This window comes from Engystomops pustulosus, chromosome 1, assembly GCF_040894005.1.
Source record: "Engystomops pustulosus chromosome 1, aEngPut4.maternal, whole genome shotgun sequence".
Taxonomy (NCBI): domain Eukaryota; kingdom Metazoa; phylum Chordata; class Amphibia; order Anura; family Leptodactylidae; genus Engystomops; species Engystomops pustulosus.
The window spans coordinates 24,784,196-24,856,284 of record NC_092411.1 but is presented as its reverse complement, the minus strand read 5'-3'; the positions used below and the strand labels follow the sequence as shown (position 1 = coordinate 24,856,284).

Sequence of the window (72,089 nt, the reverse complement as noted above, 5' to 3'; positions counted from 1 at the left end):
GGACTTATTAAGTGCAGGAATGGGACAATTTCAGAACCTAAAAGTCTCACAAGTTGCACAAAGATCTGAGCTACAAAGATAAATATGGCCACTGCATTACATCCTTGAGGCGGATAACTTTGGTACGCTGCTTGATTCTGCACCTAAAAAGTCGCAGGGTGCAAAAAGTCTCACAAAAAGTTGCACAAAAAAAAGAAAACAAGTGATACATGTCCATCATGGTCTCTTTAAGGGTCACCAAGCACAGTGCCAAACACTGTATAGTGACTGTGCCAGGTATTGCAGCACAGCCACATTGATTTTAACTGATTTTAGCTACAACTAAACCATGTGACTGAACACCGCCATGTGATGAAGCAGAAGTGGTGCTACTAACAATAGATGATTGTAGGGGTGCAAGGTGTGGGACCCCCTGATCTGATATTGAGGATCTAACCTAAGGATGGGCGAACTTACTTTGCTTGGCATTCCAGTATTATGGTGGTCCGGCAGAGAGCATGGGACTGACCGTGGCCAAGTAGTGGACTCAGTGGCCTTCTGGTATACCTTGTTCGCCGTCACTGTGGCTCGCTGAGGTCAATGACACTTCTAGCATAGTCAGGGGCATTAAGGACTGTTGCAACAATAGAACTAGGAGTCAAAGCAAGAAAAGTACACTTTTTTCTTTGTCCTTTCTTTAATGGAAAACCCTATAAATTGCACAGGTAAAATGAAATTGCTTTACAGGTTTCATCTGCGGAGTAAAAAAAATTAAAAAAAGCAAATGAAAGTCAAATGAAAAGCTACTAACATAAGGGGCCCTGGTCATAATGAGAATAGATGAGCCGTCCCTCCTGCTCTCCCATAAGGTAGTAATTCACACATGATGCATCAATAATGAAACTGACAGTGAATCACATCCGGGAGGGTTCAGTCATATTCCCTGTGTGTGGGAGTACACTGAAAGGCAATGTCCAATATCTCATCGTCATAATATCTTATCTAGCAGAGTGTTTCCTTGCCTGCAGGCGCCCCATACACAAGATGTTATGATGAATAAACCATTATGACTACAGGAACAATGAATATGTTAGTAGTATTATCCCTGAACAACCTCAAATTACAATAGAAGGATATAGCGGGATTTCCAAGTGCAAAAATATTTAAAGGGGTTGTCCAGGATTACAAAAACACATTAGTCAACATTAGTTTCATTGAGTTTTTGATCTTTGTGATAAAGTAATCTAATTAATTGTCATGCAAGAGCCTCGGCCAACAGAGGAAACACTTCTCCTACTGTGAGACAATCCGACCCTGGAAATGTTATCATTCTCCTTGATCTCACACAGTACAGATTGGACAGTATAAGGGTATGTACAGACACACCTCCAGCTGGTAACACCCAGCTGTCAAGTTATACATAGATTAGAGGGCATGCAACAGAACACCTTATGTAAACCATCTGTAAGGGCACTTTAATAAATTACCCGTAACACAAATATCAGTAAACGTTAACTATATGAATTAACTTCCAAAATATGACACATCTTGACACAAGACACATCTTGTTGGGTGAAAAATGAGGTCCCGTTTTTTTGGGGTTTTTTTTATATATATATTAAGCCGTAATATCCAAAAATCAGGCACTTGGGATAAAATCACACATTTTTGAGCTTTATATGCCCAGCTGGACTCCCAGCTGGCAAGTCGGCCAACCGAGCAATCATCATCTCAAATCTTCCACCATTCCACCTGATGTGACTATAAAAAATACAAAAAAGCATTACAAAAAAATAACATCTCAATAACATAGGGAGGGACAGCTTGAGTGTCCCTCAAAGAGGGAGATAACATTGAGTTATCAGCCATATAAACCCCGATGGGCTTTATTAGGGGAGGACATCATGAGGTAAGCAATAGGGGAGGGATGAGAACACATCTTAAAGGTACAGTCCACCAACCCTAGTGCAACCCAAGTGCAATAGTACCTAAATTTTAACGCTTTTACATCTAATAACATCAGCCCCCAGTCTAGGGGTACCTTCCTTAAACAATCAAGTGTACCCCACAAAAATAGAGGTAAGTTACACAAATAGATGCCCCAATGTGATATTATAAGAATCCTATACCAGAGGGGGGACAGCTCCTCTCTACAGATGGTGACAATAAATTACAAGGGTTAGCAGTTACACAGGTTACTCCATCTTTGTCATTATTGTAATAGTATTTTCTTAGTTTATTGGAATGTACTTTACACTTATTCCCCTACAAATAGTAATAACGATTTTGTGAAATCCTAAAATATAACTTTTTTTAGGGTTTTGGGATACAAGCAGACCAGCATTGGATGAGTGTCTTATCCTTTCCAAAGTTAAGCTGTTCTGATGGGTTGTTTAGCAGTAACGTGTCCTCCCTCCTGCGCTGTTTTCCCGTCATGTTGTCTACATTCTTCCTGATGGAATGCAAACAAGACTCTGTCCAGGAACCAAGCGCAACTTATTTATCTACTTACGGATTTGTGACATTGGAAGATGGATGTGTCTTATTTAAGGAAGCACTGGTGGTATAGTCTTCCCTTTCTCATCTTCGAAAACTTATTTGCATATTCCTTACCCAGAATCCATGGTGGATGGCCTTTAAAACTCTATGTGCCTGAAAAAGCTGGTCTACAATACCAATCTCCATAGCGAAAATGTATCCATTCTTGACCTACATCCATGGCCTCTCATCTAACCAAACCAATTTCCTATACTCTACTGATAAGATGCAATTATCTTTCTTATTTACTGGTTTGATATTGTCTTGTCTCGGTGTTTGCACTTTGTAGGGAATGTCAACCAGCTGTCTACCCATCACTTAGGGAGGGCCAGGCGAGTAGGCAGGGACAGCTGGGAAGGGGGTTCAGTCTTAGGGCCCACTGTCTCTGTGTCTCCAGTTCATTCCCTGATCCTGTATAACATTATAAGATTTACACTGTCTCATTTGAAGGTTTATAAAATCTGCACCAATGTTGTTGCGATAAAAAGTCGGATCCAAAAAATCTATTTATACGTACTATACAAATATAGATAAAATTTGGACATTGAGGCACTGGGTTTGAACCACTTCCAAATCCTCATTTGTCCAGGGTTTGCACAAACCCCACCTCTATTGTGCTTGGAGTTGTCTGGGATAATCTTGACAAATTTAGGACCGTTAGTGTCGGAGGGCAACTTTTTTTTTAGTACAAATTGAAGCATTTAGGGTCCAAACCTGGGATACCTTGGGTACACTCTCTCTCATCTAGTAACAGAAATGGTGCAGTGTGATTGGGCAACAGTGGGGCTCATTTACTAAGGGTCCAAACGCTGCACTTTCGTCGGGTTTCCTGAATATTTCCGATTTGCCGCAAATTGCCCCGGGATTTTGGGGCATACGATCGGATTGTGGCGCACCAGCTTAGGGTTTTACACAACAGAAATCGGGGAGCGTGGCCGCCGGACAACCCAAAAAAAATTCGAAAAAAACCCACAGAATTTAAAAAGTGATTTATGTTGCAAGATCAGCACTTACATGCACTGAGAAGAAGCAGGTGAACTCCGGCGGACCTCGGTGCAGAAGCGACACCTGCTGGATATCGGGCGCACAATCTTAGTGAATGCCAGCAGACCCAAATCCTCGACGGACAACGCACCGAGGGATCACGACTGGACCGGGTAAGTAAATGTGCCCCAGAGTGTAAAAAGAGCCTTTTTACACACTTTTAGCTTCTGTCAGCCTACAGCAGGAGACACAAGATAGAATATCATAGTAGACTGCACTATTTTATTTTTTTGGCTACTGTAAGAAAATGGATCCGTTTAACAGAGGACATAACAGTTTATGGTGGACAGATGCCATTTTATGGCATCCATCTCTGGCCTCCCCATAACTGGCAAATGTGGTTGTTTCCTCATTGATGTAACTGTCCATACAGAGGCAACCTGAACATCTACAGCAGCAAATCATTGCCTTCTACTGATGTTGACTCCTCCTACTGTTGACAGGTAGGAGGGGCTTAACCAGAAGAATTTTCCCATGTACATATTTAAACAACCGGATACTTTAAGAATTCCATTGTTAGTTTTGGTCGGTGCGGGAGTATTCATAGTGAAGTAAATTTTCCTCCATTTTTAATGCCAAATTATGATTATGGGGGTGGCAGGGCTATGCTGTTCATTTGACTAGTAAGTCCATTGGTTGGTGACCCCAAAAAACAGCAGTTTTGGTAATTTATATACCATGATTGCTTTATATTTAAAAAACAAGATGAAAGGGTATAAAAGGTTTGAATCACAAGACACTCAAGGGGGAACAAAAAACAGGAAGTTGTCTCAGACCGTCTGGAAAAGATGAGCACACAGCTAAGAGGCAGGTGACACAAGATAACATGGCGGCGCCATTCATTACTACCTAAAAAAAAAGAAAGCAAAAAATATGCAAGAATTCAGCTGTCATCAGGAAAAAATAAATGTTCTGTTTCTAATTTACGTTTCATTCCACATCTTGATCTCATTTACTTTACTACAAGTGTGAATTCTCAGATACAATCCATTTACAACGTGCAGCCCCCGACAGAGGTCCTAAGAGTAAATCTCGACTCATAAGCACCAACATAGTCCACAAAGCTTTAGGTTTTGTTTTACGTTTAGGCTCCAATGCAGAAAAATTAAAAATAAAATGCATGGTCTCAGTATTTGTAGAACAAAAAACTTATGACCCATAGTAGACAATTTCCTTAAAGGGAAACTCTTAGGTGGTGTAGTACTACTAAACCACCAGTGTGCCTTCATGCAGTCGTCCTAAACATAGTTGTCTACAGAACGTAACTACAGGAGTAACAGCCATAGCAGTGTCAGGGGGCACCTTGGGTAATGGGTGTGTGCTATATGTGTGGTGTGTATATACACTGCATGTATATACGCCATTCAGGAGTTTGATATCGAGCCCTGTCTCTTGTAGTTACACCACTGGTCATCTATTCCCTTTTGGCTACCAGAATAAGCAGAAAATTGAGTCTTTGAGTCTCTTGCCTTTGTCTTCTAGCGCATGCACATTGGGGCTCATTTACTAAGGGTCCGAATCACGTTTTTCCGCCGGGTTTCCCGAAATTTTCCGATTTGCCCACAATTGCCCTGGGATTTTGGCGCACGCGATTGGATTGTGTCGCATCGGCGCCGGCTTTCAGGCGGCCGAAATCGTGGGGGCGTGTCCATCGGAAAACCCGACGAATTCGGAAAAAACGTGGAATTTAAAAAAAAAATTGGGTCGCAAAAGTAGCACTCACATACACCGAGACGGAGGAAGTGAACTCCGGTGAACTCCGGCGGACTTCAGCACAGCAGCGGCACCTGGTGGACATCAGTCCAATGAATAATTGTCAAGGTCCAAGTGAAGACAGGGTCCATATACCTTTCTTCTTGGTGAATGCGCACAGGGACTAGATGTACTTACCTTGGTTACATCAGGTCCAATGTGCATGTGCCAAGGACTGGGGCAAACCCATGGTAGTGGGCCCCCATCATCTTTCCTCTCTGTCTTCTCCAAATTTTGGCAACTAGGTTTGGGTGTAAGTTAAATAGGGACCCTAAACCCTAATATTGATTGAATAATAATAGGATAAAGCTATCATGGCATTTATATAGTTCATTTTATGACAATAAAGCCTAAATAACACAAAACAAATTCTATTTTTTTTACTACGCGTCATGGAAAACCTTAGATCTACTCCAAAATGGTGGCATTTAAAAATACATCTCATCACATAAAAAACAAGTAGCCAATAGAAAGAGTTAAAAAAAAAAGTTTGGCTATGTTGCGAAATCCAATCCTCTAGTGAATGCAGACTTACTGTATGGTCACAGAAACTTTCATAGGCTTTTAGCACTATAAACATTTACATTATCCCTTACATCTCATGCATTAGGGGAGCACATGATATTTTACAGAACAGTAAATCTAAATTTAGGAATACATCTAGAGGAAACGTGCAGGTAATGATCTAAAAAATATGTGAAGAAATAGAAATGTAGAAATCTCTGCCCATAAAGTGTTGAGAAAGGCAAATAACGGGTAAGATTCCTCGCTGTCACACCGGCAGCTTCTTGCTGACTCACTCGTATTTCAACAACTCTAAACAGGAAGCCGAAACTCCGACCACAGACATATGATCTCTGTTACTTCACCAGGTCAAGGAAATCTGCGCAGAACATGGAGAGCGAGCGTCACAGTACTGAGGCTGGGAAAACAGGACGAGAGCTTTAGTACTGACATATACCATTATTTCAAGGCCTTCACTTTATACCGGCAGTCTCAACTTAAGAACATCCAACTTACAAACATTCCCTAGTTACAGACGGACCTAAGTGCCCACTGTGACCTATCAGAAGCTCTTTGTATGCTGGTTATATACTAAATTGCAGTGATATACTGTAAGGTGTCTGCAATGAAGCTTTATTGTTTCCTTGTTACATTGTCAACCCCCCAAAAAAATCTTTAAAAAAATCTTAAAATCCAGTTAACAAAGGAATGATTGATTTGGCAAGCTGTGTGCAGCGCTGCATAATCTGTGTGCGCGATATAAATAAAGAATTATTATTATTATGATTATAACTTATACTCACCAAATATAGCTGTTCCGACATATGAATTCAACTTAAGAACAAACCTATAGAACCTATCCTGTACATATCCCAGGACTGTCTTTATTCTACTGGGAACTACTAGTGGCACTGAACCAAAGAGAAAAATAATAATTTGGGATTTTATATAATTTATAGTTTAAATGTTGACTGTTGCAGGTGTTCATTCACTATATCTTTTTATTTTTCCATTTGCAGGGATTGTTTTCTGTGGGACCAATTGTACGTTGTAGTGGCACTTATTTCAATTCTGTGCAATGTATTGGGAACTAGCAAGATTGACTTACTGACTTCTTTTTTCTATTGTGCAGTCCAAATAATACATCAGCTTTATTCGTAGGTACGATCACATAGATACCAAAAACATCTTTCTGGAAAAAAAATTTCTGACACTCCCAGGCCTGTTCACACGTTGGGGCACATTTACTTAACCGGTCCTGTCGCGATGCCCGAGGTGTGTTGTCCAATGAGGATGAAGTCCAGAGCGATTCTCTAAGATCATGCGCTCGAGATCCTTCATGTGTCGCTTCCCCGCTCAGGTCTGACGGAGTTCACCATCTTCTTCCCGGTGTATGTAAGGCATTGTCTTGTTTATGTTTTCATTAACCCCTTACCAATCTGTAAAATATTAGTACCTCTCACGTTGGCTGACGCTGTATGGAGAGGGCTCAGGTGGGTGTTTGCTGCATATTGCAGAAAACATCAACGGTAATTCCCGTCATAGCTGCTAACACCAATGGCCGCCCCCATTTAACCCTGTTACAGAAAATAGCGCCCAAAGTCAAAAATGCCACTTTTTCACCATTTTGCAAAATTCTAAAAATTTCATAAAAAGTGACCAATATGCCGTACGGTCTTCAAAATGGTAGCATTGAAAAGTTCCCCTCATCTTGCAAAAAATGACGCCACACACAGCTCCGTACACTTGTATGTATGACAGTATGAAAAACTTATTAGTGCCAGATGATGGCAAAATGAAGAATTTATTTTTTTTTGTACAGGAGGTTTTAATTTTTGTAAATGTATGAAAACATTATAAAACCTATATAAATGTAGTATCTCCGTGATCACAGTAAATCCAAATATAAAGCAGACATGTCATTTGGGGCGCAAAATCAAAAGTGTAAAATCCAAGCCCACAAGAAAACTGCGCAAATGCATGTTTTTCACCAATTTCACTGCATTTGGAATTTTTTTCCCACTTCCCAGTACATGGAATATTAAATACCGTCACTATGAAGTGCAATTTGTTACGCAGAAAACAAGCCCTTATACAACCCCTTACATGGAAAAATAAAAAAGATATTTTAAGGCTGGGAGTAAAAAATTAAAAACTTTAAGGGGTTAATACAGTTGTGGGAACTGTACATCCTTTTTTATCACTTTCTTTGCACATTTTTAGGGGTAGCAATTTTTGGAGGAAGCTATAGAAGCTCCATGATTTCCCCTGTTGTCTTGTAGCCCGGGCCCCTTCGCTTTCTCCCCCCCCTCTGTACATCTTTGTGTGTATCACGTTGTGGAGCGTTCATGGTGCAGGAAGAGATTAGCTCCAGCAGTGTAATTCTCTCCGGATGCTGCCGTCTGACTATTCCTCTCTCTGTTAATGGATGGAATATGACACTGCTCCAGGCCTGCGCTAAATGGGGGAAAATTTATGACATCATCTTCTAAAAAGGAAAAAAAAAGCTGAATCATTAGAAGTGCAATGCAGAGCATATGTTCACTCTCGCTGCCACATCAACATTTAGGGCGCCGTCTTCCTGCAGCTGAGACCATCCCACACTAAAAGACAATAACCCAAAAATACATATCAGTTAGGTTCACATCATGTTACTTGCTTACACTCAGGAAAGCTCTGTATACACTGAGGGTATACATAGTATATACTTGTGGATGGAGGCATTGGTTTTACCTCTGTGCACAGTATACATCATAACATGTAAAAGATACACAGGATGGAACGGCATTTTTTCCATCCTGATGAGCGATGTAAACGCTCAGCAGAGATAATGGGGGATGGATGCAACTTATAGCATCCTCTCCCCAGCCTCCGCTGAGCACATATATGTCACTCAGCAGGAGGAAGGTCCTCATATGAGGACAGTGACATCAATGGGAAAACATCTTGAACATCGGCAGCAATCATTGGCTGCTGTAGTCAACTCCTCCTCCTGAAGGAGGAGGAACAACATATACCGCTGTATGTGTATATAGTAGGATACATCTTTGCCCCCCATTGTATGCAGAGCTGAAAAGAAAAATCTGCTTGAAATTTCCTTTCAATATAGAGCAAAAATGTAATGTGAATGCAGCCTAAGACACAAGCATATATCATATATCCTTGTATTATTAAGGTGTTCTCCCTTTAGGCCCCTTCTACACTCGCGAGTGTGATGCAATGAACTCGCATCACACTCGCAACGTGTGCTGCACGGATCGCACGGCCCGAATGCTGCTAACCGGAACCGAACTTAGCATGTCAGGTCAGTTCCGGTTTGCAGCGTTCAGGCCGTGCGATCCGGGCAGCACACGTTGCGAGTGTGATGTGAGTTCATTGCATCACACTCGCTAGTGTGGAAGGGGCCTAAGAAGCAGTGATTTCCGGGAAGAATGCCAACTGGAATATGGCATATAGCGTGGCTGTGTGGATGACACCGGAGTCCTTAAAAGCTCCTCATTGGTCAAGTTTTCTTAGTTATATATTTTCATGAAAGCTTTTCCTTTACCTGCAATTGTAAACTAAAAATGCTAAATTTAAACCAAAAAGCCACAAAAATCCCACCAGGATGGGTTCAATAAAACTAGCAAAGGTTTCATAGGAATATAAAAACTTGGCTACTTTTTTAGCTCCAATGGTCAATGGAAAAACTCCTTAGAGTGCGGTCACACGATCGCGTTCTTGGTGCGTTTTTAAATGCACTGAAAATGCATGCGTTTTTGCATGTTTACCGCGCCTTTGGCTGGTTTGAATATTTTTTTGTGGAAGTTTACGCAGCTGTGAAAGTGTTAAAACAGGATTCAAACCAGCCACTCACATGCAAAACGTTTGCACTTTTAGTGCATTTAAAAACGGTCCAAGAATGCACCGTGTGCCAGCTCCCTGATAGAAGCTTTTCCAGGCCATTGTGAGAAACTTGCAATTAATTGCTTTTATAGAGCTAAAGGGTATTCCCACAAAGACAAGTCAGCACAGAGCTCACAGACACTCACTGATCACTTCCTGCCAGCACATCATGAGCAGAGAGAAGCTGCAAACCGCAAGCAGATAAGTGCTCCGGGGGAAGGGGGAGGCAGCCACATATCTGAGATGTAGCAGGGCTGACAGTGTAACAGTGTTAATTTTGCCCTAGGTCCTGGACCGTATGAATGTTTTAGCCCATGCAAGTCTGGAATTCTCACCCTACATATGGTACTAGAATCAAGCTTCTTGGTGATGCTTACCTATTGCCTGCTTTCAATATATACAGTTTTAGGACCTGAAATTGCTCTTGTGTACATGTGTATTGAGAGCAGGAACAGATTATGAAATTCCATGGCTGCAGGTACTTCTTGTTATAAAATTTGGTGGGTGGTTTGGATAGCATAGACCCAAATTTCATGAGTAATTCAGCTTTACCCGATCATGGATTCAGTTGGACAGTCCTGATTTCCTGGATGGCAGGGAATATGTCCTGCTCCTCCATTCTGCCTTCTTGCTCAAATATCCCAAGATAAATAAGGGGCACAGAAACAGGAGTAACTTATGTAATGGCTGAAAGCTGTGACTAAAGCTCAGTCCTCCATTGATGTTTTTATGTTTATATTATAATTCCCAGACAACCCCTTTAATGTAAATACTACATCCCTTTAACCAGATTCTGTCATGTCCTCCAAGGCAGCAAAGCAAATGTTAAAATTCAGCGCTATGAGATGAATAATAGTGTGTGTTCTGGCTTATGTTCACATGACACGGCCGCTTCTCTGATTCTAGACGTATTGGGCAGGAATGGTGTTTTGAAAGCTCAAAATTCTTTCCCAAAATACCAGCGTGTTTCCCATATAAAGTCACTCTGTTCCATGCGTGAATGTACAAACAGTTTTACATTACCCTGCGCCAGGATAAATCGCTCTGCATTCTCAAGGGATCCGCTCTAGAATTTTATTCATTCACTTGGAAAGACTCCATGAGTGACGCCCATTAAAAGTATAAAGAATTGGGTAAGTGTCTCAATGATCCCGTATGGGGAATAGATGCAGATTGTATCAGTCTTCAAGGAAGGGGAGTCCTAAATATAAATGATAAATGTCAATGGCACCCATAGCTGCATATAGCAAATGATGTACCTGGGAACTACGGGTGATGACACTACAGGGGAGGCTTTGGGGCGATGAGGTCACTGAAGGGATGATGACATTACACAGCCCTATAAATGGAATATATATTCATATTGTCACCTACAGGCACACGTTCACATGTATGTAAGAAGTGTCCGCGCTGCACTATTCTACATGCACCACAAATTTTGTCATTGAAATGGGAGTTCCGGTGGGACCATGCACCACATTTAAAATGCAAAGTCCCACAGAAGTGTGTTGCGTGCCCAGGGTCGGCTCCAAGTTTCAGTAGGCCACTTTTCAGTGAAATCACGTAGTGGCATTAAAATTCGGAAACTAAAACATTCCCTAGTTTATCATACCAACCAACCCCCTCATGGATATTTTATACAAAGCCTCCCTCACACCTTATGGATTTAATTAGATACAGCCCCCCTCAGCTCCATGGATTATGCACAGCCTTAAGTGCCCCCCCAGGAGCCCCAGGCACTTGCCCAGGTATGCCCAGTGCTGGCGCCAGCCCTGCGCTCATCCCGTATTAGAGGTGCACCAAAAAAAATTGGTACACTCTACGGAGCAGTGCTGAGGGCGCCACAATTCATGAATCTGGCGCCTCCTGCACACTACACAGGCAGCTGCACATAGTACACACTGCACTGTTTTTAGTAAATGTTCCCCCATGTGCCTGGAAATAAATTAATGCCACATTATCCCTACGACTGTTCTGTAACATAAAAAGAAATTCCTTACTGATGCTTGAAAGAAAAAGAGCTGTAAATACCAGAGAAGTGTTCCCGTAACATCTGCTCCATGTGATCCTCCGCAGATGATAACCTAATCAGAGTCAGAGTTATCTGTGCAGTAAATGTGGCTGGGGAGTAATATGTACGACTGTTCATATCGGTGCCTATAGACTGCAGACATTCAGTTGGATTTCTAGGAGTTCCTTACATTCAACACATTTTAATGCCGTTTGTGCCAGATTTGGGTTGAAAAATTCACAACTTCAGAAGAATACCAAAGGAGCGTTAAAATGTGTAACTTTCCAAGTATTTCACCTATTGGATGGAGTGTTAGGTATGAAGTCCTGTGTCCTGCTGTGGTTGGAGGGGTGTGCCAAAGACATCCACACTTCCGCCCAGCCCCCCCCCCCCCCCGATATTGTAGGGTCCTGTATCAGAGCATTGAGCATTGGACATTTGAATATTTCCCCTATGCAATCTCAGCACTTCTTACTTTATTTTACATTAAGGATTCACTTGCATTAGTCTATAGTGTTTTGTTATATACATTCTGTTTCTTATACCTGGATCTGGATAGACTATTAGAAGGGCCTAATGAACATTGAGAGACATTTCTGACTTCTAAATCTCTGTCAGGGTTCTGGGTCAGTGGATCCTCCGACCACTGCGGGAGGTGGTACTAGCCGACACCTGGGACCGGAGTCTAAGTAGCACCTGGTCTTCACCAGAGCCGCCGCAAAGCAGTATTGGTCTTGCTGCGGCATGGGGGTGCCACCTGGTTGTTCCACAGGTGCGACTAGTCCGCGGTGGCAGCCAAAGTAGATATGCAGGACACAGTCCAAGCCCGGGGTGACAGCGGGAGAACAGCTTAAGAAGGAACACACAGCAGGAACACAGGAACTGGAACACAGGACAGGAAAGCATGAACAGACTGGAGTACGGGAACAGGATCACAGAACACAGGAGCAGGAACACGGTAACTGACTGGAGCACAAGAACGGGAGCACAGGAACTGGAACACAGGACAGGAACGCAGGAACAGACTGGAGTACGGGAACAGGATCATGGGAACACAGGAGCAGGAACACGGGAACTGACTGGAGCACAGGAACACAGGAACGGGAACACAGGAGCAGGAACTAGAACGCAGGAACACTGGAACAGAGGAGCTTTCCCTTCACGGGAATGACTTGAAGATCCAGCAGGGAATGATGGGAGCCGCCGGATTATATGGCAGACCCGGGATTGGCCATCGCCAATCACCTGTCCCTTTGAATCCACAAGTGCCGGAGCGCATGCGCGGCCTAGCCAGGACGGGAGACGGAATGTGGAGGGGTAAGTTCGGGTCGGGGGGAGCCGCGCCACAGAGAGGAGCATGAGTGTGCCCGCGATCTGAGACATAGATCGTGGGGGCACACATCACAATCTCTATCTGTCAGAGGAGTCAGTAATTTTACAGCTATAGGAGAAGTTGTTTTGAAGAAGAATTACAAGTGCTGTCTGTAAAATTTACACCTTAGAGCCCTAGAATATTAAGGGGATTAATTTTAAGTCTATGGGAAAATGCTTTGTCATTGTGCAAAATGTATCCACTCCTCCCCTGGTAGAAAGTACATAAGGAGAACACTCCCAGTCCTTAGTTTCCTTAGGAAATGGAGCTTGAAGAAGAAGACTTCCAGTCTACCTGAGCAACCAGAAGAAGAAACTAGGACGGGGATACGCTGCCAAAGACCATAGGCTCCTATCCCGTGACCTTCCCATCCCTTCTGGAAAGCAGCAACATGTGTTGACACCTGGATGTTGCCTGGCGGACCCTGCATAGCATTTGGGCCACCCCTACCCCGGGCACTGCAATATTGGATCTGTTATGGGGGCCTCCTCCACCCACCCTGACATGTAAGGGGCTTCTGAAGTGAATCAGACCCCCGCACCGCTTAGCAGGGGGGTCCGATTCTCTGATGGTAGCCTCAGGTCTGGCCAGTGCAATGCATCTGTATTGCACTGTGTTAGATGAATAAGAGCTTGAACAAGCGATCAGAGGATCGCTTGTTCAAGCCAACCTGTAAGAAAAAAGCAAAACCAGTTTAAAACACTTAAAGTTTTTTTTTTAATACAAATAATTAAAAAGTCTCCTAAACACCAACATTCCCTATAAACATCTAATAAAAGTAAAAAAAAAAAACAAAATAAAAACCGACACATATTTGGTATCACAGATTTGTAACAATCTGTACAATAAAATAAAAATATAATTGGAAAGAATATTGGACCCACTTGTAGGGGTAAAAAAAAAACCCTGAAAAACTTGTCAAAAAAGTACATTTTTTAATATAAATCCCTTCACAAAAATGTTTCAAAAGGTTATTTGCGCCAAAATGGTACCACTTAAAACAACAACTCAACACGTAAACAATAAGCCCTAAACCAGTTCTGCCAACCAAAAAATATTAAGGTTATATCTCTGACAAGATGGTGACACGAAAGTAAATGTATACAAAAACTAAATAAATGAGGTATCACCATAGTGTTCTACAGAATAAAGATAATATGTTATTTTTATAGTACAGTTAACTGCCCCAATGCAACTGTAAAATGCAACCTAATGCAAATTTAGAAAACCAGAATTGTCAATTTTCTTTTTACCCATACATTCAAGAGTTAATAAAATCTCATCAAGAAGCTAACGACCCACTTAAATGAAACATTTGTAAAGTGCATCTCATGTTTTAGAAAATAAGCCAAATTGCCCAAAAAAATAAAGATTGTACAGGCGGTCCCCTACTTAAGGACACCCGACTTACAGACAACCCATAGTTACAGACAGACCCCTCTGACCTCTGGTGAAGCTTTCTGAATGCTTTACTATAGTCCCAGACTGCAATAATCAGCTGTAAGGCGTCTGTAATGAAGCTTTATTGATAATCCTTGGTCCAATTACAGCAAAAAATGTTTAAACTCCAAATGTCACTGGGGCCAAAATGTTTTTTGTCCTGATCTACAATTATAAAATATACAGTTTCGACTTACATACAAATTCAACTTAAGAACAAACCTCCGGACCCTATCTTGTACATAACCCGGGGACTGCCTGTATAGCCAATAAAAAGTGACAATGCATAATCTGCTGTGACTGGCGCAGCTTCCCTTCGATGCCCTGGCGTGTGCCCATACAGCAGGTTACCACCACATATGGGGTATTGTTATACTCGTGAGAGACTGGGTATCAAACTTTGTGAAACGTTTTGGTATTTTATCCACTGAGAATTTGAACATTTTTCGATGAACACATCCATATAGCAATAAAACTATCTCGAAATCACCTGGATATGTTCAATTGTTCCCACTAATCATGACAGATTTGAAAAGGCAAAGTGGCTTTGGCAACCGAGGGGTTAATGCTTATGATGGGAGATAACACTGAACTGCCACAGCACAGGCCACAAAGTGTTATCATACGAGACCCGTAAATGCCGATTCTGATAGTTTAGCACAAAAACCCAATTAGATACAATACAGATGTAGGCCTCAGTTCCTGGGTAGGTATAGTAGCCATATGTTACTGCTTAACAATGTGTTAGTAAGAGGGTTTTTTTTTTTTTAATAGGAATAAATTCCAATTTTTATTTCCAGGAGAAACTTTGAGGTCAATTCTTGGCGGTTTTACCCAAGGATTTACAAACAGCTTCCTTCTTCTCCCTGTACCGCGACATGACAGAGCGGCATTCCTCCCGTAATTGTATTTTATTCTGCAGACAATGGGGCGATTCATAGGAGCAAAAAAATCCAAAAGGATTGTTCTTCCCGTTATTCCTATTACAATAGGTGAGTGTAAATTTGCTGCCTACAAAACACATTTAATGTACATTTAAAATGCAGGTATTTTATTTTTTTTTAAAAAATCAGTTTATCATTCCTTTAAGCCTGTATACTAAATTTGCACCTATTGCAAACCATGATTCATATATGTGACACTATAGGGCTAGTCTGTGTGTAGATCCTTATGCTTTTTTGGTGAAATATCACCTTAAAGGGATCCTGGTACAAGATTTTACCCCATTAAAGAAAAGAATTTCATCTTTCAGATCGGGTCTGTGGACCTACAGAAGAGAAGATACAGACTGTTAAATAAATAAGTGGTAATTGGATCTCTATCTGCAGCTCATGTATCTTCAGCTCTGTAAATCACAGAACCAGAATCTGTAAGAGCATATTCTTACCTTTACTATGACACCAAAAGCATGTTTATAAGTGCTATAGAACAGAAGTAAGGGCATCTGAAATGACTCTCCTCTTGCAGCCTCTAAACGTGACTCATCTGAGGGAAAAATATGACTCATTTTCACATTACTTTGAAAGAGATTTTTTCTTTTTTTTTATAGGTAAACGGGTGAGATTTCACATAACAAAGGAAATTGTAGAAAGGACATTTCATACCCTACCTGAGGGAACTAGTAGTTCAATGGAGTAAATTTGGCGACAGGTTCCCTTCAAAAGGGATTGTCCACTTTCAGCAAATAATTGATATGGGTTGTGTAAGGAAAAATTATACAAATTTCCGAGATACCTTCTTTATCAATTCCTTGTGGTTTTATAGATCTCTGCTTGCTGTCCTGCTATAGAAAGCTTCTACATTTACTTTCACTGGACAGAAATCTGTGGTGCACAAACTGTTATTATCACATAGATCTGATTACTCTCTGTGATACAAACAGATTGGGCACCAGCGTGTCCATCACATGACCATACACAGATTTATATCCAGCGGAAGTAAACATAGAAGCTTTCAATAGAATGACAGCAAGCAGAGATCTACAAAACTGTGAGGAATTGATACAAAAAGAAGATTGTAAAATTGTATAACTTTTCATAACACAAATCATATCATTAATTTGCTGAAAGTGGACAACCCCTTTAAGCAAAACTTAGCAGCCGGTTCGAGGACAGTACGGGATATTGATGTCACAGCGTAATCAGTCTAGACATGAGCGGCAAGGTCAGATAGGGATTAACAGTGTGAATGCCGTACATACAATCTTATGGGTCAGATCACTGTGGCCTATAGGACAGAAAAACACAATTGTGTAGCCAAAAGACTAAATTCTCTGAAAACAGTGAGATAAAATCATAGAAGTAACTAGCAGGCTAGGCCCTGGCCAATTTCTTCTCATAAGACAAGAGATACAGTTAGCATGAATGAGTTTTTATTTTCTATCACTTATACTGTCTGTGACATCACTCTAGTGTTGTGATGTCAGAACGTATGTACATCGTGATCTTTTTTGTGTGATGTCTGTACTATAATACCACAACACACTTGTTCACTCTAGTTAGGCTTCATGTTGTTTGTAGGCCGTGACAGAATATGTTAGAATTCTGTCCCAAACATTGATAAATCTGCCCTAGTGTCTCCACAACATTTGTGTGGCAAATCACAGTGAGGGAAATGTGAGGTGTTTATTGCACTTTTTATTGACGAAAGTGACTAGGATGCGACTGTGGACCTGTGTGACCGACTTTAACCCTCTGCCTGTACTCTGAACTTCCTTGTATTCCCTCATACTTGCAATGCTTCTAGATTTACTGATATGGAGAACTTTAGGAGTTGTTATGTCTGCAACATTACACTCCTACAATAACTAACATCCATGACAATGGTAGGCTATATACACATATGAAGCCAACTGGGGTGCAGAAAAAAAAAATACATTTTTATGGGCGGATTCGTGTTACGTTTAGTCCTTAGTTCATGAAACCAGCACCAATGAAAACGTATACAGAAGGCAGGTTAAAGTGTCCAATGGAGTCAGACAACCGCCCATCACTGACTATAGAGGGTCATTATTAGACTACGTTCAGATCTCGTTTTTAGCCCTGTGTTCTAAGGATACGTCGGGTAGAATTTGGTTGTACCCTTACAACGGAGGGCTAAGGGTTTGTGACACACATGGCGTTTTAAGTTGTCTTTGGGTCCTTTTTAGTGCGTTTTCAGATCGTAAAAAACGCAAGCGTTTTGAAAAAAAACATTTTTTTGAAAAGGCATGCGTTTTTGACCAATTTGAATTACGATAATTGGTCAAACCTGTCAAAAACACGTGCCTTTTCAAAAAACGCATGCGTTTTTTACAATCTAAAAACGGCACAAAAACGGCCTAAAAACACCATGTGTATCACCACCCTCAGACATATCCATATGGGATATGCACATATGGGATACAGCTTCCTGTTCCCTCGAAAGCAGGAGGAAGAGTGAACATGGGCAGCAGCTAGTGATTGGGTTCAGGGTGCCACTGGGGACCTGCTACAGTGTAAACTCTGAAGAGGCCAGATATGGATGGAAAATTTGCATCTATATTCCATTGGCTATTATAGTCTCCACTCAGCGCAGATATCATTCAGCAGGAGGGAGTGGGAAGGAAACCAGTATATGCCATTATATGTCTATGGATACATACAGCATATACACTCACCGGCCACTTTATTAGGTACACCTGTCCAACTGCTCGTTAACACTTAATTTCTAATCAGCCAATCACATGGCGGCAACTCAGTGCATTTAGGCATGTAGACATGGTCAAGACAATCTCCTGCAGTTCAAACCGAGCATCAGTATGGGGAAGAAAGGTGATTTGAGGCCTTTGAACGTGGCATGGTTGTTGGTGACAGAAGGGCTGGTCTGAGTATTTCAGAAACTGCTGATCTACTGGGATTTTCACGCACAACCATCTCTAGGGTTTACAGAGAATGGTCCGAAAAAGAAAAAACATCTGCAACACCCTCGCCGATGCAATGGCGAGGGAGGGTTTGCGAATACGTCCCACCTGCATGTAATCCCATTACACTACATGGTCCTTATAGGACATAGGGGTATTGCAGTGGTTAATCCTGCCTGGCAAGGCAGAGGTTAAGTATTTTGTATGATGCAAGATGCTATTGTCCAATGATATGTGTTACATCCTGTGCTCTGTAAGCTGAGATGTGATTGGAGGAGCAGCCACCACCTGACCAAAGGGAGGTAATAAAACCCTCTGGCCAGGAATGTTCTAGAGAACATTAGGGGATTCTCAGTGAGAGAGATTCCAGTGTAGGAGAATCCTAGAGAGTGAGTGAGTAATCTCTGCCCATACCAGAGCAGGAAGAGCCTAGCCCCTGCCTCTGAAGAGTGGAGCAAGAAGACTAGAGTTAGTGTAGTGAGGAAAGGGGTATCATCTTACCTTTAAAGGTGATACCTGAAGCCCTACAGGACAAGCTGAAGCTTCCTACCAGGACACAGCTGCCTCCCAGCCTGCCCTCTACATCCAGGCTGGTGAACTATCTCCTGAGGCTCCCTCCAACTCACATCTCAGCACTCCATCTACCTGTTAAAGGCACGTTGCTGCGGTTCCTGCCGGTTCAAATAAAGAACTGTAAGTTGTTTTCTTCAACTTCTGTCTCCGTCTGGTCCCTGCTAATACGGCTGCCTTCATCACCGGCACCCTGTCTATCACCCAGAGACTCACACTCGGGACATTAAGGGGTTGCCCCAGGGAGATCCGCTATAGCAGCCGCTCCCTCATCTTTTCTTGCCAACACCACCCTGCTGGAGACCTGCCAGGCTGTAGGACAGCCCTCCGGTTCCCCCGTACCAAGCACCGTGACAATAGCGTGCTTAGGCCGCAACCGCCAGCCACTCCGGTACCGCGGGCCCCGGCTGTATCCAGGCCTCACCGCAAAGGGCTAGGCCCCGGTGGGGGATGTTGCACATCCAGTGAGCGGCACTTCTGTGGGTGGAAACGCCTTGTTGATGCCAGAGGTCAGAGGAGAATGGGCAGACTGGTTTGAGCTGATAGAAAGGCAACAGTGACTCAAATCGCCTCCCGTTACAACCAAGGTTGGCAGAAGAGCATCTCTGAACGCACAGTACGTCGAACTTTGAGGCAGATGGGCTACAGCAGCAGAAGACCACACCGGGTGCCACTCCTTTCAGCTAAGAACAGGAAACTGAGCTACAATTTGCACAAGCTCATCGAAATTGGACAGTAGAAGATTGGAAAAACGTTGCCTGGTCTGATGAGTCTCGATTTCTGCTGCGACATTTGGATGATACGGTCAGAATTTGGCGTCAACAACATGAAAGCATGGATCCATCCTGCCTTGTATCAACGGTTCAGGCTGGTGGTGGTGGTGTCATGGTGTGGGGAATATTTTCTTGGCACTCTTTGGGCCCCTTGGTACCAATTGAGAATCGTTGCAATGCCACAGCCTACCTGAGTATTGTTGCTGACCATGTCCATCCCTTTATGAGCACAATGTACCCTGTAACATCTGATGGCTACTTTCAGCAGGATAATGCGCCATGTCATAAAGCTGGAATCATCTCAGACTGGTTTCTTGAACATGACAATGAGGTCACTGGACTCAAATGGCCTCCATAGTCACCAGATCTCAATCCAATAGAGCATCTTTGGGATGTGGTGGAACGGGAGATTCGCATCATGGATGTGCAGCTGACAAATCTGCGGCAACTGTGTGATGCCATCATGTCAACATGGACCAAAATCTCTGAGGAACTTCCAGCACCTTGTTGAATCTATGTCACGAAGAATTGAGGCAGTTCTGAAGGCAAAAGGGGGTCCAACCCGTTACTAGCATGGTGTACCTAATAAAGTGGCCGGTGAGTGTACGTGGGGAGGTTTCCTGGTATACATGAACGTATCATGAAAACAGGATGAAAATGTAGTGTGTGACCTGCAGCCGAGTATTTTTTGTGTGTATGGGAATTCCCACTGCTACTGTGTTCCACATGTGCTTAATGCACATCAGGTGTGGGCAGCCTCAGGAAGGGGTAAAGGTTTTGTTTGTACTCTTGTTCCCTCATTTTAGGCCGTTCTGATCTAGCTATTAGGAGGTGTTGGGAACATTGGGATGGTTGGCCCAGGCAGACCACCAAAAGAGGACAAGCACATGCTGCTCCCAGTTTTCTCCATTATTCAGGCATTTAAATAACACACCCTACACTTATCAATCTATTTCCAGTGCCCACTTCATGTCCGGCCATTTACAGCCACACTAACCTTTTGTTTGCAAACATATCATGAATTAAAAACTTGGTCTGCTGTGGACTGGAACATATTCATGGACTGTAGCCAGGTTGATAAAAAGGATTGTAAACCCAGCACACTGACATACTAGTGTGTGCCCCCTCTAGCAGGATCTGCTCTTCTTTTAGCATCCTATGCCCTAGTTTATAAAAAATAAAAAAAAAGGTTTTTAAAATTTCACAAATGAGCCTCATGGGTCTAGTCTGCATAGCTTTTAATGGAGGCTGGAGCCTCTCAGACTCAATTGCATAATTTTTAAAACCTTAACACACAAGGGCATAGGAAGCTTAAAGAAGAGCTGATCCTGCCAGAGGGGGCACACACCAGTATGTCAGAGTGCTTGGTTTACAAGCCCTTTACATGTCCTTAAATCCTCTCCAGTACTTCTGGTATCATGCTTAAGACCCACAGGAAGGTCTGGGGACGGGGGAACTTGGAGGCCTTCACATTGAGAGGCCTTCTCAGACACAGAATGTCACTTCCATTTTTTAGGGGGCTTCACTGGGTGACTGTTACGGGTGTCCCTGCGATCTATGCCCCTCTCTGTGGTGGCGCTGCCCTGGTCCCATGCCCACACTCACCTCTCCACGCTCCTGCTCCCGTCCTGCCTAGGCCGTGAGCGCGGCCCCGTTCCCTAGGGCGCTGGCAATCAGAAATTTAAAGGGCCAGCGCAACGCTGATTAGCGCTGCCCACTTCTGGGTTTTCCTTAAAGGCCGGCTGTTCCCATCATTCCCTGCCGGATCTTTGATCTCATAGCCTAAGAGAAAGCTTCCTTGCATTGTTCCCTGTGTTCCTGTACCTGCCCCTGACTTTGGAGTTTCATTTCAAGGAGCGATGGTTAAGAGAGAATCAATTATGAATTCTCAAGAATTGGAACACCGATAGGTGGCAGCCTCAAAGATTGTCACTCATAATGTTAAAGCAAAACTGTCACCAGGAATGTCATTTTTAGCTGGTGAAAGGTTCCAATTGCCTTTGTCCACATTCTGAATCATTTCAATACTTCAGTAGTCATTCAGTGCATTGAGCAGGCAGGGGAGGGGGGTGGTGTGGAGGAGAGAAAGAATGCATGAGGAGACTGAGACAGAGCAGTCACCAGCTAAAAATGACAGGTAGAGATGAGTGGAGCCGTACTTTTAGTTCGGGTGCATCCCACCCATCTTGCATACATTGCAGAATTGGCAGCCGTGCAGCCAATATGGCAAATTGAAATTGGCTGCACGGCCGCCACATGGCAATAGGTCCGGGTTGCATGCAAACCCTGGACACGAACTGAAAGTTGGATCCACTCATCTCCAATGATGGGTGAAAGGGTTGCTTTAAATTTAGTGAAAAAAATAAAATAAAATCGAACTAATGGATACTAAATGATTAAATATCCTTCATCAGAGTGTATATGGCATCGGTCTTACTTGCTTTAGAGTCATGAGGATTGTAGCCGATTGAGTGTTGTGAATCTGCTCTTATCTTGCAGTTTTTTGCTGGTAACCTAAACGGGATTGTTAGGGTAGGTTTTTTCCATAAACTATATAAATAACATGACAGATTGATGCTGTATCACGTGAGCTCATATAAGGAGAAAAAGAACTTGGAGTGAACTTCCTTTCCTCGCAGCCAGTTTATGCTGAGCTCATCAGTTTTTGTGGACGTCGTGTATGATCCAAACATCACAAGTTCTCCCCATCCCGATCTTCGCTCGTTTTATAAAAACTCAGGTACTTTTTAAAGGGGATTCAAAACGTGGATATGGATGCCACCTAGTGTTCACTATGGATAATGACACAGTAATTATTCTTTTACCAGATGTATGTAAATGTATAGATAATAGATGATCACAGCAGTCATATCACATAGATGAGAATGTGGTCATTTTTTGGCCGTCTGGTTAGAGGCAACCAGCAAGATTAGGGCAGATAATTCAATGCAATTATCTTCCCCTTGGCCCAGACATAATATGGTGTCCAAAGTTAAAGGGGTTGGCCAATTTACCTAAGTAAATGTGGCCAAACCCTTTAAGAAATGTACTTAAAATCATATCAAGTCTATATCGTGTTTTGCTATGAAGAAGAATTATTTTAGGTAAAGAAAAAGAAGAGTGAAACAGATATTGTTAAAAGGTATATATATATTTCATATAAACGCCAGGTCTGACAGATATAACACGATGGATACGGCCTTCAAAACAACGGCCATTTCCAGATCTTACTAATACTGAATAAATACATAAAAATAATACAAACATTACAAGTCTTACTGTATAAAAATTTGAGGGATACATTTCCAAAAATTCTCAAGAAAGTGACATTAAAAGTAGAAAAAAAGTGTAAAGAGGACAAGTTTCACCTCCGGTACTAGTAGTCTGTTGAGTAACTGAGGGTAATGCCACACATGGCGTTTTTGGTCCGTTTTTAAACATCCATTTTTGGCCGTTTACCATGCGTTTGGCTGCTTACAACCTGTTTATCTATTAACATAGTTTTTCCCAATTGGCTAAAAACAAACCAAAAACACCATGTGTGGCATCATTCTAAGGAAGTTAATGATGGGTAGATCATTTTCATGCCTTAAAGGGAACCTGTCACCACATATTCCCAAATACAGCTCGTGATAGTTAATAGGACTCTATGGGAACCGAACTGACAACTTTTTGACTAAACACCGTCTCCCTTTCATCCCCGTAAATTAACTTCATCTTAAACTCCCTAACATCAGAGAGGGCGTGTCCTGCTTGGCCGGCCCCTCCCATCTACTCCTCTCCATGTCCCATACTTCTTCTAAGCATGTCATGTCACCAGGGTGATGTCATCTAAGGTCCTTCACCCAGTTACATTTACAACATCTACCCCATGTATGTATCTGATCTCATGGCAGTATCATGGTATAGTATGGTATGGTATCACAGCAGCCTCCATAGACTTCTACTCCTCCCCATTTTACATGCTGTGATTTCATGTGATCAGATACATACATGGGGTAGATTGTGGAAATGTAACAGGACCTTAGATGACATCACACTGGTTACATGACATGTAGAGGCCAATGATGTAATACTCTGTCTCAGTGTTCCACATAGCAGCATGTCCTAGCAGTGAGACCCGTCAATCAGGAACACGAAGTCAGGGCAGTGCAAGTAACCACTGAATATGCAGGGCCTCATTGGACTTACATCAGGTGAGTTGCATATAAGTTTACAAACAGTTTTTATAACATTGCAGCCATGGAGAGGAACTATTTAGGGATAAGGGCAATGCTTTTTAATAATAGTTTTTAGGATGGGTTAATGTGCATGACAGGCTCTCTTTAAAGCATAACTTCACTTTTTCACTTTCTTAATATTGTGTACATAATGCCATTGTAAGTAATTTACTTATATATTCGATTATCAAAGTTTTCTTATTTTTTAAAACCAAAAAAAAAAAAAAAAAAAGCATGAAAATTTTGTAAATGAGCAGTGTTAGGGAACATCCGTACATTTGCGTGTACAATCTGCGCACAGGCAAATATCTGTCTCTGCTTCTAAGTGTGCCGCACGTATTCACTCTCATCTGTTTGCGTTTTATTCTAAAAAAAAAACGACCCTACCTATTCTACTATTATTTTTCTGTAAGCGTTAATTGTTACAACCCTGTGCCCTCTGCCTTCCCTATAGATAATAATGCACTTAGCAGATGAGGCAGGCTATGAAGCCTACCCATGTCTACAGCCCTGTGCCCTCTGCCTTCCCCTATAAATTAAAGGAAATCTACCACCAGGATGAAGGATTGTAAACCAAGCACACTGACATACTGGCGAGTGCCACCCTCAGGCAGGTTCAGTTATTTTAGCTTCTTAGGTACACGTAGTGTGTTCAAAATAATATAGCACTCACGGTGTGCACCACCTAATTGAATTATCTCAGAAAAGAAAAAAAGGGGGAGGGGGATTTGTAGGAGAAAGAAAAAGTTGTGAGTGTAATAAAAATTTACTTTTAATAATATATTAAAATCTAGAGTCTATTCTCATTTTTAATACTAATATCCTAACAAGCGTGGCATAAATTTAGTTGCCAAGCTGTTGCCCCAGCCACAAATAATATAGAATAACTCCTAGGGATGTGGATACAGGAGGGAGTCCCCTTATAATTTCTTTATTTCCTCCTGTAGAGTAATTGGAGCCCACGTGACTCCAAGACAGTGTAGTATGATTCTCTCTTGGTGAGAGATCTTAGAGGACCTTTATTGCTGCCCAGCGCGGCACCGCTGTGTGCATGTGTCGGCTGTTATGTGTGAGGGGATCGCGGTGGAGCGATACACCGCGTCTCCTCTGTATGTCACTGCACGGCTTGTCTAGTCTCAGGTTACATGCAAGCACGATACCGAGGCTGACAGTTAGGTCCTAGTGTGATCTTATACAGCGGTCCCACTACAAGTGAGTACCGCTATTGCATCTGTCCCTCTCGGCGAAACACGTGTCGGGACACAATCTATGCCCACAGCCACAACCCAGGGAGAGACTATTAGAGGGACAGATGCAATAGCGGTACTCACTTGTAGTGGGACCGCTGTATAAGATCACACTAGGACCTAACTGTCAGCCTCGGTATCGTGCTTGCATGTAACCTGAGACTAGACAAGCCGTGCAGTGACATACAGAGGAGACGCGGTGTATCGCTCCACCGCGATCCCCTCACACATAACAGCCGACACATGCACGCAGCGGTGCTGCACTGGGCAGCAATAGAGGTCCTCTAAGATCTCTCACCAAGAGAGAATCATACTGCACTGTCTTGGAGTCACACTACTGAATTAAAGTGGGCTCCAATTACTCTACAGGAGGGAATAAAGAAATCATAAAGGGGACTCCCACCTGTATCCACATCCCTAGGAGTTATTCTATATTATTTGTGGCTGGGGCAACAGCTTGGCAACTAAATTTATGCCACGCTTGTTAGGATATTAGTATTAAAAATGAGAATAGACTCTAGATTTTAATATATTAATAAAAGTTAATTTTTATTACACTCACAAATTTTAGCTTCTTAGGACCTTGTTTTTACAATAAAAAAACGTTCACAAATTATTCAAATAAACCTCAGGGGCTCCAGACTCTATAGATGTCAATGGAGCTTGAAGCCCCAAAGGCTCATCTGCATAATTTTTAAAACCTCTTTTTCTTTAAAACAAAGGCATACAAAGTTACAAGAAGAGCAGTTCCTGCCAGAGGGGGCACACACCAGTATGTCAGTGTGCTTGGTTTACAGTCCTTCATCCTGGTGGTAGATGTCCTTTAATGGTTTACTTAGAAGCTGCCAGAAATGCAAAAGGCACAGAGCTGTAGTGATGAACACTGACAGCCAAATACTAGCTACACAAAGTGGACAGGGGGGGCCGGGTAGCCTGTCCAAGACAACTGATCTGTGCCCTCTGCGTAATGATTGAGCTGTTAGGTGGCAAGTCCAGTTACTCCCTATCCATTATCAGATACCCGAATGCAGTTTTTTAAAATAAAAATACGCAAAATTCTTTAATAAAATAATTTAGGGAAATACGGTACTTAAAAGGTACTTAAAGTCCAAATTTGTGGTTGTGTTTGGAAAATGCTGTGAATGGATTAATTACGGGGAGCCAAAACAAACCCCTGGGGTTCAGACTTTCCCATGACGCCACTGTTTAATAAAATGAAATAGCACAGAATAGTCATATCTCAACACGTTTACAGGTGGATGTATATTCACATCACCATTACTGGCCTGTGCTGAACGAAGAGGACGAGCAATCATCTTGGTAACCTAAAAGGCAAAACCATTCCCCATATTCAACTTTTCTGTGAACCGTTTCCTAAAAATAAATTTAGGCGGAGTACCTCTTTATGGAAAAAAACATCAGTAGTCTGCACATAAAGTATAAGGGAGGTAGGTATAATGGGGCAAATTTATCAAGCTGTCTGAAAGTCAGAATATTTCTAGTTGCCCATGGCAACCAATCACAGCTCCCCTTTAAAATATTCATGGGAACTGGTAAAATGAAAGCTGAGCTGTGATTGGTTGCCATGGGCAACTAGAAATATTCTGACTTTCAGACAGCTTGATAAATCTGCCCCAATGTCTTATAGGATATGGACTTGTTGCAGTAAGTCTTTATTAAGTTTCCAATGGCTGCTGTAGAGTCTGTGCAGCCTCTATGCATAGCCGACTGTCCTGCTGATTCTGCCATGTCTCGTTTTGACAGAGAAGAAAGCACCCATGACCCACCAGGGGTGGGAAGAGACAATCACGTCATCCTCACAGTTAGTGACAGCAGAAGAAGGAAGAAATCCCTCATGGGCTATAGATGGAGAAAGCGGTAGAGATATCGAATTGTGCTTGTGCACACGAACTATAAAAATCAGCATCATCTTGGCTACACATCATCATGAATTTCTGGATGGGACCTGCCCACAAGATAAAGGTCTGAAAACCTAAACTCAAAGAAACAACTACCATATTTTTCGGACTATAAGAAGCACAAAAAATCCTTTGATTTTCTCTGAAATCAAAGGTGCGCCTTATAGTCCAATGCGCCTTATATATGAACCGTACTTACAGACAACAGCTGCCTTGAACTGTGCACAGGTCTGCCACCTGCTGGTCATTTATCATTATAATCCGGTGCGCCTTATAATCCGGTGCGCCTTATATATGAACCTAGACTTTTTATCAGGCATTTATTGATGGTGCGCCTTATAATCTGGTGTGCCTTATAGTCCGAAAAAAACTGTAATATTTCTAAAATATAAAACTTTTCTTACATGCCAGAGATGTCCATAGCCTTTAAGAAACTATTCGAGCATATCTTCTTCCTAGTATATAATAAGGCACAATAAATAGCAAAAATACACATATTTATAAAATATGTTTTCTGCACTGACTATTGAGCTTTCTATACCCAGTACTGATTGTTTTTGAGGGTTGGATTTGTCTTACGGCAATGATCACTCATGTCAGGATCCATCTGCAGCCAAGAGTTCTGTTGAGTGGCGACTCCCAAAGAGGGAGCGGAGTTTGTACGAAAGTGGTCATGTTTGGACGGCAATAACGGGCTTACAGAACAGTAGTCATTTGTTTTTTGTAGAGGGGTCACTGTCACAGTCGGCATAGTGGCACAACGCTCTGTATACGGGGAGGGTACCTGAGGCACCATGCTATAGGAATGGCTTCTAACATGTGGTGGAGCCTTCTTTGCCTTCCGTTTCCGGAGAAAGAACCAGACTATAAGGATGATAGCAAGAAGGAGGATGGCGAGAACTACCAGTGGAATAATGATAGAGAGAGGACTGCTTTGACTAAGTTCAGCTTTTGGAGTACCTGTTAACACTTTAATGGTAGAGTCTCGAATGGAACGTGTGGTTGGCACTGTAACCACAGATGTGACAGGTTCTTCGAATTTTTGGTTTCCCCAACGATTACGGTTACCAAACCTCTTTATAGGAACTTCTGTATGGTTCCTATTTAGCCAATGATTTGTTGTCCTTCTCTCATAACCCAGGGTGGTATTCAAGGAAGCATGGGGGCTGACTGAAGGACCACCGGAAGCAGTGGTTGATTCTACAATCAATGGTTCGTATGGAACAACAGAATATGTGAAATATCCCAATGCGGGTGGCACCCCATGTGCTCTGAGCTCAAAGACAAAGGAATCATTCAACATTTCCTGGTCTGTGATGTTGACATCTACATACATAGATATCTGTCCTGTATCAACGTCACTTTGTTTGAACATCTCAATTTCTGCATAGGAATCTTTTTTCAGCATTTTCCTCTGTATTTTTCCATACAATGGCAGATTCAGTATCTGGAATTCTGGGTCACTGTTGGTCAGATTTCCAAGTTCAGTTGCATCTAAATCCATGGTCTTTAAAGTATATATCAAACCCGTAGGGATTCTTAAATTAGGTCCAATTTTGACTAGTGGCTCCACTGTGATGTTCACACTATGTCCAGTGAGGTTTGTTTCTGTAGTGAAGATCATTATCTCAAACGTATCTTCAGACATGGTGAAGTTCTCAATGTGGTATGTTACTTTCCCTGTGTCTACATCGGCTTGGTCAAACTTTGTCACAGGACTACCATCAATCATGAAAATGCCAAACCTAGGAGGCAACGATACCTCATAACTGATGACCGTACTCTTTCCATCTGTTGTTGCTGCCAAATTAGTATTCGAGAGGGTCAAAAAGGTTTGTCCTTGTAGAAGGATCAGACTGGTTTTATTAACCATGGTGATGGAGACAGGTATCACATCCAGGTTAAAGAGTTTATATAGGGGTTTATGTTTACCGTCAGAGACGCTGAAATAAAAAACTCCAGAATTTGAGCTTCCATCTTGTAGAAACCACAAGTCCCCATTATTTATATCTGCCTGGGTAAAAGCCTGGACAGAAGCATTTGGATTGTCAGATTTTGCCAGGTAGCCATTGTTTGGCATGCTAATAACAGTGTATTTTATATCTTCAGGAGGATTATCTGGATCTTCAACGTTCAGGTTTTCTGGACTCAAGGCCATCGTTCTCCCTTGAAGCACTTTCAGACCAGGTCGCTTTGTCTTCAGCTCTGGAGCTTGGTCATTAACCAGAATGACAGTAACATTGAAGACCTCTTCTATGACGTCTATGTCTGGCTTCACTGCCGATTTACTTTTTAAATTTAGCCACGTTGCAAAAGTGAAGTCATCGGTGGGCGCCTCTGCTCCATTATGTACGTACGTAATCCCAAATTTATTGATGATGTACTGAGAGAAGTTTGGTTTTTCTTTTGTAATGTTCCGGTCTCCTACTACGATCACACCGTGTCTGGGCAAAGAGGTCACCTGGAACCAGACTTCATAGAAGGAACGTTGCGATTCGGGCAGTCTCGCTAGAAGATTTGAACCATCCAACTTTGATTTGTCTATTTGCACTTTCCCTCCTTCTAGTACTGAGGCACCTGGTCATAAGGCGAGATGAAACAAAATTACAAATACATTGAGCAAATTGTGCAACTACAAACCATTGGATTAAAGTCGTCTTTACCTGTATTGGCGATAAGGCGAGTGTTTCTGCTGGGATCATTGACCTCATAGGATATTGTGATAAGAAAAACTTGCATTACTAGAACAGCCGGAGGAGAGGACACTGTGAAGGTGAAGGAGTCCTGCATGCTCCAGACCAAGGCCTCTGTATCACTGTGCTCATACAGGATAGCTCCCTCATCAATCTGCATAAGACAAGACCAAACATCATATGAATCATACAGTATAGGTTTATATAGTGTTTATGAATAATTGAGACTATTACTAGGTCTTTTCTCTTTATGTTATGTTCATGTAGCCAATTTCCACTATACACAATTACGACATGCCTTCAGGGCCCAGTTCGGTTCCCTCAGCCTGGCAGTGAGATTCTCCAAACTAGAAACTTTGATGAACATCCCGGATCTCCCTAAGCCACGCACCCAGTTTTTGTTCCTGCTACAGGAACAAAATAAAACAGACCATTTGATAGGGCCCTCAAATTTTGGAGGTGTGATATCCCTGACATGTCGGATGAGGACTGGAGGGAGGTTGGATTATCCCATTTCACATCTGTGGTGAGTGTGAGGGACTTCCCAATCCAGTCCAAATTTCTCCGCCGAAAGTATTTCACCCGTGGGTTAATGCCCAATGAACTATGTTTCCGTTGTCAGGCTGAAGCTGGTTTCTTCTTGCACTGTGTGTGGACTTGCCCTAAGATCCATATTTTCTGGTCTGAAGTGCTGGAATTCCCAAATCAGCATTTTGAATTCCCGCACCTAATGTCCCGCTTTGTATGTCTTCTTGGCGTTATGAACGAGGTGATCAATGGCCACTACGATAAAATCTTTTTCAGCTTCACCCTATACCAGTGATGGCGAACCTTTTAGCGACCGAGTGCCCAAACTGCAACAGCACACCCTCATTTATCGCAAGATGCCAACCAAAAATTAAAGCAGTAACATATTGCTCCCTGTCCTTCAACAATGTTCAATCATACTGGCCTCCTGCGGACACCAACACAGTAGAAAGAAGGAAAATTTGCATTGTAGCTTCTTTCCAGTGCCCCTCTGTACACAGAGAATCATGGGGCCGGCAGGAAGTCCTTCAGAGATAATTTGGCCCTGTCTACACATTCTCCCTCTTCCTACAGTCCCAAGTAGTGAAGTAAGTATAATTCCTGTCTGGTGTTCTGGGGTGATGGCCCAGGTGCCCACAGAAAGGGCTCGGAATGCCGCCTCTGGCACCCATGCCATAGGTTCGCCGCCACTGCCCTATACTATGAACGGCAAGTGGTGATGATGTCATGGAAGGACCAGGACCGCCCCCAAAACGGTGAATACTACCAGAAGTTTGAGCGCATCTGGTCCAGATGGTGTGTGATTCTCTATACAGCTTTATAAATCTCTCTGGTTTTTGTCTATTACCATAAGGAAGGAGAATGAATACATTGGTATATGTGTGTGTGAGTGTCTGATGGTCAAAGTGTCAAAGCTAATTCATGTTTCAGCGGGTGGACTGGCTACAATATCTTGTTTCCCTTCTTGAAGCTTGTACAATATACCACATGTAATGTATCCTGACTGTTACTTCTTGAAGACAATTGCTACTTCTGATTTATAGCCAGCAATCTTGTTATTCAGTTTTGTTTATTGTACTTGTACAAAAATTTTGAAAAACTTGCAAAAATAAAAAAAAAACCTAAAATAAAATGTAATGTTCATGTAATTAAAAATGATACAGATTTCCAATATACTTTCTGTATCAATTCCTCATGGTATTCTTGGCTTTCTGTCATTCTATTGGAAGCTTCAAAAAGAAACCTGTCATGTGATATCACACAGGTGCACAGCTCATTATATCCCTGGTCATGTGATGTCACACAGGTGCACAGTTTGTTATATCCCTGGTCATGTGATGTCACACAGGTGCACAGCTCGTTATATCCCTGGTCTTGTGATGTCACACAGCTGGCGGGAAGTTATAGCCCTAGCCATGTGATGTCACACCGATGCACAGCTTGTTATAACAGAGAGAAATCAGAGCTGTGTGATATAATGAGCCGTGTACCTGTGTGACATCACATGACCAGGAGTATAAGGAGCCGTGCACCTGTGTGACATCACATGACCAGGAGTATAAGGAGCCGTGCACCTGTGTGACATCACATGACCAGGAGTATAAGGAGCCGTGCACCTGTGTGACATCACATGACCAGGAGTATAAGGAGCCGTGCACCTGTGTGATGTCACATGACCAGGAGTATAAGGAGCCGTGCACCTGTGTGACGTCACATGACCAGGTTCAGATTTCAATTAACTCAAAGTAAACAATCTTCCTATAGAATAACAGAAAGTGGAGATCTAAAAAAAGAACTGCAAAGAATTAATACAGAAAGTATATTGGAAAACTGTATAACTTTTATTTGCTAAAATGAGAGAACCTATCGAAAACCTATCCTGTTACAGACTACTAATGCCCGACCTGTAAGTATAAATGGTTAAAATCACCACTACTCAAGTAGTAGTTTTCCCTTTGAGGATGACAATTCCATTGGAAGGTAATCATATCTCATTCTTGAGAGGTTCCCCACAGTGAATTGTAATAAACCATCTACTATTTACCATCTGTTGTGTGAAGCTGGACGTCTCCTCAGTAGTATTTTCATGAACAATCTTTAAGACTCTTCCATGTTTCGGAGAAACTGTGATGTCAAACGTGATTGATCGATTGTTAGAATTGTTTTCATCGTTAGTTATAGCTTTTAATACATCAGAAGATATCGGTCTTCTCATTCCTAGAGAGAAATGACAAAAGCAAATCATATATATAGTTCTATAATCACCATTTATCACCCACATATTGTATGTCCTACAAGAAAAAATGATCAACGAGCAGCTACAACTAATTTCTAAAATGTAAGCAGACTATTGCAGGCTACATAGATACAGGGAATCCATGTATTTGTTGGCAGCATGTTATAGAGCAGATGCAGCAGAGCTGTTTGAACACAATGGGGCTTATTTACTAAGGGTTGTGGTTTGCACTTTCAAGTGGGCTGCTAACCAGTTTCGGGATTTGCGCAGCTTTGACAGGTATTCAACAGGGGGTTTGCGCTGGGATTGTGTCGAAGAAGAAGGTGAGCTATGGCGGACCTGAGCAGGGAAACGACACATGCAGGATATCGGGCGCATGATCTTAGTGAATCGCGGCACAGTGCATTATACATGGACAATGCGCTTTCGGTGAAGTCCTCGGACAGGGTAAATAAATCTCCTCCAATTTGTTGGCATGTTATAGAGCAGGGGGACTGAAAAGTTTTACAAAGGGGCGTTCTTATGTGAGATATAATATTAGCAGAGAACCACTTCATACCTGGAAAAACACCCAGCCCTTTATTCACTTCCATGTTGATGACCAGTGTCCTTGCCGTGATGCTGAAAATTTGTCTCGGAGCAAAGTTCAGACCGTCTGTAACCTGGAAGTTGAAACCTCCAGACATTGCACCTACAGAAATAAAGCATTGATTAAGATAAATAGTATCTAATTAGTCACTAAACAAATTTCTTCTAAGTCAGCAGCTTTTTAATAAAATGTCCAATATTTTCTACCTCGTTTTTTTGGATCGTTTTTGAAACGTTCACGAATGACCAATGTTTATCTTAAAGGATGGTTTCACTCGACCAAGTTCTGTCAATCAAATACAAAATGTATGTCGGCCATATTTCCCATAGTTGGACACTGCGAAGATCCAAGACTTAAAGCATCACAGTCAACCATGTTAACGTGCGTCACTGCCTCCTTGTAGAACAATGTCCTATAATGTAATCTAGTTTCCAATATGGGACATAGACCCAAGGGGAGGTGGACATTTACAACATCATAGAAAACTATGCTTCAATTCTGTGAGATGGGGCCCACCACCCTACTTTAGGGCAGAGGCTGAACACAGCTATCAGTATTCCACATAAGGCTCCTTTCATACAAATGTATATGGCGACTGTATGGTAGCTCCAAGAATGGCAGCTAGCATACGGCTGCCATAGGTGTGCATTGTGTACAGCACGGTACGGTGAGAACACATGTACCTATGGACGGCAGCATGCCTCCCTATGGAGAAGGGAGGGGTGAGAAGTGCTCACACCACCACCTGAACATAGGCTATGCACGGGTCCCTGGCTGGGTGTAGCCAGGGGCGTAACTACAGCGGTAGCAGCCGCTATGGGGCCCGCAGTGTCAGGGGGCCCTGTCATCCGACCTGATGTATATATGGTGTCTGTATACACTGTATGTGAGTATGTTGCATATGGCACTGATTGTATGTATGTGTATATGCACGAGTGTATTTATATGTGATTGTAACTCGCACGTGTGAGTATACTAATATGTATATTTTTGAAGTGGGAAGGGGGGCCCCACGCAGAAGCCTGCTAGGGGGCCCGGTCTCTCCTAATTATGCCACTGGGTGTAGCCTAGGTTCCTGTAAAAGAAGAAGCCAAATACCGGTGAATGTTCCATAGAAGACACAAATTCTTTACTAGTTCATACCACTTTCTTTTGGATACATACAAGAAATCCCTTAAAAGACTGTAATTAAAACCATTCAACAAACATATATTTTTTTTGCAATTAAAATTTTCGGATCTGATTAGGAGGCTGTTCCTTCCGCATGAGCCATTGTCAACAGCTTTTACAGCAGCCACATGGACCAGAGGCAGATCTATTCAAGAGGAAACTCACTGAGGTCTATGGGAGAGACTTGTACCCTATGGAGAGGTTAATATTGTCAAATGGACAGTGAATGTCATCATGACTTACCAGTGTGAACAAACACCAAGTGACCCTCATTTATGTGATGCTGAGTAAAATTCAGAATGCTTTTGTCAGGATGGGTCTTGAGAGCTAGATGACCATTGCTTGGTGGTGTAATAGAGAACACAAGTTCCTCAGGGGAGGAGTCCTTGTCATCAGCAGACAGATCATTGGTGGTTACTTCAGTTACAGAGCCAACCCACACCTAGAAGACAGAATACACATTTCTCACTACCACTCAGTCACTATTATTAATTATCCTGTATAATTATTAAATTGTCACTAATTTTTTAACAAACTTTGTATAAAGAAATCATCCTAATATACTACTTGTAAAATAACGAATACATACCCGTATATACTCGAGTATAAGCCGACCCGAGTATAAGCCGAAACCCCTAATTTCAACACAAAAAACTGGGAAAACCTATTGACTTGAGTATAAGCCGAGGGTGGGAAATGCATTGGTTACGGCCTCCCAGTATATAGTCTGCCAGCCCCTGGAGCATACAGCCTGCCCAGCCCCTGGAGCATACAGCCTGCCCAGCCCCTGGAGCATACAGCCTGCCCAGCCCCTGGAGCATACAGCCTGCCCAACCCCTGGAGCATACAGCCTGCCCAACCCCTGGAGCATACAGCCTGCCCAACCCCTGGAGCATACAGCCTGCCCAACCCCTGAAGCATACAGCCTGCCCAGCCCCTGTAGTAGGAAAACAAAAATAACACTGTACTCATCTTTACGACGTCCCCCATAGGTCCTCTTCTGTCTCAGACTGTCTCAGACAGAAGAGGACCTACAGCTGATGTCAGAAAGGTGAGTTTTGACTTTATTTTTTTTAGTTGACTCGAGTATAAGCCGAGTTAGGGTTTTTTGAGCACAAGTTTTGTGTTGAAAAACTAGGCTTATACTCGAGTATATAAGGTATTCTAAAATCAGAGATAAATCAGGGTTGAGACTTAAAATCTATTAGATTACATAGAGGTCTGATTTAGTCCCATCAGTGCAGGTCAGTACTTCTCTATAATGTCCTACATGATCCAGCTGATGGTTCTGAGGGAGTTACGGAGCAGATTCTCCTCTACATGCTTGTAGTGCAGTGTATGGGAGACATCATAGCATCTAGTCTCCAGCAACCAGCTGAAAGATAACTTAGAAATGGATCTAGAGCCTACAATGGTAAAAAATTGCTAAAAATTCAAGTTATAAGGCCTCATGTGCACCCAGCTGTAACCTGGGTGTAGCACATGGACAGGTGAGGAAGGGCGGGGAATGAGCGCTCCTCGCGCCTCCCATCTCCATTGACAGCTGAGCGACCATACAATAAAGACGGCAAAATAAAGGATATTTCCTATATTTTCCAGTGCGACCACCCGGCTCGGTCACGGTACAGTAAAACATTTGGGGAGGGAGGGTCATTTATTTTTATTTCTTTTTTTTAGACATTTTTTGGCGTATTGCAACTTTTGCGCCTTTTTGGGAAAATTTTAAATGTCCGCCGGACATGTTTTTCATCAGTAGGACACATTTATATTCTTTTCCAGATGTGCTAAATGTCGCAAATGACATTAATCAATTCAAATTGTCTAACATTTGCGTCATTTTTTTTCCGCAAAAACCGTACTCAAGGAAAACCTCGAAAAATGGAAATAAGTGACATTTTTGAGACATTTATAACAAAAGTCTCAACAAGAGCTCGGAAAGAAAAACCCCATTTAACGCAAGGAAAAAAAATTAGATTTAAATTACCAAAGAACTAGACGGAAAAAAGACAAAAATAAGGCAAAACAAACAGACATCAGATAAATGACCCACATTGTGTGCTCACAGCACCGAGACCGGATGCCATAGACCTCAATGGGGTCCATGATACTGTTGCAATTTGTGTGGCTGTATCACCATCCCCCATGCGGTCATGTGAATGGGGCCTAAGTCATATAAGGTCCACAAATCATGTTATTACATAAATATACAGTATACACATTATAGTATTGATTTATGTCAAGGTTGTACAAAGGTTAGGTACACCTTAATCTAAACATACACTGATGTTCTGTGTTATCAGTAACGTCAGGCAGAATAGAACAGGACTGGACATTTCTTGACTTGTTTGAGGATTCTAGACTATGACTGGTATGACTCTCAGTGCCCCTTTACCCCATACAGACTTTGCAGGGCTTTTCCCTGGCATAAACAGGCACATCATGTTTTATAAAAAATAAAAACAAAACTATTCTTACCCGGAAAATCTTATTAACGGTTATAACTGGGAACTCATCATTCACAGGAGCGATGGTGACATACACAGACTGTGGGAGACTCTCCTTGGAGAGCTCAGTACTATTCACAATGATGGTAAAGTTGTCCTGCGAGGTCTCGCTGTCGTCGTGGACATAATAAATCAGTTCTTGTTCCACCTTGGATGGGAAATATACATTACATAACATCAAAACATTAACATTCAAATTTACTAAAAGCAAAGAGAATGGGGCACATTTACTTACCCGATTCACTAACCTTGTGCGCCGGAGTTCCTGCATCCGTCGCGACTGCGCCGAGCTCTACTGGAGTTCACCTGCTTCTTCCTGGTGCATGTGAGTGCTTGATCTTGCGACACAAATCCTTTTTTAAATTCTGCAGTTTGTCCGAATCCGTCGGGTTGTCCTATGCCCCCCCCCCCCCGATTTCTGTTGCATGCAAGCCAGCGCCGATGTGCCACAATCCGATCGCGTGCGCCAAAAACCCAGGGCAATTCGGCGCAAAACGGTAATATTCGGGAAACCCGATGAAAGTGCGCCGTTCGGACCCTTAGTAAATGTGCCCCAATATATATATGTCTCCAACCTATTTTATATGGTACAGCTCATCTTGATTTAAGGCTCTGTCCCGCACAATTATCCCCCACAATGTCTCCCTTCTCTTTCACGGATCTGCAATCTACATTAAAACTCTCAAAGCTGGCCTTAAAATCTCCCATCAAGATAAAGCATGATAAACCAGGGACACTTGACTGTAGTTATCTTCTTATATGGCCTTCTTCCTTCAAAAATCAACATTTAAAATTATACTAATGAGCTACAAAGGCTATGGGTGTGTTACAGAAGCCCATGCTGCAGCAGCATGTCTCAGTCTCACCCTTCGCCTGCACTTCCTGTAAGCTAGGTAGCAGTTAGAACACAATGGGAGGGGAATATGCTCCTCAGTGTAACAGCTCGGGAATCTGCTGAGTGGAGGGGTTTGGTTAACATGTACTTAGTCTTCCTGCCTCATAAGCATAAAAGTTGATTTTAGAAAGAAGGAGGCCACGGATAACAAATATAAGATGACCACAGTCCCGGTGCCTGGATCTATGAGTAATGTCCCTGGTTTATCAGGGTTGATTCTGATGCTGGTTTTTTAATGACCAAACACCCTATGGGCAGGTTTGGGAACAGATTTAATCAACAGAAAAACCTTTCTCCCCCACTTTAGCTGTTTGATCTCAAACTATTGACTGCATTATAAAGTCATATCCCAGCTCCTCTCCACTTCTCATCTTACTACCTGTATTAGTGACCCCATTCCTCATTACTCATACATGAAATAATAAATGCAGTTTGTGGTTTACCTGTTTCTTGGTAAATCTTGAAAGCTTTACCCCGGGGAACCTTGTGTTTTCCACATAGCCATTTTTGGGTTCATCCAGAAGAACAAACTGAAAATTGAGATCTTGGAAGTGTTTGTTTGGGACGCGCAGGTAATCCTGGGTCAAGGCTTTGGATGCTCCTTCCCTCACAGTAATGTTCTGGATCTCCAGGGGAATAAGGATTGGAATGATATCGATAGACATGGTCATCGCACTGATCTCTCGAACACCATTTGTGACGTCTAATGTGAAGTTGTCCTGTACTTGGCCGGCCGCAGTCTGCACGTACTGAATGTTTCCTTGGTTGATGTCCTGCTGTGTAAATGTTGTAATGGATTTTGGATCATCAGGAAAATAGCCTTTGGTAGATTCAAATCTACGGAGGAATCCATGGGATGGATGTGTCACTACACTGAACACAATCTCGCTGGGTGTGTTATCTTCATGGACAACCTGAAATGAGAGTAAATAAGCAGATGGACTCAATACCAAGATAGATCTTCTGGTATTCTGCACATTGACAAAATACTACTAGGCTTCATAACCAAGGGGGTTGTCCATGGCGGCCCAATTACTAAAAAGTGACACTGTTAAAAGCAGGAGCAATTTTACCTATGATAAATGACAGATAGGGACACTACTACCTGTGGGAATGTATTAACAGCCAACATAGAGTCACTTATAACTATTGGGGCTACTATTCTTAAAAGGGAACCTGTCACCAGGGACCTCATTTTCACTAAAGACAGATTGCAAAAGCCCCTAACACCTGCAGTGCAAATATGCCTTTTATAAGCATTTTCATTACAATATAATTGTGTGTTATAACTTACTCTTGCATCCTGACAAAATCCTGGGGTAGTCACAAGGGGTTGGGCTTTGGTTTGAAAGGCATTTCAAAAAACAACATGTGACCTGTTTGAGCTGCAGGCTGTCTCCATGTTTGTGCTCCTGTACAGCTTGTCCCTCCCCCATTGATGTCAGGTTGACCAGGCTGTGACCTATGGGAAGAAGCAGGAGGTGGAGCTAGACAGGAGCACTAAGGTGGGGGCCAAGCTCTGAGGAGTGAGTAACACAGAGAAGTCACATGTTGTTTTTTGAAATGCATCCAAACCAAAGTCCAGCCCCTGTGACTACCCCAGGATTTTGTCAGGGAGCAAGGTAAATTATGACACACAATTATATTGTAATGCAAATGCTCAGGAAAGGCAGATTTTCACTGCAGGTGTGAAGGGCTTCTGCAAACTGTCTTTAGTGAAAATGAGGTCCCTGGTGACAGGTTCCCTTGAATAGGTGGGGAGCAATCATGAACATAATGTATGTGGTAACAGGAAAGCAGGGCTTTTGCACAAAGGCCCTTAAAACAATAAGGTATACCCCTGATCACAAGTAAAGGCATGTATTATAATGTTTCTAATATATTGCATTTTTTTTGGTTTTCACATTAACTTAAGGCCCGATATTCAATACTACAAAACAGCAAAATGTTGTAGACTGCTCACCTTCAGCTTCTCTTTGTCTATTTTGACCGGCTTTCCTTCTTCTACTACAAGATTTTCAAGAGTCTTTACCGTTGGAAGTTTCTGATGACTTTCCAAATAGACCCGAACTTTAACGTTGACCTCCAGCTCCTTTGTGCCGATTTTTACCGTGATGTTGAACGTATCTACAAGATGATTTCCGTCGTCGTGTCTGTAAATCACATGGCCATTCTTCAAATCTCGGTGCGTAAAGGATTCCTTCATCGATTTTTGGACGTAAATTTTTCCATGTTTTGGTGGAGATGAAATGTAATACACAATGTCACCATCACTTTCAATGAACATATTAGTGGCAATGGTAAAGTTGTTGGTGGTTAATAAGTTCTCCTTTCCTTTTTGCACCAACAGTCCAGTGTTGTTGACTATCTGGATGTAGGGCTCAGAGGCAGTGACTTCCAAAAGTGAAGATGTATAATGTTTTCCATCTGTAACAAACAAGACAAAGCGGCCGTAGTCCGCTCCATGGTGTAGATAGAGGACGCGGTTATTTTCTAAATCGGCCTGGGTGAACTGGTAAAGCTTTTTTGAAGTATCATTAGAAGAAACAAGATCTCCATTGGGAATGCCTCTCCTGGTGTAGAGCAGTTGCCCATCTTCGTAATCTGTGTCGGGGTCATGGTAGCACAAGTCCTCCGAAGTTAATAACTTTTTACCGTTCCTAACAACATGAAATAGCTTGTCAACTACACGCACTGGTTTCTCGTCATTCTTCAGCTCTATGGATAAGTTAAAAGCAAATTCTGTCTCCACGGGGGTTGTGTTAGCATCAACATTGTCAGGCTCCACAGAAGATGCAAGAACAACAAAGGCATCAGACACCGTTTCGGAATCATCATGAACATACATAAGACGTTCGCCTAAAATATCTTGGCTAGAGAAGGTGGTTATGTTATCATTGCTTACAAGAGAATCGGAAAAATTAATGCGCTTTAGTTTTCCATGGAGAGGACTTTTCACAACCTTGAAAGAAAAAGTTCTATTACCTAAAGTCTGTACAAAGAGTTCCTCCTTGGTTATAAGTCTTGTCTCCCCCTCGGCTAATGACAAGCCTTTATTAGTCAAGATAATACTGTTCAAGTCTGCTTTGATGTTAATGGTAAAAGTAAACGACTTGGACTCTGCATATTTTGTGAACAGTGAAAACTCAAAGGAATCCCGGGAATCTTCATGAGGTTGTTTGCTTAATACATACCCAAGGTTTCCTTCTATTATATCGGTTTGGCTGAACATGTCCCCTTTGCTTAAAATGTTGTTTTTGTTCATAATTGTTCCTTTGCTGGGCAAAGTCTGTAACTTATAATAAATGGGGTCATCCACTTTGACTCCTTCCACTGTAGCATGCAAGTTAACATTCCCGAACATTACCTTTTTGGTATTCTCAACATTTAAAGGAAAATTTGTTTTCATTACGTATCGAAGCCATTGGATTTTAATTGGAACCAGCAGTTCTTCACTGGAACGATTTGCTATGGAGACTTTAAATTTAAAGCTGTCCATCACATCTGTCTCTTGAATTTCTTTGAAGGTATTAAGGTATCGGATCCGGTCTCGCTCAAGAGATCTTTGAGCAAATGAGGCCACTGGCTTCCATTCATTTCCAGAACCTTTCCTTTGGATATTGCCAAACTTTGGTGTCTCCGTAATGTCATACCGTATTTCCAGGTCTTGGTTTATTGCATTTGTTTCCACTGCTAAATTGCTGTTCCTAAGGAAAACACTTAATCCTTGTATGACTTCAATCCCCGTGTTGTTCACAATTTTATATTCTAAAGGAACGGCCAAAATTCTCAACACAACAGTGTTACTTACTCTATCACCATCACTAACCCTCAGCACCAGCCGTGCATTCTTCACCCCATGGTGGACGTAAAAAATATTCCCTTCAAGTAATTCAGAATAAGGAAAAGTGGTGAGAGCTTTATCAGGGTCTTTGATGTTTTCGAGATACCCAGCATCTACATTGAGGTTCCCAAGTACTACTAGATTTAAATTTTGTGGTTCCGTGTCTACATCGGAAATTTTTATTAGATTACCTGTAAGACGTTTTTTGGAATTTTCAAGTAGTGTGAATAAGTTTCCTTCCGGAAGAGACAGTTCTGGGGGATCGTTAGACGGTGTCACCGTGATGTTGAATACATGAAGCTCTTCTCCTTTTAGATATGAGGGCATCTCATTCTTGCTAGATGCAGTAACAGAAAATATAAAGTGATCACTTGTTCCTTCAGAACCATCATGAAGGTACGTAATTCGTCCATGCCAGAGGTCAAGCATAGAAAAAGTTGCCTTGTCTTGTTGTAAAGAAACATCTATTTTCAATTGTCCATGCGAAGGAAACTCAACAACCTTGAATGAAATTTGTGACTGCCGAAGACCCAGCTTTTTGTAATCCAAATTTATTTTGATATGTTTAGATTGTAAGGCGGCTTTGCTTCCTTCTGCTACCACCAAATTATTAAGAACAAGGAAATTATTTTTTTGATTACTTTTGGTTGCCATCGTAGTAACCATTAAAGTTGTAGGTGCTACCGAGAAGACTTGTGATGTTTTTGGCTGTAACGTTGGAAGAGTGCTCAAAGCCACCTCCATTTTACAACCAGGGGATACATCTTTGGTAGCTAATGCATTCTTTAATCCAAACTTTACAGAGTTCACCTTTAGGTTTTTAATACATCCTTTAAACGATCCACCTCTGTTATGCTTCCCAGAAAGCGTTGCTAAACCCAACTTCCTTACATGGTCTCGAGTGCCATCATCTATGCCACCTACATACAAAGAACCATGTGCTTTAATACGGAAGCTTAGTAAAGTCTTCTCAGTTTTATCATTTACAGTCAGATGAAGATGTCTTGAGGTTATTGTAAGTTTTATGTAATGCCATTTATTTTCACTGAGGGCGTTTGAAGAATCCAAATGGACTATATTTTCGCCTTTCCCGATACTGGCTCTTAAAACCCAATCTACTATTTCTAGGGAAATGAAATCATCAGCCTTTCCCGAGTGATAAAGTAGTAAGCCTCTTCCAACCGTTACTTGTACCAAACATTCCCAAACAGCATCTTCTGCAATGGTCCAACGAGGAAAAGCCAAGAAGGACTTTGAGCTGAACAAACTGATGGGGTCATCTTCACTTATAAAAAACTCATCACTACATCCTAGTGAGACTTCATGAACACTTTTCTGACCTGGGTATGGTCTTAGGGAAGAAAGCAATTCATAGTCATTGAACACAACGTCCTCCAGACAACCTCTAAAATATTCATGCCTGTCTTTCACATATGATGCTTTAAGGTTTCCAAGTCCACCAACATAGAGGCCATGTTCAACGTGGAATTTATTCTCCGTCCCAGTATCTATAACCGTAGATTTAACATTTTTATCAACTGTGAGCGTTACTTCTGCATTTTCAAAGTCCATTTTAACCAAATGCCATTCCGTGTCATCTAAACGAGGTCCTTGATCGAGGACAAGTACTTTTTCATTATTTCCAAGTCTCAGCTTGGCCTAAAAGAACAAAAAAAAAATTCAAACAAAAAATTACAAAAAAGTACAGATATGCGCAAAGCATGTTATGCCCTATTTGTCCTTATTACGATATGATACGATCCAACTTAATTTATTGTACAAGTGATTCAGGCCTTGTAGACAATAGAAAATAAACACAATACACACAGATGAACCAGACGATGAACAAGTGTTCATGGGAGACAAAAATAGACACTGTATTTAGGTTTCCTACTGCTCACCTCATATGGTGATAAATAAGTGTTATATCTCAACTACATAGGAGTTTTATTCTGGTAAACTTGAGGGCATTATCTGACATAGAGTCACTGGGGAACATTTACTTATCCGGCCCTGTCGCGATCCCCGATCCGGGCGGTCCAACGAAGATGAAGTCCGGCGCGATTCACCAACATCGTGCGCCCGATATCCTGCATGTGTCGCTTCCCCGCTGAGGTCCGACGGAGTTCACCTACTTCTTCACGGTGTATGTGAGTGCATGTCTTGCGACACAATTTGCGATGTTAAATCCCATGCGTTGTCCGTATCCATCAGATCGTCCGACAGCCCGCCCCACGATTTGTGTCACGTGAAAACCGGTACCGATGCACCAAATTCCGATCGCGTGCGCCAAAAAACCCTGTTAAATGCGGTGCAACACGGAAATCATCGGGAAACCCGAAGAAAATGCGGTCCGCGGACCCCAAGTAAATGAGCCCCAATAGGGTCTACAATAGAGATGAGCGAGCACTAAAATGCTCGAGTGCTCGTTATTCGAGACGAACTTTTCCAGATGCTCGAGTGCTCGTCTCGAATAACGAGCCCCATTGAAGTCAATGGGAGACTCGAGCATTTTTCAAAGGGACCATGGTTCGGGAATAAAATGTGTTAATTAATTGAAAAAGAATGTCTTCTGATAAGTTAGCAGATGTATGCAAACATCTGCAATCTATTCTTCACTGTTCCGCGCGTATATTATCTCCCGACAAGTTAACAGATGTGAAGAACAGTGAAGAATAGAATAAAAACAGTGAACACAGTGACCACAGGATCATTTAAGTGAAAAACACAGTGAAGAATAGATTGCAGATGTTCTGCACATCTGCTTACTTGTCGGGAGATACGCTGTCCCGGGATCCGCTGCTCTTCTTCCACTGAAGTCTCCCCGATGTCTCCGTGCCCCTCGATGTCTCCGTGCCCCTCGATGTCTCCGTGCCCCTCGATGTCTCCGTGCCCCTCGATGTCTCCCCGTGCCCCTCGATGTCTCCCCGTGCCCCTCGATGTCTCCCCGTGCCCCTCGATGTCTCCCCGTGCCCCTCGATGTCTCCCCGTGCCCCTCGATGTCTCCGTGCCCCTCGATGTCTCCGTGCCCCTCGATGTCTCCGTGCCCCTCGATGTCTCCGTGCCCCTCGATGTCTCCGTGCCCCTCGATGTCTCCGTGCCCCTCGATGTCTCCGTGCCCCTCGATGTCTCCCCGTGCCCCTCGATGTCTCCCCGTGCCCCTCGATGTCTCCGTGCCCCTCGATGTCTCCGTGCCCCTCGATGTCTCCGTGCCCCTCGATGTCTCCGTGCCCCTCGATGTCTCCCCGTGCCCCTCGATGTCTCCCCGTGCCCCTCGATGTCTCCGTGCTGCCGCTGCCCCATGTCTCTGTGCTGCTCACCGTGTTCTTCACACATATATATTGTTCTTCACATACTATTTTGTTCGCACCGTTCCGCGCGTATCTTCCGACAAGTAAGCAGATGTGCCGAACATCTGTAATCTATTCTTCACTGTGTTCTTCACTGTGTTTTTCACTTAAATGATCCTGTGTTCACTGTGTTCACTGTTTTTATTCTATTCTTCATTGTTCTTCACTGTGTTTTTTTAATTAAATGCTCGATCTCGAGCAGGGGAAATACTCGTCCGAGCAACGAGCCGTCTCGAGTACCTTAATACTCGAACGAGCATCAAGCTCGGACGAGTATACTCGCTCATCTCTAGTCTACAACACCTTTGTACTCTACACTCTCCAGATCAATGTAGCCCATTGGAATTCTCAATCCTAGTGTAAATGGGTCCCAGAGAGACTATACTGCTCATATACAAAGAAATAAAAAAAACAGAAGTACGCAATACTAAAGGGCTTTATCTTACATGTACATGTCCAGAGCGCAACTCCACCAAGTAATAGTCCTGTTTCCCAGCTGCCAAAATCAGTAAGCCATTTTCTTTACTGGTCCGAAAGCGTAACTGAAGTGATGACTTGGAGAAGGATTCTACTTTTTTCAGTTCCACGTAACTTTCCCCAAAGAAAGAAGCTGCAAAAGAGAACGTTTTGTACAATTAGGGTAAAAATATATATGTAATAGAGACATACCTTATAGATGGAACAATATTAAAACGTACTTCAACCTTCAAGAAGCCTGGCAGAAATCAGTAGTCTATAGCATTGAGGGGGGGGGGGCTAACTCCAGTGATCCAGATCCTGCTGCCCCTTCCCCTCTCCATAGATCTTATCTGTTATCTTACAATTTAGTGATCTTCTGCCTCCGATCAGGAATTGAAGGGACCATGAGTGAGGAAACGGGGAAGGGAGGGAAAGCCATTTCCTCTTATAAGATATATTACAAAGTTTGTTATAATTACTTAGAGTATTAATTTTGGTACTGACCACTGAAAATGATAAAAAATAATATGTAAAAAGTATAATGGACAGATTTGTACCTATAAGTCCCCACCCCTCAGACACCTGGAGCCATTTGCATTATCTGCCGACCGGCTGGGCAGCATATATCTGTATACCAAATACTACACGGCATAGAATTAGTTAGCGGCCAATCAGTTTGAACAGTCGCTAATTGTAGAGAGTGCGCAGAGGCGGGGCTAACACGCTCCATGCCACACACTGTGCCCCCCCTACATGCCCCTCCTTAAACCCCTTGGTGTGGAGATGGCATGAAGGGGGAAATAATTGCAACTGTTGTTGGTTTGCCAGCAATTACCATTATTTCAGGGCTTCTAAGCCAGTTTTCTGGCATAGAAGCCCCGATAAATGCCCCCCCCACTGAGCTTTGGTAGTATAAGACCCCTCATCAACTAGATGTTGGTAAAGTCTCTGGAACCTGCATCTATTTGACAATTAGGTTGCCCAAGCCCTGCGTCATGTCTGCAATCGGTGGAAAGATGGCCGACCATTGACTGTTCTGTTGACCTTCTACTATGGGAGTCCTAAGGTTTGGCCAACAGGGAGGCTCAGTCAAGACCCATAGTGTATAGAGGGCTGGTAAATGCATCAATCCACAAAATATGCCATAAATACCCAGCATGGGAGTATCCAGCTCTATACGGTTTTCATTTTCAAATCTTATAATAAGCTGATACAAATCTATATTCATGTTACTCCACACAGAATGTTAAAAAAATTAAAGGAAAAAATAAAAAAAAAAGTTTTACAATTGGGTTTCAAAAAAATACCCTGTGTGGTTGGTAATCCTGTATGCAGCTACAAGTATGGGAGACACGGGTAATTAGTAGAGTTTAAAATAGTCAACAGTACAACAAAAACACAACAATAAAACCCCCAAAAACATAATTACAAAAATAAACATGCCCTAAACCACAATACAAATCCTAGCTGTGTGACAAAATGTACACTAGAAATTCCTAACTTCTCATCCAAAGTAAGAACAGTAATAAAACAAACAGAAGAAATCCAGAGATCTCCTGCATTCCAGGCGCGGCGGCGTGCACAGGCCTGCAAGCTATTGCCGCCATGAAGACACCTTTATGAATGCAATTAAAGGGTCTCTCTAAACAAAGGTGCCAACCTCCAGATACAAAGGACAATTGGGAAAAGCAGATTTTCAGAAAACTGCCTAAAACTAATCAAGTTTAAACAACCAATCACAGCTCGGCTTTCATTTTTTAAAAGCAAAATTGGAAATTTCATTGAAACTGTAATTGGTTGCTTTTGGAAATAAAAATAGATTTTCTTTTAGAGATTTGGACAACGTGAAATACACATGTACTAATAGGTCAGATAGTTTCCAAGATCTTCCCCTTGGGCCCAGCAGGTCAGGTTTTGGGTACAACAGAAAATATGTTACTAGCGGGTTCTCCCAGAACTTTCGGGATTCTCCTGAACATAGAAGAGACCTCCTCTAGTCTTGGATGGGGAGGAAAATCTCCTGGACCCGGCAGAAAGCTCCTGCATCTATGAAAGTGTTTACGGACACTTTATGTGCTGGTCACATCCCAAAAAGGTTGTAAATCCCAAAAAAAACCAAGACAAAAAAGGTCTCCTAGAAAAATTTATTGGCAAATGTTGTCAAGACTCAAAAAAAAAAAAATCAGGTCCCTATATATTTCTATGGCCCTAAATGCGGGCCAAAGCAAAAGAAAAAAAATCAGACCAGGTCCTATTCCTCCTCGTGTTTGTGGACGGTGTTTTTTACTGTTGTTGTTGTGTGAGCCAATGATAGGCCTACAATGCAGCACGGGACAGTTTGTGGCTTTTGTGAACAAGTAGATTAAGGGTGCAACCACACGCTGCGTTCTGGTGCCACACGCACCGCTTTGCCTGCGTTTGAAAACGCAAACGCAGATAAATCCGCGCCTACCAGGGCGGCCCGCGGCCCGATCGCACCAGTGCTGTGATCGGGGACGAGCTGCCGGTGTTTTGCGTTAATTTAATGCCGCGTGCAACCCTGGTAGGCGCTCCTTTGTCTGCGTTTTCAAACGCAGACAAAGCAGTGCGTGTGGCACCAGCCTCAGACCGTTTTTTGGACCATTTTTAAAAAGACTGAAAACACATGCTTAAAACGGTCCGAGAATGCAAAGTGTGGAAGCACCCTAAGGCCGGCGCCACACGTAGTGCTTTGTCTGCGCTTGCAAACGCAGACAAAGTCGCGCCCACCGGGGCGGGCCTCGGCCCGATCGCATCGGCGTTTCTATGGAAACGCCTGCGATCGGGAACGAGCCGCCGGTGTTTCGCGTAAAATTTGCAAGCACAGACAGAGCACTACGTGTGGCGCCGGCCTAAGGCCCGCGTTTTGGGGCCGTTTTTAAGCATTCCATTAAAAAAATGCATGCGTTTTTGTGCTTAAAAACTGACCAAAAACAGACCGCCGGCCAAAGGGTTATGGCACACGTGGCGTTTTAAAAAGTTTTTGGCCCGATTTTAAGCAGTCTATCAAAAACGCATGTCTTAAGAAACGCATGCCTTTTTGACCAGTTTCAGTTAAGATAATTGGTCAAAAACGCATGAGTTTTTTAATGCATGCTGTTTTTCCCGATCTTAAAACGCACTACTAAAAACGTCCCAAAAACGGCCTAAAAACGCCACGTGTGTCACCACCCGGAGACTGTCAGTTTGTACTAAAGATCAAGTTTCAGTTGGTCTAATCTGTGCTATGAATTTATGATGACCACACCCCCTTCCAGTGGGGCCAAACCCTTCCCCCAAAGGCCACGCCCCCTTAGGACAATTGGGAAAAGTTCCAAACAAAGGTCTAAAAGCCTTCATAAATGTGGGCTAGGGCACTTTAGACTTTTTGGTGCAAATCTGCCAGACTTCTGTCACGAGTGTGTTTATAAACCCCCCAATGTGTTAACAGTTTATTAACAAAATGTTAACAGCAACGAGTGTTAACATATTTGTTAACATAGTGTTAACATACCTGTAGTATTGCGTTTCAAAAAAGTCCATTTATATTCCTCTTCACCAAACCAATGATCACCTGGGGGTGTCACCTTGTTCCATCCTAAGCCTGGTGCACAGAGAAGCTACCGTAGTTTTTATACAGATGACGGATTAATAAAAAAGAGGAAAGGTAATTCTGGAAAGTGTATACAGTGGCCTAAACCAGTGATTTTCAACCTTTTTTGAGCCGCGGCACACTTTTTATACTTAGAAAATCCTGGGGCACACCACCAACCAAAATAGCACAAAATGACACTAAAACAGTCATAAAAGGCCTCCCTTTACTAATAAAAAGCCCCTGGCTGCCTCCCTTTACTAATAAAAAGCCCCTGGCTGCCTCCCTTTACTAATAAAAAGCCCCTAGCTGCCTCCCTTTACTAATAAAAAGCCCCTGGCGGCCTCCCTTTACTAATAAAAAGCCCCTGGCGGCCTCCCTTTACTAATAAAAAGCCCCTGGCTGCCTCCCTTTACTAATAAAAAGCCCCTGGCTGCCTCCCTTTACTAATAAAAAGCCCCTGGCTGCCTCCCTTTACTAATAAAAAGCCCCTGGCTGCCTCCCTTTACTAATAAAAAGCCCCTGGCTGCCTCCCTTTACTAATAAAAAGCCCCTGGCTGCCTCCCTTTACTAATAAAAAGCCCCTGGCTGCCTCCCTTTACTAATAAAAAGCCCCTGGCTGCCTCCCTTTACTAATAAAAAGGCCCTGGCTGCCTCCCTTTACTAATAAAAAAGCCCCTGGCTGCCTCCCTTTACTAATAAAAAGGCCCTAGCTGCCTCCCTTTACTAATAAAAAGGCCCTAGCTGCCTCCCTTTACTAATAAAAAGCCCCTGGCGCCCTCCCTTTACTAATAAAAAGCCCCTTGCGGCCTCCCTTTACTAATAAAAAGCCCCTAGCTGCCTCCCTTTACTAATAAAAAGCCCCTAGCTGCCTCCCTTTACTAATAAAAAGCCCCTAGCTGCCTCCCTTTACTAATAAAAAGCCCCTAGCTGCCTCCCTTTACTAATAAAAAGCCCCTAGCTGCCTCCCTTTACTAATAAAAAGCCCCTAGCTGCCTCCCTTTACTAATAAAAAGCCCCTAGCTGCCTCCCTTTACTAATAAAAAGCCCCTAGCTGCCTCCCTTTACTAATAAAAAGCCCCTAGCTGCCTCCCTTTACTAATAAAAAGCCCCTAGCTGCCTCCCTTTACTAATAAAAAGCCCCTAGATGCCTCCCTTTACTAATAAAAAGCCCCTAGATGCCTCCCTTTACTAATAAAAAAGCCCCTGGCTGCCTCCCTTTACTAATAAAAAGGCCCTAGATGCCTCCCTTTACTAATAAAAAGCCCCTAGATGCCTCCCTTTACTAATAAAAAGCCCCTGGCTGCCTCCCTTTACTAATAAAAAGCCCCTGGCTGCCTCCCTTTACTAATAAAAAGCCCCTGGCTGCCTCCCTTTACTAATAAAAAAGCCCCTGGCTGCCTCCCTTTACTAATAAAAAGGCCCTAGCTGCCTCCCTTTACTAATAAAAAGGCCCTAGCTGCCTCCCTTTACTAATAAAAAGGCCCTAGCTGCCTCCCTTTACTAATAAAAAGCCCCTAGCTGCCTCCCTTTACTAATAAAAAGCCCCTGGCTGCCTCCCTTTACTAATAAAAAGCCCCTAGATGCCTCCCTTTACTAATAAAAAGCCCCTGGCTGCCTCCCTTTACTAATAAAAAGCCCCTAGCGGCCTCCCTTTACTAATAAAAAGCCCCCTAGATGCCTCCCTTTACTAATAAAAAGCCCCTGGCTGCCTCCCTTTACTAATAAAAAGGCCCTAGCTGCCTCCCTTTACTAATAAAAAGCCCCTAGCGGCCTCCCTTTACTAATAAAAAGCCCCTGGCTGCCTCCCTTTACTAATAAAAAAGCCCCTGGCTGCCTCCCTTTACTAATAAAAAGCCCCTAGCTGCCTCCCTTTACTAATAAAAAGCCCCTAGCTGCCTCCCTTTACTAATAAAAAGCCCCTAGATGCCTCCCTTTACTAATAAAAAGCCCCTAGATGCCTCCCTTTACTAATAAAAAGCCCCTAGATGCCTCCCTTTACTAATAAAAAGCCCCTAGCTGCCTCCCTTTACTAATAAAAAGCCCCTAGCTGCCTCCCTTTACTAATAAAAAGCCCCTAGATGCCTCCCTTTACTAATAAAAAGCCCCTAGATGCCTCCCTTTACTAATAAAAAGCCCCTGGCTGCCTCCCTTTACTAATAAAAAGCCCCTAGATGCCTCCCTTTACTAATAAAAAGCCCCCAGCTGCCTCCCTTTACTAATAAAAAGCCCCTAGATGCCTCCCTTTACTAATAAAAAGCCCCTGGCTGCCTCCCTTTACTAATAAAAAAGCCCCTGGCTGCCTCCCTTTACTAATAAAAAGGCCCTAGCTGCCTCCCTTTACTAATAAAAAGGCCCTAGCTGCCTCCCTTTACTAATAAAAAGCCCCTAGCTGCCTCCCTTTACTAATAAAAAGCCCCTAGCTGCCTCCCTTTACTAATAAAAAGCCCCTGGCTGCCTCCCTTTACTAATAAAAAGGCCCTAGAGGCCCCCCTTAACAAATAAAAAGCCCCAGCCTACCTTTACTAATAAAAAAAAACCCTAGCTGCCTTCCTTATACAAATAATAACCCTATATACTTACCCTTGATGTCTTCTTGACGTCTCCTTCACTCCTAATGGCGATCCGCTCACCTTCTGTAGCTCCTGCACCGTGCGCCTCTGGTCACGTGACTTACGCGACCTGACGTCAGGTCGCGTCAGTCACGTGACATGGGCCGCGCGGTACAGGAGCTACAGAAGACGGGCGGATCGCCGACGTGGGACTTGGAGGTAAGTATGGGGCAGAAATACGGGGGCGCGGCGGCAGCTCGACACCGGGGCAGCCTAGTTCGGGCAACTTTCCCCCGCGGCACACTCAACCTTGTGTCGCGGCACACTAGTGTGCCGCGGCACACAGGTTGAAAATCACTGGCCTAAACAATGCTGCTGTCATGTGTGAGACAAATACACATCTACACATACAACATCTATTCTGTGCTCCGAGCTACTTCACCGCCGGACGCTGAATGGGTTACAGATATCCCCGGCATGTGGAAAACCAGCCAGGACTCTCCTGTATATTTTGGGAGGATGGAACGGTCTCAGCTGTTGCACTTTAAAGTGGCACATGACATCTGCTTTCTAATCCCTGTAACTCGTCTGCCGATTACAAGGCAGAGAAATGTACCAGACGAGGCTCCGAATCGCTGGAGGGTGGTGCTAAACACCCAGCCACAACTGCTAGAGGGGTCATGTATTATACCTCCTCGTTCTCCGTCTCAATATTATGTTAGGCCAACAATCGACCAGTGGGGAGCCAAGAAGCCGCTGATCTAATATTTACATCATATACTATCAGTATTGTTATTTTGGTATATAAAGTTTTATAACAGTAAACTTTATTACATGAAATTCTCCTAAGTGAACATTTTGGAAAAAAAATCCCCAACTCTCATATACCTAGGGATGAGCTTCAGCTGCAGATTGTGTGACCCTGGGGCCTGGCTGGTGGCTCGGTGAAGGCGAGAAGAGCATTTCACTTTCACAGCTCACGTGGTCGGGGGCATGTGCAAAGTTTACTGCCCCGACTTCACTAAACCACTTTGTAGGTACCAGATGTATGAGACCAGATGAGGTAAGTACAAGAATAAAGTCTTCTGCTCCGGAGCAAGATGGTTGGGACAAACTTGCTCCATGTTTTTGCAGTATTACTGGAATGAACCAAGAATCACTGAAATGAACTCAACATGTTTGTCCAGACCAGTAAATCCTAGGGCAGTGGTGGCGAACCTATGGCACAGGTGCCAGAGCTGGCACTCCTTCACTCCAGCACAGAGTTTGCCAAACAGGACTCAAGGCCTCTTGTACTCCCAGGCAGCTCAGAACCCTGGAAGGAAGCTCAATGATAATCCGAACTACGTCTTTTTACTATTGGTGTCCTCGGGTGCCTATACGATTTAAACCTGTGACAGAGCAGGGAGTAATAAGTCACTGCCTAAATTGTTACATTGGCACGTTGCAAAAAATATGTGTGTTTTGGTTGTAGTTTGGGCACTCTGTGTCTAAAAGGTTTGCCATCACTGTCCTAGGGGATCTGGGCCAGGGTGAAAATACATGAATACATACTTACCCCGCTCTGGATACTATCTCCCACGTCACTCTGGTACTCTGGTTTTTGGGCTTGTGTTCTGGAGGAGTGGCCTCCAAAGTGAGTGGCTTCCTCGGACTATACAACATCACTTAAGGCGTATGGATGGAAGTTCCAGGAGGGCATGCGACCCACTTCAACCACAGAATCCTGGAACTTCTGGTCAGATGATGGAAGTACTGGAGAAATTTAAGACGCATTCAGAGGAAATCTACCTTCAAAATCAAGTATTGATAAACCAGGGACACTTACTTAAAGATTCAGGCACTGTGACTCTGGTAATCCTCCCATGTTTGTTATTTATGTCCTCCTTCTATCAACTTTTGAAATTATGCTAATGTGCCAGAAGGGCTTTGGGGGCATTACCAGAGCCATTCTTTAATGCAGCTTCACAAGCTGTTATACTGGTTCTCCTTACTCCATTACGCCCCCTTCCTCTGTCTGATGTAATCTCAGGACAGCAGAGAAAGTTTCAGCACACAATTGAAGGGAGTGCTCCTGCACAGTGTAACAGCTTGTTAAGCTCGAGCACACATGGGCTATGGTAACACTACAGGAGGCAGAGGTCGCATTAACGCCTCACCACGCGTCATAGACGCGTGATGAGGCGCCATTACCCCCCAAAATAATTGCCATGCGTAAAGTTACGCATGGCAATTATTCCCTGTAGCGCGCAGGCTGAGAGGCCCGGCGCGCGCTGCAAAGGAGGTACAAGTCAGTAGCGTGATCGCAGCGCGCGCCGGGCCGCTCAGCGCGACACGTGACACAGTTTCAGGGGCGCGCCGGAGAGACCCGAAGTGAGTGCACCGGCCCCGGGGGAGACTTGTGGGCTGCGAAGATGATGCTCCCCGTCCCGCTCTACCTGCCCGCAGCTGCCTGCGTTTGTGATCGAGGAGACCTAGAGCAGTGCTGGGTGAGTGTGTGCAGTGTTGTAGTGTGTGCTGTGCAGTGTTGTAGTGTGTGCTGTGCAGTGTTGTAGTGTGTGCTGTGCAGTGTTGTAGTGTGTGCTGTGCAGTGTTGTAGTGTGTGCTGTGCAGTGTTGTAGTGTGTGCTGTGCAGTGTTGTAGTGTGTGCTGTGCAGTGTTGTAGTGTGTGCTGTGCAGTGTTGTAGTGTGTGCTGTGCAGTGTTGTAGTGTGTGCTGTGCAGTGTTGTAGTGTGTGCTGTGCAGTGTTGTAGTGTGTCCTGTGCTGTGTTGTAGTGTGTCCTGTGCTGTGTTGTAGTGTGTGCTGTGCTGTGTTGTAGTGTGTGCTGTGTTGTGAGCGGTGAGTGTGCAGTGTTGTGAGTGTGCAGTGTTGTGAGCGGTGAGTGTGCAGTGTTGTGAGTGTGCGTGCTGTGCAGTGTGTGGGTGGGTGCTGTGCAGTGTGTGGGTGGGTGCTGTGCAGTGTGGGTGGGTGCTGTGCAGTGTGTGTGTGTGTGTGCGTGCTGTGCAGTGTGTGTGTGTGCTGTGCAGTGTGTGTGTGTGTGTGTGTGTGTGTGTGTGTGTGTGTGTGTGTGCTGTGCAGTGTGTGCTGTGCAGTGTGTGTGTGTGTGCGTGTGTGTGTGTGTGTGTGTGTGTGTGTGTGTGTGTGTGTGTGTGTGTGTGTGTGTGTGTGTGCGTGCTGTGCAGTGTGTGGGTGGGTGGGTGGGTGAATGTGTGCTGTGCTGTGTGTGTGCGTGCTGTGCAGTGTGTGTGTGTGTGTGCGTGCTGTGCAGTGTGTGTGTGTGTGCTGTGCAGTGTGTGGGTGGGTGGGTGAATGTGTGTGTGTGTGTGTGCGCGTGCTGTGCAGTGTGTGGGTGCTGTGCAGTGTGTGTGTGTGTTGTAGTGTGTGCTGTGTTGTAGTGTGTGCTGTGCTGTGTTGTAGTGTGTGCTGTGTTGTGAGCGGTGAGTGTGCAGTGTTGTGAGTGTGCGTGCTGTGCAGTGTGTGTGTGTGCGTGCGTGCTGTGCAGTGTGTGTGTGTGTGCTGTGCAGTGTGTGTGTGTGTGTGTGCTGTGCAGTGTGTGTGTGTGCTGTGCAGTGTGTGTGTGTGCTGTGCAGTGTGTGTGTGTGTGTGTGTGCTGTGCAGTGTGTGTGCTGTGCAGTGTGTGTGTGTGCTGTGCAGTGTGTGGGTGGGTGCTGTGCAGTGTGTGGGTGCGTGCTGTGCAGTGTGTGGGTGGGTGTGTGTGTGCGTGCAGTGTGTGTGTGTGTGTGCGTGCATGCAGTGTGTGTGTGTGTGTGCGTGCATGCAGTGTGTGTGTGTGTGCGCGTGCTGTGCAGTGTGTGCGTGCTGTGCAGTGTGTGGGTGGGTGGGTGAATGTGTGTGTGCTGTGCAGTGTGTGTGTGTGTGTGCTGTGCAGTGTGTGTGTGTGTGTGTGCGTGCTGTGCAGTGTGCGTGCTGTGCAGTGTGTGTGTGTGCGTGCTGTGCAGTGTGTGTGTGTGCGTGCTGTGCAGTGTGTGTGTGTGCGTGCTGTGCAGTGTGTGTGTGTGCGTGCTGTGCAGTGTGTGTGTGTGCGTGCTGTGCAGTGTGTGTGTGCGTGCTGTGTGTGTGTGCGTGCTGTGCAGTGTGTGTGTGCTGTGTGTGTGTGCGTGCTGTGCAGTGTGTGTGTGCTGTGTGTGTGTGCGTGCTGTGCAGTGTGTGTGTGTGTGTGTGTGTGTGTGCGTGCTGTGCAGTGTGTGTGTGTGTGTGTGCGTGCTGTGCAGTGTGTGTGTGTGTGTGCGTGCTGTGTGTGTGTGCGTGCTGTGTGTGTGTGCGTGCTGTGCAGTGTGTGTGTGCTGTGTGTGTGTGCGTGCTGTGCAGTGTGTGTGTGTGCTGTGCAGTGTGTGTGTGTGTGTGCTGTGCAGTGGGTGGGTGGGTGCTGTGCAGTGGGTGGGTGCTGTGCAGTGTGTGCTGTGCAGTGGGTGGGTGTGTGTGTGGGTGGGTGAATGTGTGCGTGCTGTGCAGTGTGTGTGTGGGTGTGTGTGTTGTGCAGTGTGGGTGTGTGCGTGTTGTGCAGTGTGTGTGTGTGTGTTGTGCAGTGTGTGTGTGTGCGTGCTGTGCAGTGTGTGTGTGTGCGTGCTGTGCAGTGTGTGTGTGTGCGTGCTGTGCAGTGTGTGTGTGTGTGCGTGCTGTGCAGTGTGTGTGTGCGTGCTGTGCAGTGTGTGTGTGCGTGCTGTGCAGTGTGTGTGTGCGTGCTGTGCAGTGTGTGTGTGTGTGTTGTGCAGTGTGTGTGTGTGCGTGCTGTGCAGTGTGTGTGTGTGCGTGCTGTGCAGTGTGTGTGTGCGTGCTGTGCAGTGTGTGTGTGCGTGCTGTGCAGTGTGTGTGTGCGTGCTGTGCAGTGTGTGTGTGCGTGCTGTGCAGTGTGTGTGTGCGTGCTGTGCAGTGTGCTATGTGTGCGGTGTATTACCAAAATTTTCATACTCCTCCTCGGGTAAAAATACTCCTCAAAAATGGTGAGAGGAGTATTTTTACCCTTTTGGAAAAATGTTAGTGCGACCTCTGACAGGAGGTTTTCTGGCTCATCATTCTTAAAGTTGATTTTGGTAAGAAGGAGGTCATGAATAACAAATCATAAGAGGATTACTATAGTCACCGTGCCTGGATCTATGAGTAAGTGTCCCTGGTTTATCATGATGGATTTTGGGCTTAGGCCTCCTCTTCTTCTCTATCCACTGTGTACAGATTCAAGAACTCCTTTCACACACACTTATCACTGCAGGGAACAGAGAGAGGATCCGAAAAAAAGGAGTATTTTTCTTTAATAAAGTATATAACAAAGTTTACTATTATCATATAATATGCAATATAGATTTCTGCTGATGTGACATCCATAGAGGTGCAGCATCAGCCAATCACTAGTCACTGTGACATCAGCAACGTGGCCGCCATCCAATCACTAGTCACTGTGACATCACCAACGTGGCCGCCATCCAATCACTAGTCACTGTGACATCACCAACGTGGCCGCCATCCAATCACTAGTCACTGTGACATCACCAACGTGGCCGCCATCCAATCACTAGTCACTGTGACATCACCAACGTGGCCGCCATCCAATCACTAGTCACTGTGACATCACCAACGTGGCCGCCATCCAGTCACTAGTCAATGTGACATCACCAACGTGGCCGCCATCCAGTCACTAGTCACTGTGACATCACCAACGTGGCCGCCATCCAATCACTAGTCACTGTGACATCACCAACGTGGCCGCCATCCAGTCACTAGTCACTGTGACATCACCAACGTGGCCGCCATCCAGTCACTAGTCACTGTGACATCACCAACGTGGCCACCATCCAGTCACTGTGACATCATCAACGTGGCCTCCAACCAGTCACTAGTCACTGTGACATCACCAACGTGGCCGCCATCCAATCACTAGTCACTGTGACATCACCAACGTGGCCGCCATCCAGTCACTAGTCACTGTGACATCACCAACGTGGCCGCCATCCAGTCACTAGTCACTGTGACATCACCAACGTGGCCGCCATCCAGTCACTAGTCACTGTGACATCACCAACGTGGCCGCCATCCAATCACTAGTCACTGTGACATCACCAACGTGGCCGCCATCCAGTCACTAGTCACTGTGACATCACCAACGTGGCCGCCATCCAGTCACTAGTCACTGTGACATCACCAACGTGGCCGCCATCCAGTCACTAGTCACTGTGACATCACCAACGTGGCCGCCATCCAATCACTAGTCACTGTGACATCACCAACGTGGCCTCCATCCAGTCACTAGTCACTGTGACATCACCAACGTGGCCCGCATCCAATCACTCGCCATTGGTTACATCACCACCGTGGCCTGCATCCAATCACTCGCCCTGGTGACATCACCAACGTGGCCAGCATCCAGGCACTTGTCACAACAAACACTATTGTGATTCATACATTTTTAGGCACTGTAGAAAGCCTGCAGCACCTGGTTTATATGATAATGGGTTTCCATCTCCCATAAATTCTCCATTCTAGAAGTCAAAAATACCACAACTACTATTCGCTACAATTGCATCCAGCCTAAACCATCCAAGTAGACAGAACTTGATTATCTAACTGATACACTGTAGCAAAGTATCCGATGAGGTGAGGAATCTGTGATGCTGTTTTGTTTAGCACAAATAAATGCCTAAACTTACAATTGTAACAAATTCTCAGCTGTGAACAGTATTATGTACAGAATGAGAGTAAATAATTAATAATCAAACTTGAGAATGTAGATGCATCACATTTCCATGTTTATCCACCCATAGTAAACAGGATGGGTCCAGAACATATTAATCACCATCCAGACCTCCAGTACCAGCGCTGCAGGTTCTGGAACCCACGGAGTGTGATAATGACACATATTACATAAATAACTCAGTGTTCTCATGATGTTCCTATATGTAACCTGTGGGGCTGGTGACCGGTTACATTGTGACCTCATGACCACCTGGCCCAGGGACAAGTATATATTTCACCCCCTTTAAATCTCATCCACTTTGCTGACGCTGCACATTGCAGGGATTAGGCAGCGATCTATAGCGGCCTCTACTCTGCTGCAAGTCTAAAACAATCTGAGGAACAATCATCAACTTATTATGAGAAAAAACTAACTCACGCAACTGTTTTCTGAAATTTGTCCAAAATCTTATATTTATCCCCCAGTGTCGGATCATTTGTATTGTGTGATTAGCTCACGGTGATTGCAGCGAGAAGAGACACAAATGTTGTGCTTATCATTGAACAAATCAAGATTCTTAGATTTTTTTTCCCTTTGGTGAAACTACAGAACAGCAACATCAAAAAAAAAAAAATCACCTGTGACATCACACATACACCAGTTACAACAGCATACACCTGTGACATCAATAATTCACCTGTGACATCACACAAACTGTTGCGACATCACACATACACCTGTGACATCACACATACACCTGTGACATCACACATACACCTATGACATCAATAATTCACTTGTGACATCACTAAGTAACCAGTGACATCACACATACACCAGTGACATCAATAATTAACCTGTGACATCACACATACACCTGTGACATCACACATACACCTGTGACATCACACATACACCTATGACATCAATAATTCACCTGTGACATCACACATACACCTATGACATCAATAATTCACCTGTGACATCACACATACACCAGTGACATCACACATACACCAGTTACACTAGCATACACCTGTGACATCAATAATTTACTGATGTCATTCCCCCACCTGGGCTTTTACATCAGAAATATCCTAAAGTGAATGTCACTGCAGAGAAAATCCTTCAGTCCATGACAGCAAGCAGAGGTGTGCACTAGAAGCCCACGATACAGATCTGTAACTTCTCTCCATGTAAATCATTACCTTTTGTTTACATAAAACCGGAAACCCCCTATAACTTTAGTGAAGTTCACCTCCTGACCGTGCACCCACTGGGGACCTGCAGGCACAGAGTAGTGGGCTCAGCGCCAGGCTGGGTGAGGGGCCGCTCTTACCTGGGGTGCTGAGGGCGCAGGGGCTGCAGCAGAGCACGGCTCCCAGGAGCAGCACAGCCCGGGGGACGCTCATTCTTTCTGCCGGGGATCATGGACCCTGCGCCCGGGGTGTGGGCTCCGCTGTCCCCTCTGCTGGAGCGCGCACAGGGGAGGCGGAGGGATGACGTCAGCAGCCGGGAGGGGACGAGCAAAGGAGCCGCACAGAGGAGGAGGGCTGCACACAGGGGTACTACAACTCCCAGCATGTCCTCAGCCACCACATGCATGTACTGAGGAGGAGGGGGCACACACAGGACTACAACTCCCAGCATGTCCTCAGCCACCATATGCATGTACTGAGGAGGAGGAGGGCACGCGGGGACTACAACTCCCAGCATGTCCTCAGCCACCACATGCATGTACTGAGGAGGAGGAGGGCACACACAGGACTACAACTCCCAGCATGTCCTCAGCCACCACATGCATGTACTGAGGAGGAGGAGGGCACACAGGGGGACTACAACTCCCAGCATGTCCTCAGCCACCACATGCATGTACTGAGGAGGAGGGGGCACACACAGGACTACAACTCCCAGCATGTCCTCAGCCACCACAAGCATGTACTGAGGAGGAGGAGGGCATACAAGGACTACAACTCCCAGCATGTCCTCAAAGCCGCCACATGCATGTACTGAGGAGGAGGGGGCACACACAGGACTACAACTCCCAGCATGTCCTCAGCCACCACATGCATGTACTGAGGAGGAGGGGGCACACACAGGACTACAACTCCCAGCATGTCCTCAGGCACCACAAGCATGTACTGAGGAGGAGGAGGGCATACAAGGACTACAACTCCCAGCATGTCCTCAAAGCCGCCACATGCATGTACTGAGGAGGAGGGGGCACACACTGGACTACAACTCCCAGCATGTCCTCAGCCACCACAAGCATGTACTGAGGAGGAGGAGGGCATACAAGGACTACAACTCCCAGCATGTCCTCAAAGCCGCCACATGCATGTACTGAGGAGGAGGGGGCACACACTGGACTACAACTCCCAGCATGTCCTCAAAGCCGCCACATGCATGTACTGAGGAGGAGGGGGCACACACTGGACTACAACTCCCAGCATGTCCTCAGCCACCACATGCATGTACTGAGGAGGAGGAGGGCACACAGGGACTACAACTCCCAGCATGTCCTCAGCCACCACATGCATGTACTGAGGAGGAGGAGGGCACACAGGGACTACAACTCCCAGCATGTCCTCAGCCACCACATGCATGTACTGAGGAGGAGGAGGGCACACAGGGACTACAACTCCCAGCATGTCCTAAGCCGCCACATGCATGTACTGAGGAGGAGGGACACACACGTGGGGACTACAACTCCCAGCATGTCCTCAGCCACCACATGCATGTACTGAGGAGGAGGGGGCACACACAGGACTACAACTTCCAGCATGTCCTCAAAGCCGCCACATGCATGTACTGAGGAGGAGGGGGCACACACAGGACTACAACTCCCAGCATGTCCTCAGCCACCACATGCATGTAATGAGGAGGAGGAGGAGGGCACACAGGGACTACAACTCCCAGCATGTCCTCAGCCACCACAAGCATGTACTGAGGAGGAGGAGGGCATACAAGGACTACAACTCCCAGCATGTCCTCAGCCACCACATGCATGTACTGAGGAGGAGGAGGGCACACAGGGACTACAACTCCCAGCATGTCCTAAGCCGCCACATGCATGTACTGAGGAGGAGGGACACACACGTGGGGACTACAACTCCCAGCATGTCCTCAGCCGCCACATGAGTGTACTCTGGACTACAACTCGCAGCATGTCCTCACAGTCTCCACATGCATGTACTGAGGAGGAGGAGGGGACACACACGGGGACTACAGCTCCCAGCATGTCCTCAGCCACCACATGCATGTACTGAGGAGGGGACACAGGGACTACAACTCCCAGCATGTCCTCAGCCACCACATGCATGTACTGAGGAGGAGGAGGACACACGCAGGGATTACAACTCACAGCCGCCATGTGCATGTACTGAGGAGGGGACACACACACGCAGGGATTACAACTCCCAGCATGTCCTCAGCCGCCACATGCATGTACTCAGGAGGGGACACACACACACACAGGGATTACAACTCCCAGCATGTCCTCAACTGCCACATGAAATAGGAATGTGCACTGTATGATCTCTGGGGTCTGAATTTTGGACCCTTTTTAAAAAAAACACTTCTTTTCAGTGGCGTATATACAGATTATGCTGGACATGTGCAGTACAATATAGATATAATGGTGCACATCCTTTATTGCAGGGATGGCGAACCTTTTAGAGGCAGAGTGCCCAAACTACAACCAAGACCCACTTATTTGTCGCAAAGTGCCAACACAAAAATTTAATTATTGATTTATACTCCCTTCTCAGTCACATTGATACCAGCACCCTAAGGACACCAATAAAGCAGAAAATGGAAGACATTGGGATGATCATTGTTGCTTCCCTAAGGGTACCATAAACAGGAAGAATTGTCAGGGCCGGAGCAGGAGCTACAATGATAATCCAGATCCATCCACACCTTCCCACTCCTCCTGTAGTCCCAGGTACAGCTGTCACTTTAATATAACTCTGTGCACAGCAAGTCCTGGGCTGTCTGGGACTGCAGGAAGATACTTGGAGTCCTCTCTGGTGATAGCCTGGGTGCCCACAGAAAGGGCTCCGAGTGCCACCTCTGGCACCAGTGCCATAGGTTAGCCACCACTGCTTTATTGTGTCAGGTCGGATGATGGGCCCCCCTGACACTACGAGCCCCATAGCGGCTGCTATGGCTGCTACCATTGTAGTTACGCCCCTGCTTCTATACCTCTGTAAAGTTATATTATGGATGCAATTAACCCTTACAGGTCTCAGCTCTTTTTAATTTTTGTGTTTCAGTTCTGAACTCTTCTCCTTTCAAAAGCTATAACTTGTACTTTTTAGTTGCACCATGTAATATTCTGCAAAATGTACTAGGAAGTTGGGAAAACCCCCTCAAATGAGGTGAAATTGTAAAAAAAAAAAACTATTTTCTTGTGGGTTCTGTTTTATGGCTTCCAAATGCCACCTCCCCTTTATTCTTTGGGTCGGTACAATCATGTAAATACTATATTTTATACTGGTTTTATTTTTTTTTTTATAAAAACATTTTGCCACCAATAACTTTTTCACACTACAGTGTTTGAAGCTGTGTGCGGTGTAATGTTTTGTGGGATGAGCAGACATTTTCATTGCTACAATATTGAGGTCTGTACGATCTTTTGATAACTTTTTATTGAAATGTATATGTTTTCCGAAATGGCCAAAAAGTGGCGATTTGGACATTTGGGGGCTATTTTCCTGCTTAGAATTCATCGTAGAGAATAATAACTTTTATATTTTGATAGATCAGATATTTTGGGAAGTGGCAATACCTGACATGTTTATGATTTTACTTTTTCATATACATGCATTCCCCTACTTAAGAACACCTGACTTACAGATAACCAATAGTTACAGACGGACCTCTGGATGTCGGTAATTTATTGTACTTTAGCCCCAGGCTACAATGATCAGCTGTAGGAGTTATAAAAGTTGTCTGCAGTTAAGATTTATTGTTAATCCTGTTTTTATGACAACCCAAAATTTTTGAAATCCAATTGTCACCGAGACCAAAAAATATTTGGCTGAGGTTACAATTATAAAATATACAGTTCCGACTTACATACAAATTCAACTTAAGAACCTATCCTGTATGTAACCCGGGGACTGTCTGTATTTTATATCAGTTATAGGGAAAGAGGGGGGATTTAAACTTTTACATTAATAAAAAAAAATGTTACTATTTCAGGCCCCCTAGGGTACTATAACCTTAGGAGTTCTGATCGCTATTGCTAGACTGCAATACTACTACTTTCTATTACACTCTATGTTTTAGGAAAGCATAGCGAAAACTTAAAGCTTACGATGATCAAGGAAAGGGTCATCAGTTCAACTTTTCTTCCCACATACCTCCCAAATTTTGTTGCGGTAAAAGAGGGTCAAAAGGTGCAGCATGCAACTCCCCCCAGCTCCCCCTCACATTGTAGCCGCTAGCTCTCCCCTCATACTGTTCCACCTGCCCCTCTTGTTGCGACTCAATGGGGAAAAAAAATAAACACCAGGTACTAACCTCCCCCAGTTTCCCCGCAGCAGCTTCTCTCTCCTGCTGTGTGTAGTACTGAAGCCGGCATGCAGGATGACATCATCACATTGCGCCTGCCGGCTCTGCTACACACAGCAATAGCAGAAGCACAGAGAAAGCTGACAGCTCTTCTCACAACACCGATAGAGTGGTCATACCTCCCACCAGCCGGGACACAGTCCAAAATCGGGCTAACCTGAAAATCCGGAACAGTTGGGAGGTACGGACCGTTCCCCATACACCATAGTATATATTCCTTTCCATAATGCATTCAGTAAAAATATGTCGCTGCTGTGCTATACAACCTGCTAAACACGTGTGTGAACTGGGCCTTATGATTGTCTAGATCAGCGGTTCTCAACCTGTAGGTCGCGACCCCGGCGGGGGTCGAACGACCAAATCACAGGGGTCGCCTAATGCCATCAGAAAATACATATTTCCGATGGCTTTAGGCGCTGAGAAGCCGCGCTGAGAAGCCGCGCTATGTTATCTGCAGCGCTATTCAGCTGGAACGCACGCCATTATGGACGTGCGTTCCATGCTGAATGCATGCGCGCATGTGCAGACGGATGCCTTCATTCGTCCGGCTACTAAGGGGTGCGGGGAACGCCCCCCACACCACAGACGATATCTTTTCAATACTTGGGTCCGGTGCTTGCTGCGTCCGCCCACTGATGACGTCAGCAAGCGCCGGACTTTGCTGGCTTACACTTCTAACGTGTGAGAAGCTTCCTGCAGCTATTAGTGAAGGACAGAAGAATCCGAGGCATCTTGAAAGTATAAGGTTCATAATGTATGCATAAATACACACACACACAATCTACACACAATACTGTATTCACACGACCATAGGGGGATGTATACATATGGCCACAAGCTTGTGGCCGTACATACGTCCCCCACTGGTCGTACATAGCCCCCCCCCCCCCCCCAAGTCCGGTACCATACCACTCCGTACACGGGGAAAAGATAGGGCAAGTCCTATCTTTCCCCGTGTTACGGCGTCGTGCATCACAATGGAGAGGGGTCACCACTAGAGATGAGCGAGCACTAAAATGCTCGGGTGCTCGTTATTCGAGACGAACTTTTCCAGATGCTCGAGTGCTCGTCTCGAATAACGAGCCCCATTGAAGTCAATGGGAGACTCGAGCATTTTTTTAATAAAACTGAACAGTGAAAGAACAGTACAAAAAAAAAAAATTCCAGATGTTTGCAGATGTTTTACTTGTAAGAACACATTGAAATAACACTATTCTTCACTTTGCAGGTGTTCGCGCGTGTCTCCCGCTAAGTTAGGTGTGCACGAACATCTGGAATGTGAAGAATAGTGTTCTTTCAATGTGTTCTGCACTTAAATGCTCCTGTGTTCACTGTTTTTAATGTTTTAATTCTATTCTTCACATTGCAGGTGTGCGCGCGTGTCTCCCGATAGGTTCGGAGATACGCGCGCACAGCTGCAAAGTGAAGAATAGAATTAAAACATTAAAAACAGTGAAAACACGAACATTTAAGTGCAGAACACATTGAAAGAACACTATTCTTCACATTCCAGATGTTCCAAACATCTCCGAACCTAGCGGGAGAAACGCGCGAACACCTGGAAAGTGAAGAATAGTGTTATTTCAATGTGTTCTTACAAGTAAAACATCTGCAAACATGTGTAATATTTTTTTTTTACAATAAAAATACTTTACTGCTCGATCTCGAGTCGGCGAGATACTCGTCCGAGTAACGAGCCGGTCCGAGTATGCTAATACTCGACCGAGCAGTATACTCGGACGAGTATACTCGCTCATCTCTAGTCACCACTCCTCTCCATCATGGCGAACGTATCGGTGGGCATAAGTTCGACACCATGGAGAGGAGGAGGGGTGACCCCTCTCCATAGGAATGCACAGCGCCGTAACACGGGTAAAGATAGGACTTGTCCTATCTTTTCCCTGTGCGGTACCGTATTGCTTGTGCACCCATTACCGACCTATGGGGGATGTATGACCGTACATACGTCCCCCTACGCTCGTGTGCATGTAAGGTGCTTTGTGTGTAATCATTACACAGTACACAAAGCACCATACATTAAGGCTACATTCACACAATTTTATTGTTATACGGTGGGCATACATTGGCGATGGGGAGAGGAGCAGGGGAGAGCAGGCGCCGGCTCCGTATTCTGTAGGAAGATAGGACATGTCCTATCTTTCTATGGAATGGTACAGTGCCGCACGTGTGCTGCACTGTACCACTCCCATTCGGCGCCGAGAAGCCATTGAAATGTATGGGGGTTGTATATACGCCGTATATACGTTGGCCGTATATATGTCCCCCATACGTTCGTGTGAATGCTGCCTTACACAGTGTGAACTTCATCAGGCTTATACTATAAGAGACCACTATAAGAAGTAGTTGACTCTGTTCCCCAATGTATAATCTCCTATTCTTTTCTGATATTGAACCCGCCTCCTATTGATTTCATTGTGAGTGTGGCAGATTTTGTGGAAGGGAGCTCCTGAGAATCTTATATTACCACACAGTCCGCCGAAGTCTCCTATTGATTTCAATAGGAGGTTTAGAAATGACAGTTTTCGAAACATCTCTTTCTCTCCAATTTAAGTCAATGGGAGTCTTCTCAAATATAGAGCATGTTGCTTATTTTTTCCATTCTAGCGTTTTTCCTAGCGCAGAAAAATTTAAGCAACATGCTCTATATTTGAGCGGAATCTGCTGTGGCCTCCCATTGACTTGAATAGGAGTTAGAGACATGCGTCAGAACTTCATTTCTGCCATACAGGGGATCTCTCTTCTGTGGAATTCAAGGATCTCCTGTTGAAGTTTAATCACCGGAGGCGGCAGGGCTTTTTTACTGTGAGAACTGTCAACCTGTGGAATAGCCTGCCTCAGGCGCTGGTCACAGGGCGGACAGCAGAGAGCTTCAAGAAGGGTCTATGATGGTTATGTTATATAGAATTTTTTCAAATAAGTCTCTTCCTGATCTAGTCCCTTCCCTTCCTTGGTTGAACTTGATGGACATGTGTCTTTTTTCAACTATGATACTATGAGATGTGGATTCCACCGCAGACACTACTTCATAGTGTGAAAGCGCCCTGAAAGATGCCATGCTGTGCAGAAACTGCAATGTATCCTATGATGTAGTTCACACTGTTCTATATAGACAACTTGCCACTAATCTGGAAAATAACAGATCCATTAGTTAAGCGTGTAAATGACCCCCTGGTCATAGTAACAAGTGTGTAATAGAAAACGACACAGGGGAGAACATGTATCATAGTTTTTCGGCTGCCACTATTTCAAGTTTCCTGAAGTTTTTCCTCTTTGTGATACATGTGATGAGTTGCCTGTTTAGTCTCACTTTTGCAACTTTTTGTGGTGTGCAACTTTTTAGTCCCAAACAGTAGTTTACCAAAAGTAAGTCTGGGTCTAGCATGCTCTGTTTTGCGACTTATTAGGCGCAAGAATGGGACAATTCCAAGCCCAAAAGACGCTCAAGTTTAACAAATATCTGGGCTACAAAGATAAATGCGGCAACTGCATTATATCCTTGAGGCAGCTAACTTTGGTGCGCTGCTTGATTCTGCATGCAAAAAGTAGCACAAAAAGTCTCACGAAACAAAGAAAAAGAAAAAGTAGTGATACATGTCCCCCAGTGAAAAGTAAATAATAGGAAACTTTAATAAACTCGTTAGATGCGACCAACTTTTATTTTTTCTTTAGCAAACCGTCTCATGACAATGGATCGCGGAGACAAGAATATTAGGAAAAGAAAATACACTGAGGATTTCTTGCAGTATGGCTTTACCTCAATAATTACAGCAGGAATTGAGAAACCACAATGTGTTATTTGTTGTGAAGTTCTCTCAGCTGAATCTATGAAGCCGAACAAACTAAAACGCCATTTTGATAGCAAGCATCCAAGCTTTGCTGGCAAGAATATCGACTATTTTAGAAGCAAAGCTGATGGACTCAAGAAATCTAGATTTGATACTGGGGGCCAGTACCACAAACACAATGTGGCAGCTGTTGAAGCGTCATATTTGGTGGCACTCAGAATCGCCAGAGCTATGAAACCTCACACCATTGCTGAGGATTTACTGTTGCCAGCTGCAAAAGACATAGTTCGAGTGATGATTGGAAATGAATATGTTCAGAAATTGAATGCAATTTCCTTATCTAATGACACTGTCCGCAGAAGAATAGAGGACATGTCTGCCGATATTCTTGATCAAGTGATCCAGGAAATTAAATCTGCACCACTACCCATTTTCAGTATCCAGCTGGATGAATCCACAGACGTGGCAAACTGTGCACAGTTATTGGTATATGCGAGGTATATTAATGATGGCGACTTTAAAGATGAGTTTCTTTTTTGCAAACCCCTTGAAACAACAACAACTGCACATGATGTTTTTGACACAGTTGGTTCATTTCTAAAAGCGCATAACATCTCCTGGGAAAAGGTTTGCGGTGTTTGCACAGATGGTGCCCCCGCTATGTTAGGATGTCGCTCAGGATTTCAACGCTTGGTACAAAATGAATCGCCAAAAGCAATTGGAACACACTGTATGATTCATCGCCAAATATTAGCAACTAAGACACTGCCGCAAGATCTACAAGAAGTTATGAAAAGCGTCATAACATGTGTCAATTTTGTTAAGTCGAGCGCCTTAAACAGTCGGTTGTTTGGGCAACTGTGCAATGAGCTAGATGCGCCGAACAATGCTCTGTTATTTCACACTGAAGTCAGATGGTTGTCAAGAGGAAAAGTTTTAAAACGTGTCTTTGAGCTTCGTGATGAACTGAAAACATTTTTTGGTCAGAAAGGAAGACCTCAATTCGAAGCACTTTTTAGTGATAAAACCGAGCTGCTGAAAATAGCTTACTTGGTGGACATCTTTGTCATCTTGAATGACTTAAATTTATCACTGCAAGGGACAAATGCAACATGCCTCGATTTGTCTGAAAAAATTAGATCATTCCAAATGAAACTTCAGCTGTGGATAAATAAATTGGATGAAAATAAAATTTACATGTTTCCTACATTATCTGCCTTCTTTGAGGAACATGACATTGAGCCAGACAAAAAAATTATGGTAAATAACTTCCGTGAAAGAACATTTGCACATGCTTGCAGATGAAATTTCATCATACTTTCCTAATCTACCTGACACCCCATTTGCCTTGGCCAGAAGTCCATTCACAGTCAAAGTTGAAGATGTTCCGGAGACGGCGCAAGAAGAGTTCATAGACCTGATTAACAATGATGCAGCGAGAACAGATTTCTCTACGATGCCACTGACAATATTCTGGATTAAGTGTTTACAGTTATATCCTATTCTGTCTGAGACTGTGCTGCGTCTTCTTCTTCCTTTTCCAACGACATATCTTTGCGAAACAGGGTTTTCCAGCTTGCTGGTAATCAAGTCAAAATACCGAAGTAGACTTGCTGTGGAAAATGATCTTCGCTGTGCCCTTGCAAAGACTGCCCCAAGAATTTCTGAATTGGTAAGCAAGAAGCAACCACAACCATCTCACTGAATTTGGCAGCATTCTGTTGCAAAATATTGCACTATTTACTGTTATATTACTATTGTTATATTTAAACCCATGCTGTGCCATGGTGAAATGTTATATTTTTGGAATTGTTATATTAAAACCCATGCTATGCCATGGTGAAATGTTATTTATTGGAATAAGTAATAAATATTTCTCAACATATAATTAAATATTGTTTTTATGATTAATCCCTATGTTTAAATTATGTTTGATTTGTAGCAATGAGAATACATAATGCATATCAGGTATTTACATTTCGAATCATAACTTTAGCAAAATTACAGTTTTGAAGTAGCCACCAAAATTATTTTTTGGTTTGGGGTCACCACGACATGAAGAATTGTATTGCGGGGTCACGGCGTTACAAAGGTTGAGAACCACTGGTCTAGATTGTGATTTCCTTGGACACAATATGCACTGAGCTTAGTCAGTGTCCACAGGAGAGTCAGTTCCCGACTATTAAAATAGATATTAATCTATTGATTAGCATCCGATTTGAATCCGGGTGTCCATTTATAGCGGGTAAGTTGTAAGAGTGTAGCCTGGCCACCATTTGTTTTTGTCATAAGGTCCTTGGATGCAATCTGAGTGCTTTCCATATTTAAATGACCCATTGACTTTTATTCTGCATACAGACAGTAAAAACTGCTCAGACAAGGACATGTTCCGCTTTTAAAAGGAAATCTATCATCAAAATCCATCCCGATAAATCAGGGGCACTTACTCATAGATCCAGGCACCGTGACTGTGCTAATCTTCTTAGATTTGTTATTGATGGCCTCCTTCCTTCTAAAATCATCTTTTAAAATTATGCAAATAAGCCAAAAGGACTCTGGCGGTGTTACCAGAGCCCCTCCGTGATGTAGGTTCACAGACTGTTACACTGTTCCCTAACTTTCCACTCATGCTCAGCACTTCCATTTCTCCCTCTGCACAGGAAGGGCTATAACTCAGTGTAACAGTTTGTGAAGCTGCAGCACGGAGGGGCTTTTAACTAATTATCATAATTTTAAAAATTTTGATTTTAGAAGGAAGGAGGCCATGCATTATAAATATAAGAAGATTACCACAGTTATGGTGCATGGATCTATGAGTAATGTCCCTGGTTTATCATGATGGATTTTGATGGTAGATTTTTTTTTTAATGGAACGGATGGCAGTGATGCAACATCAATGATGTGGTGTTGACCCCCTGTTAGTTCTGGACCCTATGAGGGATTTATCATATGCCGTATGTATGTATCCGTCGGTGGCCTGGCTGCTAAGCAAAACTACGCCAAGTCGGACCTGGCATAGTTTTGTGTAAAAGAACGATAGTTTGCAGGTTTTTAAAAGTACGCAGACCCTGTCCCGGCCGCGCCTCTACGTCCCCTCCACTCTCACATGGCGTGGAGGTGGCGTAGTCGCTATTATGTGCAAGAATTCGCGATTATTTCACTCCTTCTACGCCAGTTTTCTGCCACTGATAAATCTCCCCCTATGAGTGAGTGCGTTCCAGTTAACTTTCTCAATGTGCAGGATTTACTGGACCCAAAACTGTGGAACTGAACCAAACATGCCCGGGTCAGTGACTATAGGTCTGGCAAATTTTATTATTTTGATTAGGGAAGGGACAGATATAACTTTGGTTGGGTCCCCAGAAATGCCTGATCCACCCGGGTTGTATTATGGGTTTTTTCTCCTATATAATGATATCCAAAGGAGATCATATCATTAATGGGAAATATAATTTAGTATGAAGCAGTGGTAATACATAATCAGAGAGAAAGAACCTTTTTTATGCCGCTGTTTACAGTCAAAGACATTCAGATAGAGATATGCTGTATGTTCTATATAAGGCTTATACTGAGCAGGAATATGGAATATATATGATCTGTTAGAGTAATGAGGCAAAATGGAAGAGTGCAGGAGGACGGGATGTCACGAAGATGCCGCAGACCTGCCGCTATGTGTAAGTCCCAGTGTAGAGTTGTATATAATGTATACAACATGTCATAATACAGAAGCTCAGTGCCTCCTCCCCCTCTAATACCTCGCTGTATGATAAAGCAGAGAATAAGCAGATGCCTCCGGTATGTGTCCAGTAATAGATTCACAGAGATTTTGGGTTATCTACCAAATATTTGAAACCATTTTGTAGGAGATTGTGTTATAAAAACTCTTAAAGGACCACTAACCCTGAAGTCAGGGCTGCATGCAGCTTTACTGATGCCTGAGCCGAAAAATGAAATGCCCCCCCTATTATTAAAAAATAGCAGTCGGCCCCACAGATCTTCCACCTTGCTTTAATGTTATGCGCTAAAATATGCAAAAAAATAATAATGTTTTTCCTCTGGTGTAAGTCACATTAGCTAGCAGCCTAACAAGTGTAACTTACAGCAGCTAAAGAATTTGAATGGTTGGGAAGTTTAACAATCCAGGTATTTGTAGCACAGTGCATTTGCCGCCCTTCCTACTCCAGCAGAGGGCGCCTGAGGCAGATAGATCATCCTGTCTCATGGCAGCCCTGTCTGAAGTCCACATCTTTATAAATGTGTAAGTTATAAAAGTAAATGCTAATATCTCCTATAAGAACATACAGGAGATCTTCAATTGTCATTACATTATTATGGGTCATTAGAGGACTCATGATGAATGGGTGTCGCAACATATAGATCCATGGAAATCAGACACCATCTCTTATGTAGGTTGGGGAATATACTTGGCATCTGCTGGATTTGGTATTGGTAGCACGGGGTAATCATAACAAGA

At 43.8% G+C, this 72,089-nt stretch overlaps 1 protein-coding gene and 1 pseudogene across 1 annotated transcript; one reads left to right on the top strand and one right to left on the bottom strand.

The window, feature by feature from the left end:
- Window positions 1-27,411: 27,411 nt before the first annotated feature.
- Window positions 27,412-59,728, bottom strand: LOC140118355 (chondroitin sulfate proteoglycan 4-like). Its single transcript, XM_072136179.1, has 10 exons — window positions 59,569-59,728; window positions 45,390-45,553; window positions 39,713-43,252; window positions 38,193-38,663; window positions 36,826-37,002; window positions 34,594-34,792; window positions 33,151-33,282; window positions 32,400-32,572; window positions 29,798-29,981; window positions 27,412-29,711 (listed from the first exon to the last, which is right to left on the bottom strand). The coding sequence occupies exons 1-10, from the start codon at window positions 59,639-59,641 to the stop codon at window positions 27,670-27,672; spliced, it is 7,155 nt and encodes a 2,384-aa protein (XP_071992280.1). The 5' UTR covers window positions 59,642-59,728; the 3' UTR covers window positions 27,412-27,669.
- A 7,788-nt stretch (window positions 59,729-67,516) lies between these two features.
- LOC140068109 (zinc finger BED domain-containing protein 5-like) lies at window positions 67,517-69,320 on the top strand (annotated as a pseudogene).
- The last annotated feature ends 2,769 nt before the right edge of the window (window positions 69,321-72,089 follow it).

Bases quoted from the DNA above. Each gene is read 5' to 3' on its own strand.
- LOC140118355 (XM_072136179.1), bottom strand. From the start codon at position 59,641: ATGAGCGTCCCCCGGGCTGTGCTGCTCCTGGGAGCCGTGCTCTGCTGC. The intron at 33,283-34,593 runs GTAAGTCATGAT...TTATTTCTGTAG, and splicing joins CTTGGTGTTTGTTCACACTG to GTGCAATGTCTGGAGGTTTC. The intron at 29,712-29,797 runs GTAAAGACGACT...CCTTATGACCAG, and splicing joins TCGCCTTATCGCCAATACAG to GTGCCTCAGTACTAGAAGGA.